The 55,036-nt window shown below is 37.0% G+C and overlaps 1 protein-coding gene across 2 annotated transcripts; it reads right to left on the reverse strand.

Moving 5' to 3' along the window:
• Window positions 1-20,316: 20,316 nt before the first annotated feature.
• Window positions 20,317-48,928, reverse strand: SPRED1 (sprouty-related, EVH1 domain containing 1). Of its 2 annotated transcripts, XM_010007701.1 has the most exons (6): window positions 48,850-48,926; window positions 48,752-48,808; window positions 38,067-38,235; window positions 36,714-36,763; window positions 26,942-27,100; window positions 20,317-22,093 (listed from the first exon to the last, which is right to left on the reverse strand). In XM_010007701.1, exons 1-6 carry the CDS (start codon window positions 48,883-48,885, stop codon window positions 21,434-21,436), a joined length of 1,131 nt encoding a protein of 376 aa, XP_010006003.1. In that variant the 5' UTR covers window positions 48,886-48,926; the 3' UTR covers window positions 20,317-21,433. The 2 variants fall into 2 exon arrangements, with proteins under 2 accessions (XP_010006003.1, XP_010006004.1); XM_010007702.1 differs by having other exon boundaries at window positions 20,323-22,093; window positions 48,752-48,928.
• Between the last annotated feature and the right edge of the window lie 6,108 nt (window positions 48,929-55,036).

Consider the following 55,036-nt stretch of genomic DNA (forward strand, 5'->3'; position numbering starts at 1 on the left):
TTACCTGGCTAACACATTTATCCCATCACTCACTTCGGCCAAATTGCCTTTCCTTTCTAATCACTGTATAAGAGAATAGAGAAAATTAATTCAATATCCTAAATGGTTTTCTCTGGACAAGATACATCAAATTAATAACCTGTTGTACTTATGCCCATTAAAAAGGAAAACTGCCAGAGTTTGTGGATAACAAGACTGAAAGAATCTAAAGAGGAGAGAAGCAACAGGAGGCTGTGAGAAGGCAGGAGAAGGGACACTTAGGGTGTGTATATATATAGCTGTGTGTGTGTATACATGTATGTATTTTATCATTGTATATATTAGTATTAAAGCAAAAGCAAAGCACCAGTAAAGTTATGATAAATGCTTGTGGTCCAGAGTAAAGCATTATAAAAATCATCAAAGATAGAGCATAATGGTAGAGGTGATAAAAAAAATAATAATAATTAAAAAAAATTACTAAATGTTAACAGTTAACACTGGCTAGAAAGGCTGAGCATGCTTGTGTTATGCCCTCTGCTTCTCAAGACCTGAGTGCAACGAGCATTCAAAATAGGAAGTGGTGAGGAATTGGAAGCTGACTTCAATCCATGCCATTAGAGGTTTTCTTACAAGACAACAGAAGAAAAATGAATTGTCCAGTCTGTTGTCTCTTCTCCATCTTCTCTCATTCAAGCTCATCAGTTTCTCATGCATGCCTTCCTGGTATATTTGGTCCAGACTTTTTCTCCCCTCCATATCAATTTTGTCTTTGTTGCAGTTTCCCTCATGAACTTAAAGAGACTGCAAAGCATGGCAAGTGCTAAAGGTTCAGTGAAATGGTTGCTTAAATAACCTAATCTACATGAAGCAGCTGAGCCAACATGGCTGAAGTAATAAAAAAATGAGTAAATTAATGGAACATGAAGCATTTGAGCCCAAATGATTGAAGTCTGACAACATTAGAAGCTATTAAAAATGTATGGATGACATGGCCTTTAATGCATACAGTCTTCCCCTCATGTAACGTTTAATACCTACACACATACGTGCACACGTACATATGAAGGTCACAAACTTATGTTTGAGGTTTTGGTTCTTAGGTTCTCTCAAATGATTCACCGATGTACTGCTTTTGTAGAAAGTTCTTAACCTGATTCTATTGGATTCTCCTAGAAAAAGAAAGAAGGTATTTTTAGAAAGCTTTTTTTTGCTTTGCCTTGAACTGTGGGCCTTTATTTTTTTAATGGTAACTCAGTCTTTTGGTTTTCTTTCACCCTTTTCACCCCCTGTGTTGCTATTCCTTGAGAACTGTGGGTGGCCGATGAAGCAGTGAACATCACATGATGTCACTTAGCAACCTGATGTTCATAAATAGCAACAATCATTTTTTTAATGGCAATTTTTCCCCATCAGGAAAAATGCTTAGACCCAGTCCATTCTGACAGTGGCAAGTTCTTCCTCTGACCAGCATATTTCTTGCTTGTGCTTTCCTTTTTGGGGGTCCAATTCCAAATAATATAATGGCTGATGCTCTTAGAAGGCTTCTGATATATTTCTGAGCTTACTGCTAACATATAATGGCAATAATTGTTAGCGCCCTTGAAACTCTTTAGGAATAGTCTCTTCCTTTCCCCAAATGTCTGCATTGCATAAATCTCAGATGACCTCAGCATACTGTTGGTGAGCTGAAATCAGAAGGGTCATCCATAAATTACTTTGATTTAGAAATTTCTTTGGGGAATACTCAGGAAGCTCTGAATTTTTCAATTATTTCAGAAGGTATCTGGCAGGATTTTTGTGCATCCTCTTAATATTAGTATAATCCTTTAAAATATTTGCTATGTTAAGGACTGCCTCTGTTGCATGACAGGTATTTGCCACTACCTTCACATGAGTTTTCAAGACAGAAACCAAAATATAAGGTTATAAACTAAGAAAAGTAGAATTGTGCAAGCCATGGAAAAGTTTCTTAGGAAATACAGCAAAATGCAACCACCTAATCACAGCCTGTCCCCAAAGAGATCTCTGTGTAAGAAGACAGAAGAAAACCCAGATCCTGTCTGTGCTGCATCAGTTCCTCTCTCCCTAACCATATGGCTGCTCCTTAAAGAGTTGGGGGCTCTGTAAATGAGAAGAGGGAGTAATGTGGGTGAAACAAAGGCAGTGTCATCATGCATGTGTGAAGGCTTCCTCAAATCCTTCAGCTACTCTGTAAATACTCTTCTCTCTCTCACTTTTTCTCCTTCAGTGAACTATCTTCTAAGCAGCACACTTACTGAAACTAGCAGCAAGTTTTCCAGCTAGTGGACTGATAACACCCAAACGTTTATAGTGACTGCTGAGAAATCAAGGACACTGCTCCACTTGTTGACTCTGGTGCTTTGGACACTAAAAGAGCAGATCAGTCACATCTACAACCCTCCTGTAGGGAGGAGCAGACTAGACAGATGGCAAAACTGACCAAATAAATTATTTCATCTATATCTATGTAGCTCTTGGTTTAAATTCAGGGATCATAGAAGTCAAGCCTTTCTTTTTTCTTTTGCTCTTCTTTCATCCATGGCTGGCATCCAGGCAGGTCTCTGTCTCTCCATCACCATTGATTCCCAGGCTCGTGCATTTCTGACCCTCACAACTCTCTCCTCAGCTCCTGTCTACTTTGCTGCTCTCTCCGGCAGCGCTCTGGGACATTTTGGAACTGCTCACAGCTCAGGAGAGTGTCGTGGGAGTTGCTGGGGGTGGGGGGAGGCAATAGGGGTTGGCAGATTTCCTGCACGTATTTGTATATATTAGTACATATATATTTTTTTATCATTAATGTTTGATTAAATCTGTCTAGTCTAGTTTTCAATCCAGAAAGTCTCTCTCCTTAATTCTTTCTCTCCTCCCCTTGGGTGGGAGGGGATCAAAGGCATTATTGTCACTGATTTAATTGCCGATCCTGAGTCAAACCATGACATTCATGCACCAAGTAACTAGTGGCTAAGCTACACAGATAGGGAAAAGTATCTGGAGTTCTTCCTCCCTTTATTTGTTTTGGGGTTTTTTGTGTTTGTTGTTTTGTTGTTGTTGTTTGGTTTTTGTTTGCTTTTTTTAAAATTTATTTTTAAAAATATTAATAGACTATGAAACAAAGAAGTAGGGAAGACTCAACTTCCTTTTTATTTCCAAGACATCTTTTTGTCTTTCATACCTTCTTAATTTCATTTCTATAATACATGGGGAAAAAAAATCTACATTAGAAACTTCTAGCCTGTAGGGCTCTATACAGCTGTCACATAGCTGCACTATCTCATATCAGCAAACCTTTATTATGTGAGCCACTTCAGGGACACAGGCTTATATGTGGAGAGTGACAGCACTAAAACTGCTATGAGCAGTCTTGAAATTTCAACTTCAGTGTGTCTGGTGGAAATCAGGAGAATGGAATAAGAACTGTGAAATACACCACTTCCTTTTGTTTGAGGGAAGCAAGGAAAGCAGTACTTAATCATCAGCTCTCAAATAGTCTACTAAAACCTTTAAACTCAGCTTAACAGGAGAGGCAGATACAGTTATCCCTGTAATACATGAAATATTAGGTATTGAGTGACTTTATGTGCCTTTCTGTGTCTGTAAGTGCTTACAGAGACAAATGAGAAAAAAACCCTTGCTCTGAATGTATCCTCCAATCCCTGTGAGACTCAGCTGGTTGTCCATGCAATGGGAATACTGTCACGTCCTTAAGTCCTGGAAGTATTGTAAGGAAACCACTTAGAAAGATTGAGAAGTGTAGAAGCAGTACAGCTGTACAGAAAGAGAATGAGGTTAATGTATTTGATAGAATAAGACAGTTCATTGAGATGTGAATTTCAGGACGAGAAAATACATTTTCAGCTGAAAATGTTAAATAACTTTCTTCCTAGATACTACAACTCTAGTAAACATTTAATGAAGAAATGACCAACCCTAGAATCAAAAGGAAGATTAACAGCTTTAGTTTTACATGCTAGCAGCCAAAATCTTTTCTCACTTTGTGGAATTCATCCAAGCTTCTACTCTCTAACTTTAGTGAGTTACTCCAGATTTAAACCAGTGTAAGCAAGGGCAAGTTAAAAATACTTGTGCCACAATTGGCTTTGAAAAATATATTCCTCCATGATAGACATTAAACTGACTGCTGAGGCAGACAGCATGTCTTGCCCATAATAATTTTGTATTTGCTTCTTTGCCTCAGTCCTTAAAATGAGTTCATGACTTCATGACTCCAAGAGTAAATACGTTATATCATGAATGCACTTTTTATTCAATATTTGGAGGAAATTAAAGTAAATGTTGTATGTAATAATACTGCATGGAAAAAGCAATGATAATTATCTGAGGAGAGGGTTAATATGAAGGACACTCAGTTAATCCTGTGGTCTGAGGTAAATGGCAGACAATCAAGTAAACCTAATTAACATCATAAAGACAAACAGCATTAGCCCACAAAGTCTTGGCTAGTTATTATTTTCTTCAGAATACCATTGCATGAAAAGTTTAGGGTGTATATACTCAAATAAACCCAATTTCATAAATTGTCACATTGTACTGCTGAGAAAGTATCAGTAAAGACCTCTTGTTCTACTTTCAGAATGTTGCTTATATGGATTTTCTTTTCATGTAGAATAAGAAAGGTTGTTTGTTTGTTTGTTTTTGGTTTTTTGTTGTTTTGTTTTTTGTTGGTTTTAAATGAAGCAATCATGCTTTAGCCATATTGATCTAGACTTTCAATCTGCACTCTTGTAAGCAAGTCCTTACTCATGCAGCTAAACTTTGGAAATCAGTTTTGCCTAATGGCACTTCCTCACCATTATTCTGGTAGATGGACATAGGGAGAGGGGCAGTAGCCATAAAAAAGAAAAACCACACAACCATTGCAGTAATAATTATATCATATTTGAGTGCAGACAGTTAAATGAGAGCCACGTGGCTGCTGTAGGTGTACTTCACCATTTGCATCAGCAATCATTGAAAGTGAAGCATCAGCACCTGGGAAAATCACCTAAAAACAAGTATATTTTCTGTAGATTATGTTCTTGGTTGGGGAGAAAATCTGTGACATTTTCCTCAGGGTTTTATAAAGCAAATATGCATAATGTATAATTAGATTTGATTTTGTGTCACCCTGTTGTTTTTTTCTGCTCGTCATTAAAACCTGGAGGAGTGTCACTTGCATATACTCTTTCCATGAATGTTAACACTGTGGATAAATACTATGAGACGTGTTTTGGATGTGACAAGAGTGGTATCTTCATACATTTATACACAGAGACTTGGACAGAATATCAGAGAATGTACAATTCAAAACATTTTAAAAACTGTCTATTTTCCCTAAATTCATGTAGAATCGAGTGAATGGAACACAGAAGGGTTTTTGAAAAGTGACCATTTCTTCCTTTACAAGAACCAGTCTGAGGTGAACAGAGTTTCTTCTCTCAGATGAGAATTACTGGTTTAAACTAGCTACCATTGTGACAAACTAGCAAGTGTTTTCTAGGGAAAAAGGTAATAATGGTATTTTAATTTTTATTCTTTTCATATATTACATATAAGCTGCTTAAGAATAAGCACTTCAGTTATTTCATTATGTCAGTTACTGAAGGGTTGAAGGAGGGTGCCAGCCCTGAATCCTTGTTCCTCTTCAGTCCTGACCCGGCAGGTGGCCTTTCCCAGGGAGAGTCAGCAGGGATTTTGCCATATATATTGGGAGTGACTAAGAAGGCACAGAAAGAAACAACTGTCCATCTGCTGGAGGTGTCTGGTACACTGTTCTGTAAATATGCTAAATTTTACCTAGGTGTCTTCATCTACAAATGGAAGAGGGTGTTAGAAGACTGGAAGAGAGAAGAGTTTTTCTATTTTAAACACAGGATTTGTGCAAGGTATTAGGTGCTTTGACCATGATTTATGAAATTCCATGAGCATTAGCTATAAATTTCAGAATTTTGTTTTGCTTTGCATTGATGTGAATATGATGGAGTTTGATTAACCTTTTTTTAACCTCTAAGCATTTTGTGTTGTCATACTTTGTTAACTGTACAGGCTCTTTTCTGTTAATCTTGGATGTTTTTTTCTCCTAATAACAAAGCACTATCTAGCTAGGTTTATACAAAATTCATGCACCTATTAATCTTATTGGGAACTAACAGAGTTGAGAACTCACTATTAAGAAAGTTAAGAGGGATACGTGCACATAGTAAAAAGGTGGCATGGAGTGACAGGAAAAGGGCAGCAGCTTTAAATTAAGAAAGGAAAATGATGTAATAATGATTAAACCACAAAACACAACTCCAACACAGTCAATGAGCAAAGAAAATAAGGTAATAAAAAGGACTACTGAACTAGCTCATGAGACATGTTATTACAGTGAGCATTATGCTAGCACTGTTTATTTTGCTTAGCATTATGACCACCTTCAAGGTTGCTATGACTAATGTGTGTGAGCGTTTAGCGGAAAGTGAACTTTTTTTTTTTTTAAGCTAAGAAGGCATCCACCAGCTCTCTGCCTACTCAATTTCCTAAATTACGTGCCACATAAATTTAACTTCATTGGCACTAGACTAAAGTTAACATTAACCACTTACAGGTTAAAACAATTTTGGAAATATTCAGTGTGTTTCTCTGTTGACATTCCTCAATCCATGCATTGAAATCCATGCAGTTTTGCTTGAAAAAATATTAACTCAAAATGAATAGCACAATAACAGCGCCTAAATTAAGAAATTCTACTAGCTAAAGGGATAATCTAGAGGTAAAATGAATTTATGCAGGTTCTACTGGGTTTAAGGGAAAATAAAGTTGTTCTCATAACTTGCCTTTCAATTACTTTTTTTTTTTTTTTGTCATGGCATTGAAAGACTCTTATTCATGTGTGGCTGACACTAGAATTTATGCAAGCTTCTTACAGCAGAGGGAGTAAAGGAGGAAAAGCACAACAGGGTTTCTCCATGCAACTTAAAAAAACATTAACAACGTGGCTCATTCATTGAGCAATGACAGACTCAGAGGCCCATTACCAGCTGGAATGGATGTACTGAACAAAGAGGGAAAGTGGAACTCACAGAATCACAGAATGTTGGGGGTTGGAAGGGACCTCAGGAGATCATCAAATCCAACCTCCCTGCCAGAGCAGGACAAATCTAGGGCAGGTCACTCAGAAATGCATCCAGATAGGTCTTGAAAGTCTCCAGAGAAGGACACAACCTTTCTGGAGAGTCTGTTCCAGTGCTCTGTAACCTGTACAGTAAAGAAGTTCATGTTGAGGTGGAACTTCCTATGCTCTAGCTTGAATCCATTACCCATCATCCTATCACAAGCACAAGTGAAAAGAGGCTGTCAACTTGGACAACCACTGTATGAAAGTGAGCTAAATATAGAGCACAAGGCCATTGGAACACAACACACAGGAGGGTCACACACTTGACAGTGCTGCTTTCCAGGTTGTTATGTCGTAATCCCATTTATAAAGATTAACCTTGGTGTTTGGAAGCTTCGGTGGCATAGGATGCAAAAAGCACAACAGGGTTTCTCCATGCAACTTAAAAAAACATTAACAACGTGGCTCATTCATTGAGCAATGACAGACTCAGAGGCCCATTACCAGCTGGAATGGATGTACTGAACAAAGAGGGAAAGTGGAACTCACAGAATCACAGAATGTTGGGGGTTGGAAGGGACCTCAGGAGATCATCAAATCCAACCTCCCTGCCAGAGCAGGACAAATCTAGGGCAGGTCACTCAGAAATGCATCCAGATAGGTCTTGAAAGTCTCCAGAGAAGGACACAACCTTTCTGGAGAGTCTGTTCCAGTGCTCTGTAACCTGTACAGTAAAGAAGTTCATGTTGAGGTGGAACTTCCTATGCTCTAGCTTGAATCCATTACCCATCATCCTATCACAAGCACAAGTGAAAAGAGGCTGTCAACTTGGACAACCACTGTATGAAAGTGAGCTAAATATAGAGCACAAGGCCATTGGAACACAACACACAGGAGGGTCACACACTTGACAGTGCTGCTTTCCAGGTTGTTATGTAGTAATCCCATTTATAAAGATTAACCTTGGTGTTTGGAAGCTTCGGTGGCATAGGATGCAGGTGAGGGGTTCCCACCTGGCCTCTCAGGACATGTAGGGGGAGAAGTAGAAGGCTACATTAGCTTTGCAGCATTTCAGCTGTGTAGGTAGCTGCCAAGTTAAACTCCATCTCAGATTTCTCATTCTAGTCCATTAATTGCTTGAAAAAATGAAAGCCACCTCATACAGCTAATGTTTAGCATCAGCCTACAATAACTTATCAGGAGCTCTTTCACTTGAAGATGGCTGTCAATAAGCCATTTTAAGACATTGTCTACAGTCTTATCTAGGTGACTGATAAGATGCTGCTTGCTCACTGATGTAGCTACGGGATGTGTCTTCAGCAGGTTAAAGTTTTTTTAAGAAACTAAGACTGCACTCAGCAATTCTTTATGTTCACCACATTGTATATGAGCCCAGCTAAATATTTAAGCAATTTTACATTCTTAATGCCTAATACCTATGACCACTCTAAGTTGCTATATTCCAACATATAATTCACTTGGAGGATGCTACAAAAATCTTTACTCCAGTCCTGATTTGACATGACAAAATACTGCCAACTCTGATCTAACAGTATCACAGAGAAAGGTAAGATATTAATTTTTCAGGTATTGTGATGGCAAATAATGACGTGGCATCAATTCTGCGTTCTAGCTATTTCCACAGACCCTAAGATGCAATCTGCTGATACCTACCTCCTCTTGACTAGCTTTCTCTACTTCTCTAACAAATCAAGATAAGAGTAAACTAACAATCTTTCATGATCTTTAAACTGTTGCTGTAGATGTGTTACTGACAAGCTATTCACTGTCCAAAAAAGGAAGCAAAAACCTCACTCAAAAAATCATATTGGCATGTTGTTACCAGCCACATATTAGAAATTATTTAAAGGCTGGTAAGTGACTATCCAAACATGTCAGCAGCTGGTGAGATTACTGCAAGTAGAGTTGATCTTCCAAGCCAGAGATATAGTTAAGCCCTAACTACATAATGTAGTGGAAATACATATATATATATATACACACATACATATACACACATACATACATTATATATAAATAATCATTGCAAGAGGGACTACACTTGATGAGGTACCATCTGATCATCCATGTAAATATGCAAACTGAAATTCCCCTTGGGCTGCATCACAGAAGTCAAAGTTGCACCATGTCCTGGCAGTGTGTTCGCTAAAGGCTCTGACAGCCAAGACTTTCAGCTCAAGTGATGTTGTATGTTAGTTCCTCTGTTTTTGCAGACATGAATCACTCATGATGTCAACCTTTCCTAAATGACCTTTGCCACACATGGGAGCAGTTTCATTTAAATGTTCTTACATCCAGTTACCACACGCACAGTTTTGAACCAGGCATGCTTAAAGATCTTTTCTATAATATAATTATTAATTACACAAAGTGAGATTTTTCACACATGCAGAATTTTCAGAAGGCACATAAACCCAGAAGTCCACACATGTAGCAGGACCTAGTTTGACTATTTACAAATCTGTATTGCTTTATTATCTTACAAAGGACAGTTCTTGAACCAAAACCCTGATAAGAAAGCCTAGATTTGTTAAAGGTTCATTTGTGTATAAATGATAGTAACACAAACCATTACTGATTTAGTACATGCTACTTGTGAACCAAAGAGCAAGCCCTTACAGTGCTCTGTCTAGGTCTACAAAAAGATTCCACTAGATTACCTAAAGATCTCCTGCTCCATGAAGGGGAGATCCGCCAAAGATTAAATGCAGATTTTCAAGTGCAGGTGTTTAGGAAGAAAGTGAAAAAATACAAATCAAAGGATCAGGGACTTGAAAAAAGCAAACGCCAAGTGCAGGTAGCTTTGCACTTGAGCTGCAACTGAAGCCTGGGGTTATGTTAAGGGCAATGTCTAGATCACGCTTCAGCAGATATATAGTAAATTAGAAATACCTGCACTGGACAAAGCACATTGTAAACCTTAGTTTGGAAGATCTGAAACTAGCCTGAAGTCATCTAGAAATATAAAGCTCAATTGGTTGAATCTTTCTTCCAAATAATAGTAACTATCCTAACAGTCTGCTACTCTTCTCACCCCCCTTTTCTCTCTAAAAGTTAATGTGTATGTTAAAGAAATAGAAAGGTAGAAAAAGAAAAACTGGAGAGAGAACGAAGATAACTGTGGCAGTGAAGGCATTTCAGTAAATACATATGGGCCACACAGTCTGGGTGTGAAGTCAGAGCGAGTCTTACCACTCCAGTGGTTGAAAATCATCACTGGTGCTTATGTGACCTTTCATCCTACCTAAAGTTATATTACTGCAAGACAGGGAAGTAGTAGCATGGAAAAGTACAACCAATGTATCTACTTCCACATTCTCTCAGCTTACTTCCCACCCAGCTGGAAGGAGAGACAAAGTTGACATACTTTTTTTTTTTGGATTGGGGTTGTTTGTTTTTTTTTTTATCTTGGGGCAAAACTCTTCTACTCACAATACCGTAAGGCCTAAAGGCAGTGTTTACCAAGATATGAGTTCTGCAACTAATAAATATAGGAAGGCAACACTGTCAGTGGTTAGAACTGCCACCTGACTCAAGAACATTTAAGCTAGCTCAGAGGTATCAGGCTGAACAAGTTAGGGCAGAAAGGAAAGCAAAGAGATGTCAGGAATAAAGGGAAGGAAGAATTCAAGAAATAAATAAGCATTTTTTTTGGTAAAGACTAGTAGATCAATGGAGAGAAAAATCTACAGAGAGCATGAAATCATTAACGATAGTGCAGGAAGGACTTGAGTCATGTCAGCATGCTACTGAGTAAGCTGATGAGCCAGAGATACCACTTCAGAAGTGACTGGAGGTGAGTTAGCAGGCATCCCTAGACAACAAGATACCTGACAAGCATACAGTCCAGTTCAAGTATTTTCAAAGTTACAGAAACACAAGGAGGATTGAACTTTTAGAATATTTCATTATTATAAATTTTATAAGACAGAAACAGTCCTAAGGAATGTGAACTAGCAATTATATAGTTAAAATCTATTCTAGTAACCACTTGAAACAAATGTCTCTAAAAACAGTTCGTGTGCAGTAACATCACTTTGATCTTTTCAGGAGAGACATGAAGGGGAATGACTCAATCTTCTCAGCTGTCCACCCATCCTTTGGCCTTGGCTACTTAGAACAGTATAAATTTTGTAGCAGGCACTGGATCCCTGATCCACAGCCATTACTAGCTGCTCTCCCCATGTTAGGATTCCTATGTCCAGTCTCACTCTGCCAATGATGATTCTCTCCATGCATTCCAAGTACATTCTGCTCAGGTATTTTTGCCTTGCTTCTCTTAGGAAACTTGTCTCAGATTCCAGCCAGGTTTGAGAGATGCTTTTAAGCTGGACTGGTAATCTGGAAAAAGTCTGGAGAGCCTGACTTTTTAATTTATTTATTTTTTTTACTAAAATATCTTAAAAGTTAGTTAGCAACTCTGGGAAAACATTTTCTGTGCCAAAAGAGCACGTGAGGCAGCTGTTCAGTAATTATGCAAACACCTGTGCATATTTTTAAGCTTACTAACAGTTGGAGTAGCTGTCCTCCTCACCTCAATACTATGCTAATGCCTATTACTTATATTGAAGCCTTTGTTTCTTGAATATATTAATATTTTAATAATTCTGTCAGTGACAAATACTGAGATATTATGATGATGTGACTAAAATGACAGTCTTTCTATGGTACTTGAAATATTCAAGTATCAACAGGATTTGCCTCCAAATCAGAGACCAGATTCAACAGGCACAAAATCACATCACTTTTTTGAGACTGGTCTCTTGCTTCTCCAAAATCTTTGTTTTCTTGTAAAGCAAGTCACAGAATTGCTGATGCTGTAAGTGCCTTCTGGAGATCACCTAGTCCAACCTTACCTGCTCAAAGCAGTGTCAGTTTGAGCAGCTTGCTCAGGGACATGCCTAGATGAGTTCTCAATGTCTCCCAGCATGGAGGCTTGTCCACCTCTCTGGCCAGCCAGGTCCAAATGCACTGAAGCCTTCTGGATACTTCTTCACAACCATGACTTTAGGAATGTAAGTATACTTTACTAAGGTAGCTAACACAGAGATGTCTATGCAAGTCTTTAGAACAGAGTGTTAATTGAAATGTCTGGAAAGCAATCAACCTTCGGTATCAACCAATAAGGTATTAAACTCTGCAAATTCCAAAGAAGAACTATTTGTGAGTAAAAGTGTTCTGTATTATGACTTGGTGAATTTCAGAAGCAGTGCCTATCATGGAAGAGCCAGGACCTTGACTGTAACAAACTTTACATATTTATTCAGGCACACCATGAGGCTCAAAGGCCCTGGGGGATTTAGGAGCTGTATATAGCTGTATTCAGAAAGTTTAAAATCTCTTGCAAATACTGTATCACTTGTCAACTCTCCTGAACAAGTTAATTTTGTGAACAGGGCCCAGGTGATTCTCCTCTCCCTCTGCACTCCCATTACTCCACATATACAAAATCTAACTTGTCTCACACTTTACCTAGGACATCACGATTCTCACATCTCATGCCCCACCCTCATTTTCCAGGCTTCTGAGAACTCACTGAAGACTGCAAAGCCCAAGGAAGAAGGAATAGTCATTTCATCATTCTCATGACAGAAGTAGCTGTGAAAGAAAAAAAGCTCTCTTTCATAAGCAGCATTTTTATCACATATCTGTAACATCACAGAAAATAAGAACAGTGGATCCTGCACAGCTGGTGACTCAACAGCATTTCTAGAACCATTGAAGGCCAACAGTGACAACTCTTCCAAAATAATTTGTTCTACTGTGTGGGTTTCAACATAATTTCAACAACTAAAAATTATTTAACTGTAGTATTGTTAGGGATTGTTAGGGCAAGAGAGCAAACCAAGAATTGGTTAGTGCTTCAGGATTTGGTTCCCCTTTTCCCTTGTAAAGAGTTGCACAAGAATGTGCTGGAAAGTTCATCCAATTAGCTATCTTATAGACAATTACATGCAAATAGGCAAGACAAATGAAAATTTAGGTAAAACCATATCAGACACAGAAGCTAATTATTAGGATTGGTCAGCCCATGTACCAAAGGTGGATGCCCGCACAATGGAGGAAACTCCTCAGCATTACCATATTCAAGAGAGATGCAGCATTTGGCCCTTGCAATAAAACTTTAAAATACTGCTTATAAAAGGCATTCAGTAATCAGCAGCTAGAGTCATCAGATGCACACACAGCCTGTAAAAAACCTGTAAGCTGGCAGAGAAAGCTGAGGAAGACTTCAGGCAATGTAAGAAGGAACGAGTAATGGAAAAAACATAGGAAAGATAAAGTCACTGCAACACTTCCTTCACAGGAAATATAAAGTAACAACACAAAAGCAGCTAAGCACACTGGCAGGTACAAAGGGACAGTCAGCTCCCTGGCAAAGGGACAACAATAGCTGCTTGACAGCAGCAATGTTTTCACAACTTCTTTACTTCAGAAATAATAATATAGTCTCAAATCCTTATGTTGAAAGAAATAGCTCACTACACTACTCACTGTTTACATGGGATATAAAATGGCATGTTACCTACATTGGAAGCCAGGGGATCTTCAATATAAGTAAATGGGGATTTATTTTCTTGAAATGTAGTGGAAGGAGAGAGCTCACAGAGGAACGTTTTGGCAGGCTGCAATATTGGAATACGGGAGATTAGCACATAATTCAAGGACAGTTTTACATGCAACAGGAAGTTAAATGATCTTAATGGGCTTTTTTACAGCTAATTGTCAATTGACTGGAGAAACAGACTTGATCAATCAATACTGGATCTATGTTTAAAAAGACAATTCCTTCTCTTTTAAACACTTATCAATCACAAAACCCCCAGTATTTTTCATTGTTAGCAAGTTCAGTAACACCTATGCATTGTCCATAGTGAAATCAGAACTCTCTCTTAAGAAGGTTGCTCATTATAATGGAAAACAACTAAATCTGTCTTTCTATAAAGTCTCCATTTTCAGGCAGCAAAACATATTGCAACAGCTTTCATTTAGGAATTGTTTCTTTATTTACCATGTAGACCTGGGTAGGAACTAGAAAGAGCTTTCCTGTTTTTTTTTTTGTTGTTTTTTTTCCCCCTCTCCACTCATCCTCCCACCAAACACTGAGCTTTTTGGTCAGCTTACCTTATTGTAGCAGGACGCTCCATCTCTCAACATGCCTGCTAAGTTTCCCTCAATGATTCAACTGGCTTTTTTCTCTCAATTTTATAGACCAGGCCTGTAATGGAAAGGTTCCGATGAGAAAGGAAAAGGGCTAGCAAGCTCTGAGATGGTAACAACCTTGCAAGGTACAGAGGGCCAAGTTGTTGTTCATGAAACCAGCAGATCTCTTTTGTTGAAGAACACAGTGTCCAACCTGTTCACAAGGCCTAAAATGGAGGCAAAATAAGAATGAACAGATAAACAAGAATTTGCTTGATGAGAAAAGGGCCTTCTTTTTTCCCCCAGTTTTCCTTTTATTCTCCAGTGAGAGATTTTGAAGGTACGGCTAAATAGTTAAATGACAGAAGGCAATCCACTTTATTGTATAAAAGCCTGATCCCATCTTTGATGAGCGGACTTCCCATACACTTTCCCAGGAGGCTGACAGACCTCTCCAGCGGGAGTGCCTGCCAGAGATCAGTTCTCCAGAATTAAGGACCAAAAGGGACACCCAGCTGTGACTGGGCGAGGGTGAGAGACATTAACTCCCTTATTGTCTTTATTAGTTAATTTAACATTAAGCAATCTTTCATCGTTAAGTTCTCTATTGTAAGATTGCAGGATCCTTTTAAAGTCAGTAATTAGTGTTCTAGGCCTAGTATAAAACTTGCTGTTAACTAAGTTGCCAACATTTTAATGGTTGATGCTTGTTGTTTGATCTAACTACTAGCAGTACATTTTATTGTTAAGGTACCTTTTGCACACTAACCTCAGCTTCTGTTCTGATCTCCCAATTTCCCCATAATTTGACTGTGGTTGTGCCTTCTAATTTAAAACAGTTAAGACCCAGGTGCTATTTGCAATAAATCTTTTTATGTGCATATACATCTCATCTGCTATCTCACCCTGTTCGAGACACTTATCCTGATGCATATTACTCAAAATTCGAATACAGATTTTTTTGATGGTGGTTAAAAAAAAAAGAATTTTTTATTTTTTTTTTTAAAAAGGAGTAGTAAATGCCAATGTTCCTGTGCATTACATCAAACAGACATAAATCAACGTACATTGTGAAGAATACATCAGATCTAATTTGGTGGGCACCGAGATGTGCCTGGAGTCTGCCAAATCACCACTTAGATGAAATCATAATTCATTTGAGAGGCTTACTCTGTCAGTGAAAGTCATTATCTTCTCAAACATTCCCAAATTTCTAAAATCAGGACATGAACAACAAGCTTCCTGAAGAATTGACTTACCTCTTTTTCTTTTCCTTCTAGGTGAAAACAACTATTGCCAGTCACTCACATAACGCAGTACTCAAAGAACAATTTAGTCAGATCCCACTGTGTATACATGCACACACTCTACAATCTCAAGTTATAGTTCTGAAACATGGTATTATTTTTTATTTTTGTCCCTCTACTTGTTATGTCTGTTTCCAAGCTATTTAATTACAGTACATAGCTCAGTATTCCCAAACGATGGAAGTGATGATATAATCCTACAAACCAAAGTCTTTCCATTCTGGTACAGAAGCACATAACCATCAAGGACAGCAAGTAAAAATCTTCAACAGCAATACAAAATACTGAGCATCTGGACTAACTGGTATCTTTTTATGAACTGTCTTTAGACACTGGCCAACAGGTCTGTGGTCTACAGACTATAGTCTGTGGATTAACTATAGTATTTTATTTAATTTATAAAGCCCAGCAATTGAATTTGACTTACCTGCAAAAAAACAACAACAAAAAAAAAAACACCTTACTATTTTCTTGTTCAAAACCAGAAAATTGTGCATTAGTCATGATGTTAAGTTGGATTTCTCCAAGATCAAACCCTAGGCTTTTCATTTTTATGAAACCATGTTTAATGCTGACTCACGTTTTCATATATTGTCTTCACATAGTCCTAAAATATTCCTTATTAACCCCTCACCTTGTTAGTCACTTAATTAATGTCTGTTTCCTTTCTCTAGTAGAGCTGCATTTACAAATCATTAGTAAAAAGCTTAGGTAACAATAGTTAATATTCCATGTTATGATTACACCATGCAACAGTAAAAAATCCTCAAGTGAGATCCAATGAACAGGGGGAATTACTTTATGGGTTATAACCAATAAGAACACATTTGCAAAAAACAGAGGCAAATACGATTAAGTTTAGAATAATCCATCCTAAACCATGATAACTGAGCTTTCAAATTATAGTCTCACAGATTTCCATGTGTTCATACTATTTTTTCTTTGTGGAGTTTTACTTCCTTTTCTGGTGTATTTCTTATTCTTTACCTAGTACAAAGCTTTGAATTAAATTGTATTCAGACATACACATTTTTTGTTATGGGGTTGAGTGGTAACTCAAATAAACATGATTTATATGAAGGAATCCTGACTTCTATAGCATCATGTCAAGGACCAGTACTACTACAGATACAAAGCAAGCTGGTACAGGCATATTTTTGTTTAAAACATTATAGCTACTCTTACAAAATGATTCTTACAACAAAAGATGCTGGAGCTTGAAGGTAATAAAATTTTTTATATTGATCAGATTGTTTGTTTTGACATTGATCGGGTACATTTTGTTTAACCAGGACACAGAATATTATGGCAAATTGATAACCTGTATTTTTATCTTTTTGTTCAGTTCTTGAGCTGCAACATTTAATTTTGTATGCACTGTTCTGAGTAATCCCAACACAGAATGGAATAACATGTCAGTTGTTTCATTTTGAGACAGTTTTAATCAGATAATTACAGGAAAAAAACATTTAAACAATTTTTGTGGTGTTATCTGCTAACTCAACTTACAAGGATACGATGTAACAAACCAGTTACAAACTTAAAGGCATATTTACATTATCTACTCAAAGTAACAAGCTATATTCATATTCATAAAGGAAACACTTATGTGATGAGTTAACTAAATTATACATCATTTGGTAAAAAGAAATAGCAATTGAGGTTTAATGGAAACAATAAACACGAGGCACTTTGAGGTCATTAGGGTGGAAAGAAAATGGCACCAAGCAAAAGAAAGAAAACTATGTACAGCTTACACTGCAGCTCTGAACATGAGGGCTTCTTCTTCACCAAATTCTTGGTTTCTTAAATGAACCAGAACTTTTGCAATTAAGAGAGAGAAGCTTTCAGGAAAGAAACCAACCCACAACAAAACAAAACACCAAACCAAATATCTCCTTGTATTTATCAGCACACCAAAGGAAAGGGAAGTTCTATCTACCCAGCTACTGGACCAACAGTACCATAAGGCCTCTTTTTAAAGTTACTATTTTGCTGCCATTCACCAGCCTTGATCTTCATTTTATCAATATGAATGTACCCTTTTACTGGTTCCATACTGTGCCATAGACTTGGAGAAGATTCAAAGGCTAATTTAAACCTGTGCATTATTTATACAGGATTATCCTCCAGATACACACAAATTATTCTGAAGAGAACACATCTGAAATGGGAATGTTTTATTCCAACATGTAAAATTAATACATTCTTCAAAATACCTGTTTCTCTAGAGGAAACCACATTGGCTAAAACTGGAACATTCCTGGAAAGGCTTCAGAGCTTTATGCCATCATTTGCTGCTGTTTACTAAATAGTTACCATAGAAATTGTAGATTATTATCAGAAGATTGCTCTAATCTTGCACACAGCTGTCGGTATCCCCCTCACAACTACTGAATTGCCTGTGTGAGTGAACAGACCCACCTGTGCATACTGGAAACTAATCGTATCACAAACCAAAAGGCCAGACTCACGTGGCATCAACATAAAAAACTCCATCACTTTGCTGTGGCAGTGAACTTCAAGGGAAAACAATTCTAAATAGCAATAACAGAAAAAAAAATATTCTTATGAGCCCAGTGAAACAGACCATTTTTCTTTCATTCCTTTTTTTTACATTCTTGTATAACATGACATCAGAACTATTTAAAACCTAATAAAATATTTGGTTAAAGCATTTTTACTTTCAATCAATACTAATAATGAAACTTCAGAAGCAGATCTTAAGATGAGATAAAGAATCACAATGGGAGGCCAAATTACTGTTCGTAAATTCTTAGATACAGCTTAATATATTTTTGTAGCTTAAGTAGTGCACCAATAGCCAGTTAAGTTACTGTGTAGTCTAATATTGTTCCTGAATACAGCTGAATGATTTTCCCCCAGTAGATGGTGCACAAGTGCTGCTATAATTTAACTTCTTCCCCCATTTCAAGGGGAAATACTTAATTTTCACATTATAACTGAGATTTTCAATAAGCCAGGGATGTAATATTTAATGATGGTTTCCCAAGGCTCGGGTCTCCCCTCCAAGCAGCACAAAGCTCTGCTACTACATGCCTTAGAAACTACAGTTCTGATGTTAAGGGTGAGGGAAGGAGTAAGGACTGGGGAGGAATGTTCTCTTTTCCCAAATGCTTAAGGAAGTATTTCAGAAGCAACAGAATAAATGTTATATGTTGTCAAAACCAAAAGATGTATGGATATAACAGCCCATTCTGGAAAGGGTTTGTTGTATGTCCACCTAACACTACTCATCTCCTAAGTGCAACAGTAGGTAAGATCACTCACACCAGAAGAAAAAGCACATGTGCATCCCACCACAACCAGCCCGTTATGTAATCACGGGGTCTTTGCAGTTCTTTTAGTCACTCTCAAACTGGGCATGCAGGCTGACACTTCCAGGAGAAAAAGGGAACATACAGCAGTTTCGGTAACCCATTTTAGATGGATCTGGTCTTCAAGGAGGAAAGCAACAGGTGAAAATATTTTAGCAAGAAAGTGGTTAAATGCAAGGTGAAAATATTAATGCACGCATTCAATTAAAATATTAAAGCATTTGTTTCATAAATAATACAGTACAGGACCAAGAGTTTCACTATGTTGTATTGTGCTCAGAAGAAACTCCTTAAACTAATTTCTTTCTGAAGTATATACACAGTATGATTCTATAGCATTTTCCTATACAGCCAGCAAGTTCTTTTCTTAGGTTGTTCGTATCTCTCTTCACTGTGAATTAGGAACCTAGAACTTAGAAATGTTAAATTCCTCTAGTTCACTAGAAAAACATTGCCATTCTTAAACCAAAGTTGTTATTAAAGTTAACAGTCTATTCTAGGCAACCCAAGTTTAGTTGAAAAGATGTAAAGCATGAAAATCAACTGGAGTAGCAGTTTTCAAATATATAAACAGTAAAACCCAAGACTGCTGCCACAGTGTCATATTCTTGGACTAAACTAATCCAACCAACTCTTAATACAAAACTAGAAGCTCTTCCATAACTTCTACAATGTATCAATATATTTGTCTTCTTTTCAATGTGAAATAATACTTTGAGATGATCTATGTACACAAGGTGGTGAATTCAAGCTGTAATATAAATATAAATGTTTCCTTTTAAAAAGTATTTAACAGACAGATACAAAGGCTAAAAGGGAAAACTATGAGCACTGATACATGCAGAAGGAAAAATTACACAAAATATACTGAAGAAATGCATAGGAGGTGAGAAAAGTAAGTCATGTGCATCTTATAAAATCAATCAGGTGTTTTGTTTAAAAACAAGGGTATATACCAGTGACAGTCTGTCCCACTCCAGCCAAGATATCAAATAGGCACCTCCACTAGTGAATTATAACCAGTTTTAGTGTTTTACGTATCTTTAATGAAAAGTAAATGTGTCTTACTTCATGACAGAGCAAAGCATGTAATGTTTTAGAAAATTCTCTACTGGTCAATCAGTTCATTCTTATCTGAAAGTTAATCTCTTAGTAAGTACAAAGCCATAACAAGTACCATACACAATATACCACCGCACATACACATACATACACTCACTCTCACTTCCTCCCCCATCCTCCCTCCAGTTTCCTCAATTATGAAGTTCACTCCTATTCTGCCTGTGCTATAATTTATTTCTCAAGCTAAGTCTTTTGTTGTTGTTTGTGAACAAAACACACAGTACTTTTGTTCTTGCTTGTTCAACCAAGAAAAAGTTGCAGTTCAAAATAATGAAAACAATTTCACTTTTGTTATTAATCTTTTGTTTTAATCATAGTACTTGATAAACAGCTGAACAGGATCCTAGTTTAACAGAAGGATAAACAAGAACACTGATGACAATTTGTTACAACTGCCTTAATGTACCTTTTGCTTAATGAACATTTGAATATGCAATAAAGTATTTTTGGAGGACACCCCAAAAGAAAACAACTTGCTGGTTGAGCAACAGAAATAACTTCCTTTTTGCTAATATGTTGAAATCAAAGTCATTTATATATAAAAATAAATGTTATGTTCTAACAAGAACATTTTAGACAATTACATCTGTGTTTAACAAAAAAATATTGGTCACTCAAGACTAGAATAATTAATATTTTAAAGGTTTTTAGATTATCAGAATGTATGGATACAACTCAACACAAACTGTAGCTGAAGGGAAACAGGACTGAAAATACCAATTTGTCCACCTGTAATAAAAATGAGACTAAATTAACTAATTAAATATTTAAAATACTACCATGGAATGTGACAGTAGATATGGTCCATACCTACTATATCAGAGGGAAGGAAAGTTTAACATGTAATAATTCGTACCTTACACATTTAGTTAAATATAAACATTTGTTATTTATACATAAAGTCGCTTCCAAAAAACTATTAATAAGTGATTTAGTTGCACTTAAAATCAGTTTTATTTCTCATTTGTTGAGTATTAACTTTTCTTAATCTTAAATCAACTGTCACTAGTGCACTTTTAGTTAAAATTTCCCCTCAGGTAAATTTTAATCCTTTTAAAAGAGCCCCCTCACCTAAACCATGAATGTACAAAGTGGCAAAAGTTAATCCCTTTTAGTATAATCATAGTTTATATACTCATTTTATAGCCAATAATAAGAATAGGCTTTCCTTTGCAAAATCTCCTTCACAACTTGCAACAAATGCCACGCGCTCAAAGGAAATAATTAGGCGTGGCTAGCACTTGTAAAATGCCAAGGTCTGACAAGTCTTGTTGCTTCCTCCACATCAAGCATCTCTTACATGAAAGAAGATTCCCTTCAGCTTGCCAAAAAGCTTCCACAAATCCAAGTTAGATGCTTTCTGGAAACAAAGATTTTTCAGCTCTGTTTGGCACAAGACTGATTCATCCCGCAGCTTTATGCTTTCCTCCACAGCACCCACATACCTCACCACAGTGATGGCATGATCTCAAGGGGAGGTAGCAGCACATACAAGGAGCAATGAACGAGAGTGCCACCAGTGCTAACCAGCGCAAGCAGAACTTGTCATCACTAGTGTCACAAGAGCAAGGATCAGAGAAATCTCCTTCAGAGTCTGACATGCAGTGATACAGCATGCTCTCTGCACAAAGCATGCAACTAACTTGGTAGATACATCTTTTAATAGGATCTGGCGCATCTTGACATCTTCCTCTGCCATTATCTTCATGATTAAACCTTTCCTGGCAGTATATACAGCGGGAACGCTCACCATCCTCTTTTCTTCTTTTTGAGTTTTTAAATTTTGATGAGGAAGGCTGAATTTTAAATACCACAGAACTCTTTGAGTCTTTCAGGGAATTCAACTTAGTTCCATCCTCATCTGGGTATAAATAGTCAGATTTTTTACTGTCTGATTTAGAAAATGGTACATTTGAGTCTGCGTCATCCCTCTCTAGGTCGTTCTTCCACATGTCAGGATGCCTGTAGTCTGCATAACGACGTATCAAAATGTCACGAGGGTTTATTCTAACAATTTCATCTTCATCCTGAAAACTAACATGTCTGATTGACTTCTGTGGGACCTGAAATGGCAAAGTAAGAGAAGTTCACTATAGCAAAGTCCCAAATTTATGTCCACCTACAATGTAAAACTTAGATTAGAAAATTAAAAAACAGGATTTTTTTTTTTTTTCTTGCTGCTGGAAGATAATAATTTCAGCTTGTTTTCTTACTAGGACAATCCACAGACCTCCCCACAATAATGAGCCTTTTTTCAGTATTCTTTCCTGATGTTTTAGCATCTCATAAAAGCTCTGGCCATTTTGGCATCTGCATAAAACTTGATACTGTTCTTTGAATTACACTCAAAATTCACATTTTAACATCTCACAGTGGCAATTAATCCCACGGCTTAATTACGCCTTACCTGAATTTTCTGATTTCATGTACGTGATGGTTCACTGCTTTGGGATTAACTGCCTGAGTTTTCAAACTCCCTTCACTTTTACAATGAGAGTACTTAATACTGGTTACTTAATTCTCAAAGCTGTATTCTAGATGAGGATTTTGCCATTTGAAGAAGAGTATTACCTACATGATCAATGAATAACAATGGCTTCTAAATGCTACACCCTTTAGCTAATATACAGTACTTAAATTGATTCGTTTAGGACACCTGCAGGCAAACACCGAAGTATTTTTTAAATTCTAAACCTGTAATGACCTGACCATAATTCAAGACCTTTTACCTCAAAAGGCAAGTATGAAGGAACATGCTAAACACACATAAAACAAACAACTAAGAGATAGGATAGAGTTGTTGTTTATTCTGCCTTATGATGACAGGGAATGGGGGCATGAAAAAGCTGTTGAAGGCAGCAAATGTGAATAATCTGAATTGAAATACTGCAGATCTTAGATGTAACATAGTAGACTGCCACTAAATGTTACTGGAATCACATGACAAGTGACTTTGAAGAAAAGGTGCAAATAATGACAGGATAAAAATTTAGCAGACGTATATGGAAGGATCTCCCAAAAATAGCAGATAGTGCAGCAAAAAAGCAAGTCGCACTAGGTCCTAGTATTCCTGCCTTCACAGACAGGCAATTATTTTCCTACACTGTAGGGCTATTATAATCAGAGCCAGAATATAAGTAAGCTTAAAGTCAAATTCCACCATTTTCTCCTGTCAAATGCACAGTCTGCAAACCATCTAACAGAAAAGACTGAAAAAAGATCAATCCACAACCCCTTAGCCTTACACATTCTTCCAGAATAATGAATTATTTGGGAATGCATCTTTGGCATAAGTATTGTTGCTTTGGGAGTGTTTACCTTACTGGTACTGATCAAATTAATGAGAATTAAATGTGTCACCATTCCACAGTCTAGGACAACAGTTGAACTGCATGTTCCTCATCTGTTGCAGTCTGCAACAGCTAACTACTGAAGATGATGATTTAAGTTAACATACTTCTATTTCACTTTGCAAGTGTCTATGCTCCTACTACACTGAAGTCTGCAAGCCCTGATTTTGGGGTAGGAGACAGAGCCAGAGGAAGGCAGCTGGGAAAGAGGAAGGAATAGCTTCTCAAAATATGCCAGCTTCTGATTATATAAGAATATCTGTAGCATGGTCTAACCATCACTTCCCTGCTTGATAATCCTTGTGTGATATATTTTAAACACAGAACTGTAATTAGAGCTGCTTTGCCCTGGGAGTTTCAATTGAAGTATGCTAACAAGAACCTTTTTTTTTTTTTCTTGGCTCCAAGCCACACACTTAGACTTCCACAAGGTCTAAAAGATATGGGGTGAAGAAAGGTTATATCCTATTCAGCTAACATCACTGCTCTTCCATACTTCCCCAGGCTCCAATGCAAGCAGCTAGGCCTCCCCTTTGCTTATAAAAGCAGAGTACTTCTACACTCTATTCTGTTCTCAAACAAGAGAAAGAGCCCATTGTTGCACCATCAATAACTAGCTATGGCTAATTGGCTTTCTAGAACAGTAACCAGCATAAATTTATTTAAGGGGAAAAGCATAAAAAATGTCATTACGATTCTCTATGTTACAGTCATAAAGGATCCTTACCCCACCATCCACACAGAATATTACGCATGTACTTAAGACATTAAATAAAACGCATTGTTTGAAAGAAAACAAAACCCCAAAACCTCAACCTCCCATTCCCCAGACAGCTAATAGCCATTAAAGATCACTACAAATACTAACAACTGTAAAATGTGACGTCTCCTTAGTCTTTGAAGGCTTTCTGCTTGTTTGAGCAGAACACACAAAAGACTTAGAACTCTGTTTTTCAAGTCCCCAGCCAAAAAGCTACTAAAATGCAAAGGTCTGACATGTTACAAGCAAGGCAGTATTATGTTCTTTATGCAACTGATATTAAGAAATCGGGGTTTTTTTAAGAAAGGAAGTAGGAAATGCTGAAAAAGAGCAAACAGGAGAAATTTTGGTAAAGCTTTACTTGTAAAGTGCTTACATATTGGGTGTTTAATGGGATGTATATGAAAGCATGAGATACATCAAAAAACCTTAAGAACAATTAAGTTAGGTAAGGTAGTTAAGTTAGCCCTACCCAACCTTGCTTTGGACACTTCCAGGGAGGGGGCAACCACAACTTCCTTGGGCAACCTGTTTCAGTGCCTCACCTGTTTGATCTTAAAACTGTTACTTGAAGGGCTGTGCCTTTAAACAAGGCATGAACACTTGCTTGGTACTATAGCCTTCACTATCTCTCCTCAAACAGATGTCCCTGACTTTGCTCAGCTTGTAGCTCCCCAATATGAGGACACCAGCAGCTGCATATAGCACTGCAAAGTACTAAATTTAAGTTAAACGTGCATCAGTGTATTACATCGTATCATCACTGTAGCTGAAGAGTGGAGGTACTTGGATATTTTTTAGTAACAGTCACATTAGTAGAGGTAAAGATCTGAACCGTCATTAACCACTTCTTTAGTTTGAGCATCTACTTCTTGAGCTATTCAACTACAAGCACAGTAAGAGTGTTCAAAGTTATTCATACATCACTGAAACAAAACAGGTATTCAGCTCAAGATCTGCTGTGCCACATGGTCACATGCATGGAGTTCAGCAGAGACAGTGTAATGTGTGCACAAACTGAATGTGAGATTTTGTTGACTTGCGTATGTTCTAAAGGTGTGCACCACAGGACCAGGCAAAAAGCAGGGAGTGTTGGATGCAGGTGGTGCTACAATATGAGAACAATAGTTTAAAGAATATCTAATTCAATTTCCAAGGAATCTCCCATAACTACAGTCTACAAGAAATTAATTCTAACACTGTCGTTTCAAAGACATTCATCTTTAATTTCTATCAAACAGGCACTACCCCCAGTATACCACAGCTCTGCAGCAAATTCCCTATGTGCTATGAAAACAGACAGGTATTTTAGGCTACTGCACTTTTCTTTTCAACTTTGGGAAGACTAACAGCACGTACATCATTGGTTACTGTAAATGAAAAGTGTTAGCTACAACACCTAATCACTCATCTATTCTAAGAAATGTTTTAATTCTCTTAGCAAGCAAATGGGAAGAGGGAAACATATAATTCTTGATTAACAGAACAAACAAAAATATGAGGTGACTTACACAGAGATAATTTGAGCTCAAGCAATGACTGAAAACCTGAAGTTTGTAATTTCATGCTCTTTAGTTAATTCTCCAGATAACACTGTTTGCTTCTTTTGCCTAATAAAGCAGTTAGAAAGCAGCAGACACAAGAATAATACAATCCTATCTTTCCTTGCAATAATGACTGAGGATATTAAAAAGCTTATTTCAATGAGCAGAAATATTTTCTGATTACATGTTCATAACTACGTGAACCTGCATTCTGCTTTGAATTCTGTTATTAAGCTTATTCTAAAAAGCTTCCCATGTGTTTGCTTCTAGGCCCAAGAACTTTAGATTGTTATCCAACTCACTACGAAGTCTTCTTCTACAGTCTACAAAACCTGTCAGTTCTTTGAGGCTTAGAATAAAGCAAAATGAATATTGTTAAAAAAAAAAAAAAATGTTATTAAGCTTATTCTAAAAAGCTTCCCATGTGTTTGCTTCTAGGCCCAAGAACTTTAGATTGTTATCCAACTCACTACGAAGTCTTCTTCTACAGTCTACAAAACCTGTCAGTTCTTTGAGGCTTAGAATAAAGCAAAATGAAATTTTTTAAAAAAAAAAAAAAAGCTGTAACATTGCCTTTGCAATCTAATGCATAAATATGACCCAATTAAAAAAATGTCTGTACATCAGCCTTCTGCATGTACACCCACATCAGTGGGTTTTTTTCCGTGTTAAGAATCTGGTAATCAATAGCTTAATACTTTTCAGGCATAACTAAGATAATGTTTTCCTTTCATTACCAAAATAGAGTGTTTTCGTTTAAATAGGCAGTTAGAAAGTATAAACAATGATTCACTAAAAATATTTAGCAAAAGTGCCCCACTGTGTGACACATCCAAGATAAAAAGTATTTTAAAGACACAATGTTTATAATCAAAACACTATTAGCATACATGTAACTGAGACTGAGCTCATGGCCAGGTAACATTTTCAGAACAAATTCAAACAGCTTTTCAAGTCTGCAGATAGAGAAGTCTCATAAAGAAACCTGACTTCAAAAAAATTGAAATGTTTATTCATATAGTCTGCTGCATTACAGGTAAAAAAGTAAATAGGCAAATACCTTCACAGAGCTCTACATCTGCCATAACGATTCCGTAATGTTTCAGCTGCAAAGCTTTATTGATAATTTCAAGAAGTTGAGCGTGTAATACTAGATACAGAGATTTAGAATAACAGTGCCTTCTTATCAGAAACTATATACTGTGCCATTAATGCAGCAAGAAAATAAAGAACCTCTTCTTTTGTTGGTAGTCTTACCTGGTTAGGTTGGCTAGGAAAACAGGCTCTCCTGGTGCTGAAATCCTCAAATGCTGAAGGCTTTAAATTTGCATTGTTGTAAGGTTCACTGGTTACTACAGTTTCGTGTTGGAAAAGGTGATCTTTCATTAATGAACCTGATGTATTTTCTTGAGTAGTCTAGAACACATAAGAACTCCCTTGAAATGATTGTGCATTTATACAAAAAACACACCAAACCCACCAAAGTTCATACATAAATGTATTAATATTTTACTTCATGTGTTAGAGGCATTTATAAACACAAGCATTTTTAAATACACATTTTTAAAGTACTCATAAGTACACAAGTATTTTCTTTATTACGAGTCTGCCTTGAAAAATAAGAGTTCCTCTTCTGCAGAGCATACACAACTTGGGCATTAGAGATACACGTTGTTATAACTCACTTGCCAAATCAGACTGAGGAACTTCTCCAAGGAAGGAGAGATCAGCCCAGTTTCTAAGATTATGCTTTCCCTAGCTTCCCACAAGGCTGCCAGCATTTAAAAATATACAACTGGACAAAAAAAATAATCTGAGATTAATAAGGGAAACACTAGTCTTTTAATAAATTAAAAGCAAGATCAGTGGGAAAGGCACTGAAAGCCATTTTTAACATATACTGGCTCAATTAAAATATCTAATCACAGCAAGTGTGTATTGAACAACTAACGACTGTCTTTTTGAAATTAAGGCTGTATCAGGGAATCTGACACCAAAATGAGACCACATGGCAACATATAATAGGGTAGCTGCAGGACATGTGCCTCTGATAATAAGGAAGAGGAAGTACATTTGGGTGGAATATTGGCTTGTGAGATGATCTAATTTCTGAAAAGAACTAAAAAATAAACAGTTCTCATTCTTTAAGCTTAAGTGACTGGGATATACTTAGGATACAGTAGTGCATATTGATACAAATTCCATTGGGCTGCCAAAAATGTACTAGACAATGTTTTGTTTGCATGAAGAAATGCTGTAGATGTAACTGACTGTCATAAGCTGATAGCACTGAGAAAATTCTGGCATGATCCAGCATGAGAATGTTTCAGCTTTATGGTAAGGATCTGTATATATCAAGAAAACATTAAGGGGGAAACAATAAAAACACTGCAGAAAATTACTGAGGCAGAGGCAAACCTGAAGTTTTGGCAGGTTAAATACTATCACTGAATCATTAGTTTTCTTTTATCAAAAACTTAAGGAATTTATTCTGGGATTACATTAACACCTCACATAAAAGCCTGAGGTATAAAGCTTTGAGACACCTTGATAAAGGCGAAATAGCTGTTCTGTAGCTGATCTTTAGGAGAAAGAAAATTACCACATCACTAAGGATTTAAGAATTGTTCAGAAGTACTATGACTGGCAAAATGTTAAAAATCAATCATCAGTTTTAATTCTAGAGAGCATACGCCCCAGAAAAGACAACAGCTCCATCAGGTTGAAGTTCTACTGAAAACTTTTGAAGAGACAAAACTCCAGGAAAAAGTACTTCTGGCAGATCCTTGAGTATGATAGTGCCACTAAGCAATCAACCTTGTTGACAAAATTAAATTTTCTGCTCAAAAACTCTAGGGAGAGGAGTACAAAAGAAATATTGAAATGACTGGCAAGAGATAGATTTCATGGGTATATACTTATTTTAAGGGCAAAAACCATCAAATATTAGTGCCATATCAAACATCTTCCTAACAGGAGGTACTACTCCAGCTACATTGCCCAATGACATAAAAGCTTCCAAAGCACGGAGAGCTGCATCCAGAATGAGGAAGAAATGCTTAGAACTATTTTTGGTTTGAGCAATGTTACAAACGCTTACAAGCAGAAACAATTTAAGCTAGGAACACTTGGAACATCTAAAGCCATTTTACAGAAACCACAGTGATAAGCACTACCTAACCCTCCTACCCCCCTATCTATTACCAATTTGAGTGGTCTACGGAGAAGGGATGAGAGCTGCAAAACTACTCCTCCTTCCCTCCCAAGGAAAAAACACATCCTACCCACAAGCCAGTCTTTATCCCTGGGTGAGATTTGCAATAGCCTGCATTATTTCCTGTCCATGAAAGTGATTCACACCTTTTTTCTTTAAAAATAATAAACCCTCAACTGTAGGGCAAAAGGGACGCATGCTCTCACAGACACACACACTCCCCTTGGCAGTCAAAAAGGTCTCAATCTAAAACAGAATACAGGAACTGATCATGTATTACAGTGCTAACTAGCAGCACCAGACAATGATATATAAAATACAAACCTTAATCTTAAAGCAAGCCTTTGTGCCCTATACCCAGCAATTACAAAGGAATGCTTTTATAGAATTCCAACACAAACACCTCAATTCAAGTTAATTGACTTCAAGGACAAATCTGGGAGTGAAAGTCGACAGAGAAAGGCATCTGACCATTATAAGGTAAGAACTCATGAGATAGCTGTTTGGAAAGTACAACACCCAGCCTACCAACCCCAACACTATAGGCAAGCAGACACAGCCACTTCTGGTGTTTGTGAGGAATGTTAGTGATCAGTTCAGTTACGATCTTATTTAGCCTACTGACTATGCAGAACTACAGAAATGCCAGATGAATATCCTGAACTCTGTATTTTTAATTAAACTGATAGTTTAGATGCAGCCAAACCACATTCATTAGTGTCAAAAAGCAGCTTCACTTCCTACTCCAATGTGATGTTTTATGACAAGGTCATAAACACCTAAAACCCCACATTTTTAGTGGAAATACAGACAACCTCCAGGAGAGGCTCTAGAAAAAAAAAAAAAAGCTATTGTATTGCAAAACGTATTTAAGGAAAAAGCAAAAATGTAAAGTTTTCCACATGAAATAGGTTTGGTATATTAAATATATAGAATATTACACACAAACACAGATGCACACATTCCCCTTTTCTACTGTTCAAAGAAATTACATCGCCCACATTCAATATCCTTTAACCACAGCCTACAAAGTACAGTACTGGCATAGGTTATTCAGTATCATCTGTAAAGTATCCTACGCCAGTTTTAAATGCACAACGGAAATCTGGTTTGCTCCCAGCTGCTGGTATAATAATTACTGTCCTATGGTTGCTAAGAGATACTCTGAATTTTTTTCCAAGACTACTAAAACATTTCTGTGCGCGCAGGGAAAAGGATGCTGGGTAAAGCAATAAAATGACTCCAGCTGTAGCTCTCCAGCAGAATTCAAAGCCAGATGACAGCTGTAGAGAAAATGAAAACCAGACTGAGCTTCTCTTCTTCTTCAAATTTTCTTTCCTTACTTTTCCCATTTGCCAGAGTTAAGTCTGGGAGGGAATTCAACATTGTTCTGCAAACATTGTTAAAAATGTTCTGCTCTGAGTAAGTTTAATGATTACATAGAAGGATGGATGAGAGATCGCATTTCTGTTGCATCCCAATTCATGTGTTTACCTCCCACGAGGCCTGAAAGTCTACTGTTTGATACTAACCAATACAAGAAGCTTTTAAATTATTATTTTTTCGTTTCCTTAATTTTAAAATAATGAATAAATGATAGAGGTTTCAAAAACATGAGTAACTTCCTTGTACTTTAGTTATTTCTAAGTTTGATGGAGCAACTATTTTCGTATTTGGCAAAGAAGCTCTTATTATAATCAGGTATATATTTCTGACACGGACTGAAATATTACCTAGATTACTCTGGATGGTTTGTACAGTTTAAAGTAAAAAACAAGGTATCTGACAAGCCTCTTTCTTTCTAGGTTATATATCCTGCATATATAAAGCATAATAGAGGTTTTTAGGGATTCCAAGGAAGGAACTAGTAAATTAGAACATAAAACATAACACTCTGAGGAAATAACATAGAGAGGGAGATGTAAAGTCAGTTAGGGATACTGCTGAGAAAAAACAACAAACCCAAAACTTCCTCCACTTTTTCAAATACTACTCCACAAAAAAGCTTAATAAACTCAAATAATTTTAGCATGGTATATTACTGGACTTATTTAAAATGGATAATATAAATAAGTATTACGTTTAGTTCTAGCAGCTACAGCAGACAATTTATTAAGTGCACTAAATACTGTAATCTTTAGTGTTTTATCATGCAGTATCTTCTTCTGCATAAAAACAATACAGTGTCAAAGGTAAATAATTTCACATTTCATTACAAGTCACAATGTCCAGTTATTTTTGTAAAATATAACTTCTGTGAACCTTTTGTTATACACAAAATAAATTGAACAGTCCCTAAATAGCATATTTATGAAAAGGCATGTGTTGCAGGCCTTTTCCCCTTCATAGTCACAAAAACCCCAATGTACCTACCTATTTCTGAAAGAACATGCTACACTGTTTTTTTCTGCTTATAATTTATCAGTCTACAGTTTTCTTCTGGCAGTAGTAAGAAACTTCAAAGCATAAGTGCTCCGTTTCTTACTACTTCAAAACTGTTAAAATGTGATGGTAGCCTATAAATAACACCAGTATGGCTGAATCAACAAAACCTGAAAGAGATTAAGACCCAACTGCTCTATTTTTCAGTTTTCGAAAGCAAAACTTACACATTTCAGGATCCAAACCCCACATAAAATACTTCTAAATGCATGAGCTCTAGATTTCATTTAGCTAGATTTACTTCTAAGGAAAAAAAAATATCAGATTCTTACATTTTTTTTCAATTAAGTCAGATAGTTTATATTTGATTAGAGGAAAAGAATCTGAGCCAATCTTTAAACAAACAAGCAAACTGACTTAAACAATCAGCTTGTCTACTGCATTCAAAATGCCTGTTTTTATACCAAAAAATCCAAACCTCCTACCAAAACAAATTACTAGGGTATGTTTCCTTATAACTATATATACATTCCCAGGATCCAGTTGCAAGCACTACAGGAAGCCAGATAGCTCTGCATTAACTCATCTGTGTATTTCTGTTTGAAATTAATCTAGTAAGTCTAAGGCTTATTTAATGATATAAACAATTTGCATATAATATGTTCATTAAACAACTAATAGTAGTTGTATTCATGTAAGCAACCTTTATAAGCAAGAATGAACACCCTTCAGCAACGGTATTTTTAAAAAACAATACTTCAACATTATTTGTGATCAACAGAGTATCTAAAGAAGCTATAGCGAAACTGTCTTAAAAATCAACTTCAGTATGAAGAAAGCTTTTTCTGTGAAATTTTATTTAAAGAACGTAATAATAATAATAAAAAACCCAACAAACTAGTGACCCAAGATCACAGAATCACTTAGGTTAGAAAAGACCTTTAAGATCATTGAGGCCAACCACTAACCCTACTCTACCAAGTCCAGCACTAAGCCATGTCCCCAAGTGCCACATCTAGATGACTTTCAAACACATCCAGGGAGGTTGACTCAACCACGTCCCTGGGCAGCATGTTCCTATGTCTGACAACCCTTTCAGTGAAAAAGTTCTTCCTAATGTCTAGTCTAAACCTCTCCCGGTGTAGCTTCAGGCCACTTCCTCTTGTTCTATCTCCAGTTACTTGTGATCAGTGCCTGCCTCTTTACAATGTCCTTTCAGACAGTTGTAGAGAGTGATGAGGTGTCCCCTTAGCTTCCTTTTCTTCAGACTAAACAGCCTCAGTTCCCTCAGCTGCCTCTCATGAGACTTGTTCTCAAGGCTCTTTACCAGCTTCGTTGCTCTTCTTTGGACATGCTCCAACATCTCAATGTCTTTCTTGTATTGAGGTGCCCAAAACTGGACACCGTATCTGAAGTGGGGCCTCACCAATGCTGACTACAGAGGGAGGATCACCCCGCTGGTCCTGCTTGCCACACTATTTCTAATACAGGCCAGGATGCCATTTGCCTTCTTGGCCTCCTGGGCACACTGCTGGCTCATATTCAATCAATTTGTACCCCCAAGTCCCTTTCTGCTGGACAGCTTTCCAACTTCTCTTCCTCCAGCCTCTAGCGTTGCATGGGGTTGTTGTGGCCCAAGTGCAGGACCTGGCACTTGGCCTTGTTGAAGCTCACACAATTTGCCTCAGCTCATCGATCCAGTTTAAGTCTCTCTGTAGAGCCTCCCTACCCTCAACCCTCAGGCAGATAAACACTCCCTCCCAACTTGGTGTTGTCCACAAACTTACTGAGGGTGCATTCTATCTCCTTATCAAGATCATTGATAAAGATGTAAAAAAGAAGTGGTCTCAATACTGAGCCCTGAGAAACCCCACTTTGTGACCAGCCACCAAATGGATTTAACTCCACTCACCACCACTCTCTGGGCCTGGCCATCCAGCCAGTGTTTTACCCAGCAGAGCATACGCCTCTCCAAGCCATATGCAGCCAGCATTTTCATCAGAATGCTGTGAGAGACAGTGTCAAAGACCCTATGGAAGTCCAGCTGCTGACTGGGCCTGATCACCTGGTTGTTCTGTATATGGTGCATAATGCTACTCAAGATGATACAACACATTACAGTGAGGAAAATGTAAGCCTAGAAAGCACAAGGTAAGAGTTCAGTTTTAGGATCTGCATTAGAGAGTCACAAGTGCAAGCTTTGGACAACCCTTGTTCCTGCTTTCTACATCTATAAAAGGTGATAATATCTAATAAGAGTAGGCATTGCAGTTTGCCAGCAGTGCCACCGACTAGCTAAGAAAGCTGGGTATTTTGATCTTATTTGGATCCTTTTATTTGTTCTTTAGTGCTGAATATAACCAGCCAGTAAAATAACTCACGAAGCATGTTTTGCTTTCTTCATCACTAATCATCATAATTTTTGAAAGAACCAGTGTTAGTGAAATTTATATACAAACTATGCACTATATTCATACTTCAAATATGCATTAAAAAACCTGCTGTGTAAGATGACTAGAACAGCACAGCTGAAACACCTTGACGGTAGATGATGTAACTGAAAAATATGTATGAAAATGAGTATTTTCAAATGTACATTCTGGGCACTCTGCCTATCATACTAACTAAAGAAGAAAAAATGAAACTGAAGAATATCACTACACATGACAGTTACTCCAGGGTATAGACAAAAATAAAAGTGCATTTACAAACATGCTATGAAAAGTATAGTGCTAAATAACTTCTCTCTTTTAAAAATATTTTCCTATTTTAGACTTATTAATACTTAATATATTTAATTAAATAGAGAAGCCCTTCTGCTTGATTTTTTGCACTTCATTCCTTGGAGGTAACAAATTATGATTCTAGAAGACAGTTTTGATGAAGAAAAAACATCCCATTGCCCTCATATCCAAGTATCATCCAGCTCTTTAACATTCTAGCCACACTCTAAAATATCCATGCATTATATATATATATATATACACACATATATATATCCATACACATACACACTCTAAAACTTACTAAAAACACTATGAGAGACTTGGGAAAACAGCTTATAGAATAAACAGGGGAGAACAAATCATTATGCCTTTTAAAATATAGTGGGGTGGGAAGAAGGAGGGACAAGTCAACATTACTCTTCAAATACATAATATATTATCTTCAAACAAAATGGCCTTAGCAGTCTTTCAATTTAAACACCCTGCAATATCAAGTTCCACTTAACAACAGTATAAATCTTGGAAGGTGGAAGTACCTAATAATTTTTAGAAGAGATTGTACACAATTTGGTATTTCCAAGATATTCTTGATGACTAGACCTGGTGCCTGTAAGGAAAATGCTATAGCCTCTCTACACTGACATTCATAATCCTGCAATTATGACTTTGTTACTGATACATAAACCAGAATTAAATGAAGCATAGCTAAACGAGGGTGGGTTCAGCCTTTCTGGCATTTCTTTCCCCCTCCTTCTGGCATTGTTATCAATAGGCAAATCTAGCATAATTTATTTTACTTTGCTATGCAAGATATGGCAAGCGAGATTGGCTAGCTTTTGTCATCTCTAGAAAACAGGTAATTCTTGGCTTGTATTCCCAGCATGAATTCACAATTAAAACAATGTGTGCTGTGATGAAGTTATTAAATGTTTTCCTGTCTGTATGGAACGCAACAGATAATTCTAGCAGTGGGTTGCACCAAACAGGATTGTTTGTACAATTAAGTTATATATACAGAGAGATTTTTTTAAAATGTATGTATATATAAAGTATATGTATTTGTATTATACAAGAAGTAAATCTACATTCTCTATTTACATATCTAAATATACCTCTACAGATTAGAATATGTAAATACACTTTTCTCCACTTTCTCAATAACAAACTTCATAAATATAAATAATCCTGGATATTTCCTTCATTTTTGGCATACTTATATAGAAATGGAATAGCTAGGCAGCATAATCAAGAGGTAATTAGTTTCCTCTAATCTCATTAGGCCTGTAGAAATTGCTCAGTTATTAATCCTTGCAACAAAGCTTGTTTAAACAAGTCTTTTAAAAGCTGATTAAGAATTGCATTAACTTTGGCACACATTTCCTCCACCATGTCAAAATCTCATTCCTATTTTAAATCCAAAACATCCAGTATTTATAGGTTTTACTTTAAAGTGCCTTAAAATAAAGCAATAAAGAACAACAGGTGGTTGCACAGCCAACACTTACACAGAGACACATTTTTTTCTACCACAAAATGGAAAGAAACCAGGAGACTTTTCTGCATTGCCACTGCATTGCAGTATCCTTTCTAATACTTGACTCTCCATCTCCTATCGTAATTTGGTTCTTACCGATATCTTCAAAGTAGGCTGCTAATTTTCTTGATTTTGTGTGGCAAAGGTTCTATGCTGCATCTATCTACACTGATAAAAAAGTTAGTGTTGCAAAAATGACAAAAATCTTTCCATCAAGAAACAAGAAACCACTTAGGAATACTATTAGTTTTTTGAATAGTGACTAAGACCCCTTAGTAAACTTCATTCTGCATCAGCTTCATATTAACTTCAATATGTACACTCTGAAAAGTGAATGTATATGTAAGTAAATGCAAGACTTTCCCTTAAACTGTAGAAGAAATGACAAGTACACATAGACACAAGTAGGTTTTTTTCTCAGTTATATTACCGCTATTTACTTTATATATGTATCCATAGTATTTGTTTATACTGACTTTTTAACTACCTGGATTCTTGGATATTCCCAGGCAGTGCTACACATCAGTGTTACAGTACTGAATATGGTTTTTGTGTAAGCAGTATAATTCTGAAGCACATTATGCTTCAGAATTCATATTATTCTCTTCTGCCATTATAACCTATAGAAATAGAACGATGCAAATATGGATCAATACAAACTTGAATCTCAAGAAGTGACTGCTTTATCTTCAGTGTTTTTTAAATTTATCTGAGCCTCTGCCCTTCTTTGGACTGGATTCTTAAACCATTGTTTCAGCATCTTTTCAACTCTAATAACATTAGAAGTGTCAATCACTGCAGAGTGAAATCTAGGAAAACATATAGGATGTGCATGTAGCAGAGTAAGATTCCTGACCCCTCTATTTTTTTTTTCCCCCCAAAGAATACTCCATGTTCCCATGAGTTCAAAGAGGACACAAAACCTAGAACAGACATTGTAAACTTAAAAATTAAACTCAGGACGGTTAATCAACCTGTTGATTAAATATTGACTACTTAAGTTTAGATCAGACAACATTTTCAGTCTTCTAGATAATTGTTCTTGAACTCACTTCATCAAATGGAATTTTGCTATTGCTCTTGTTTTGGTTATTCTCATTAATGAAAAAAAATTGTTCAATGAATTTCTTAAAAAAATAACTGCACAATCAATAAAAAAATTGAAATACTCACTTGAAAGCAGTCTTCTGCCACTTCAACATCATTTTGAGAGGGTGGATAACCTACAGAAAAAGGTAAAAAACCCCAAATTGCAAGACTACTTTCTTTTTATTTACAGTTTACTGCTTCTAGTAGTCCACAACATCCTTCAATATCCAGCTATGAGGATATAGACATGCTTGTTTACTTTTTAAACCAGTTCTCTATATTTCATGTTGATTGTAACTTTCTGCATTCTGCATTTCATATACTGAATATTCCTAGCCACACTCCTCTCTCTTGTTCACACCTTTCTTGCAAAAGCATTTGCTAAAGTGTCATCAGAAGTCAGAAGCAAGGGAGTATATTCTTGCTAATGTAGCATTTTGAAAATTAAAGGCAAGTACATTTGCTTGACATGAATGCACGCTGTGCTATATTTTGGTATAAATCAGTAGATATTGCAACTGTGAGACCCTAAGAGAGAAGTCATATGTTCTCTAATTATTTCTCTTGCAGGGATATGGATGATATCAGCACAATTAAAAAAAAAAAAGTCATTCTAGTATGTAAAAAAATATTTCCCTTCAGAAACATGTTTCTTACTTTGCTAATATAACACATTAAATCCTTAAATTTACAGAACATCACAGCATAGAATATTTTGTTGAAATTTCTCCCTGTGAGTTACTTTTTACAAGCCTGAAGAGATATTCCTTCCATTCAATAGACACCTGTATTCCTCCTTCCCTCTCCCCATCTGCCAATACATTTATCACATTTTCAGCTCGGAATCAAGGCTTGATGATCTGCTTCAGTTTGCTCACTGGTTTCTGAGAGGTCCATGAAACTCTGGAACCAGTTAGCCATATTACTATTAAATTATTCTGCAGTCCCATATAAACCTGTCCTCAGAACTACTGTCAGTGTTAGTAAACAAATAAACATATTAAATGAAAGTATGCACAGGTAAAAAGAGAACTCAATGAGTCTTAAATCATTCAACTTCACAGCTTATCCTCTAAGAACACAGAAGCTGTAAAAAGCTTCTAAGAAGATCCAAGTAAGACACTATAGTGTTCTAACTTCCTCCATTTCTTCATCTCTAAAAAAAGAGGCAATGCTTTATTATGTAGGGATGTTTCAGGGTATTACCTTATTAGTGTTTGAGAAACAATCTAAGACACTTGGATGAATGGCACTTTAGAAATGCTGTTTAGAAGTACTTTTTAGGAACTGTTCAAATCTCAATATGCTATAGATGAATTCACATCTTCAAATACTGTCAGCACTAATCTTATGCAAAGCGGTCTGACTTACCCCATTTACTAAACACCCAACACCTGCCTCCCTGCCCCCATAAGCCCCTTCACCTGAAATATGTACCTTGAGAAATATCCTCTACTGCTCTCCGAATACCTCTGTCAAATGCTCTTGCATCAGCAGGACTCTGAAATGTGAGGCCAAACTTTTTGTCATCAACCTTCCAGTGGTAAAAAGTAGGAGTAACTTTGTTGTAAACGAGGTCCTTCTTTAATGTGCATTCCAAGACCACCTTCCAAAAAGAAGAGAGGAGGAAAAGATACCATTGTCTAACATATCAAATTTAAGAACAAAATGCAGTCTTTGCACATTACCTGAAAACATGCATCATAAGAGCAGTTAAAAGTCTCTGTTTAAATTTCTTCCTATTACAAGAATGCAATTTTAACTTCATTGCCATTACAGTCAATTTATTCAGTAACAGTTGCTGATAGGTGGTACAGGTTAAGGACATTATTGGTATATTGAGTGAATCTTCTCAATCTCAAAAGCATCTCATGCCCACAGAAAGCACTTTGCTCAGTACAGACTTGCTACAGGTTCAGCAAATTAAATAAGACACACCCTGTATCAGTGGGAATTTTATTTGTATATTTATTATATACAGTTTTTGAGCACTGGACTAATTTAATGCTCCTTTCAGACTGAAATCAGGTTTCTGCCAGAAAGGCTATTAGACACGAGAAAATAAACAGAAGTATTATTTTAAAAACTGAGATTAATAAAATCTAATTATTTTTTTTATGTACCTAGACACGGAGGTATTTATGGCTCATGTTCAACTATAATGAAAACACTAATTAGGAATAATTAAAAGAATTATTTGGCTACAAAACCATTACAGGTGTACACGCACATTTGGTTATGAAGCAAAGTCGCAGTTTTCACTTCATTTCCCCACTTTAAATTGGCTGGGTCTTAAAATATATTTGCATATTCAGTTTAACTGCAAAAACAGTTTTACACTGAATATTGCTCAATTAAAAAAATCCAAGGTGAACAAGAAAGAATGGAGGGACATGCACTGATCTGCTTCTGTATCACTAGATGTAATAAAATGCACAGCAAGGAAACCTGTACCTCTATATTACTACTAAATTTGGAAAGCCTACAGTGAGAGGTGAACAAGAAATTTTAATAGTCTGTAATTTCAATGTTAACATATTTTCATAATTTTCATTTTACATTTTGTTACATATGCAGGTTTTTTTGATAAAAATACAAAATTTCTTAAAGCATATAGAAAAATAAGGTTAATTATAACTATAACTGAGAAAAAAATCACCAAATTAAAAAAAATCCTGTCAGTACTTAGATTATTCCTACATATCCTTTGTGTTCTTCCTCTCCCTTCAATGTCTAATTATTACAGAGGAAAATAATATTTTTTCTCCTGCACTTCATTATTTATTCCCCCTATCCTATACCACACCACTAAGCATCTTATCTCAAGTTTTACTGCCTTCTCCTTCTATCTCTAGAAGGATGACATTCTTTCTGCACATATGAAGTCCTTCAGCATTAAAATAATCCCACGCTGAGTTCCCTAAATGGTCAACAATATGTAGGTGCAACTGCCTACATGAAAACATAGGAAGGACTCAACTATTTGCTTTAGATGTGCAGGAAAAGGTGCTGCAGCAAAAAAAGGGGAAAAAAAAAAGTATTCTGCAGTTCAAAGGTGTTTTAAATTATGGTTTTTCATTGGTTTTGATTCTTTTTAAACCTACTTCCTCCTAAAAAGAGGAGTTAAAAACAAAGATTTCTTACATCACTGCATTTCCTAGGTCTGTGAGCACTTTTGGAGACCTCTACTATATTAAACACCAGCTATTTTCACACTATATTTTGTGTGCAGTTTCACACAAAATAAAAAAGAATACTGCAAGACTGATTTTGTAGCATCTCAGTGAACACCTGCTGCCAAAGGAGTTAATCCAGATTATACGGAAAATTCGCACCTGGATGACAAATATTTTTAAAAGAGTACCACTGAAGGCAAACTACTGGATTAAAACTTTACTGAGGAGAACACACAGTTTTCCAAGAAACCCAAATCAAGCCAAAAAAGCCCCAAACCAACCCCCCCAACCCAAAAAGTAACACTGCTACACCCAATCCCCATCTTCAACCCTCAATGTTTTTTAAGACAAGCAATCATTAACAAAACCAGCAAACATATTATCCAACACCAGAATTGTGTCCTTGATCATCCTGGATTTAAGGAAACAACACCACTACTGATTTTTCAGATCTAAAGCTGTATGAAAACAGACCAGTTAATACAGTTGAGGCAAGTGGTTAAGGGCATTGAAAAAGAAAAAAAAAAATAATCAGTTGCATCAAAACCATGTTATCAGACACATGAAGAACCCATAGCGGTGAGACTTTATGCCTGTGCCACCTGAGAGAAAATTCAAAAACTGTTGGTCAGAATAAGCAGTAGGACACAAACCTACCAACATCCAGCCCTCAATATATTTTGTTGAATCTGGAATACTAAAAAACCAAACCACATAAAAACCATACCAACTGTGCCCCCAGAGCATGTTTTTTCACTCCAAACACTTCTATGCTTTGTGGCAACAATGTGTTGGTTTTTTTTCCCTGTTGAACATAATGCTGTCACATGCTTCTTCATGCTGAAGCATGCAAGCTGTATCTGGGGCTGGGGAAAAAGTATCCTAATACATGTATCTCTAAAGCCTGAATGTAGAAACCAAGCTTTTACCAATACAGATAAATTTTTTGAGTTGCCAAACATCCAAAACTTCAATTATTTTTTACTGCACTTTGCTATGGTTCAGAACTCTCCATCTCATATATGAAGATGACACCATACTCTCATCTATATGGTTAACAAAAAACTGCCTTCCCAATCTTTTTAGGTAGATCTTCCCCAAGATCTCCAGTGATAAACACAACAAAAACCTGCAAAATTGTAAACTGACTAGGCATAACAAAGTTGCATTTTTTAATAAACATGGCTCAGTGTTCTGAAAGTTTTATTGGAGACTTCATGTAAGATTTCCATGCCAATATGAAGTAGCAATCTTAGCATGGATTGGGAAATGTTGCAGTTACCAGACCCAAATAAGAGCTCCAAATCCACATGATCAAGACCTAAATTCTAAATTCTCAGAGCATGAACAGGGCTGTATGTCTGCTTACTACCAGTTAAAAAATCCTTTTAATATCCAGATGTCATTAAGTGTAATACTAAGGAGATCATAGCTACTCATAAAAATACTTGTTTGCTACATGTTTCTTACCTCTGTGAGCTACAGTCTTTAAAGATATTAGAAACTATTTGGCTTGTGTAGACAAGATGACTCTCTAAAGTCAGAAATTTTAAACTTCAACACTTCAAAACCCGGTATTTTAAAACAAAAATAAGATGAGCATTTAAGATCATTACCTAGGGCTTGTTTCATAAACAAATATGAAAAAAATCCTTACTGCATCCGATATACTTTTTTATTTTGATAACAGACCCCATAATTGTACATTTCTAGATGCTAGATACTATTTTACTGGTTTCCAACTGACATTAAACAGCTTATAACATTACATGTAGATAGATACCCCATGACTTCTCATTCCCAGCCCATATTTACAAACACAGAAGCACGTAGTTTTTGATGAAACTTTTTAATGACTTTTCTGCTAAAGAGAATCAAAGGCTTTTCTCTAGTCTTGGGACCAAGCAGCATAACCTGAATATACATTCATGCTACAGATTGTGTGGCCCCAGTGCAACCATAACCCTCTGAGATTATTAGCATTCTGTGCATGCTTTTTTTTTTTCCCCAATTCAAAAAGCAAGATGATGACTGTACTACAGCTCATCAAAATCAACCGTTTATCAAACTTTAAAGCCAATTAAAAAAGTAAATTATAAATTAAGTTTTTGAACAGCGTATTTTTAGAAGAGAACAGTATTTATATTCAGTTTAAGCTTTGTATCTCTCTCTTTACACAATTACCTGTTCTTCAAAAGAAAGATTTTAAACTTTGATTTGTCACTCCTGACTCATGATCCAAAAGATACTAGTCACTTTTTTTTTTTCTTATCCTCCAGTAAAAACTTGCACGGCAAAGGGCTGGAGAAGAAAATAAAGCATAACATAGATGTCTAACAGACTTTTCATCCAAGAATGTAAAATTCACCAAAGCCTAAAAATGTGTAAGCTTGAGCCTAATATATGTTTAACACAAGTGCTATTAAGATAGAAGAGAGCTACTGTAAACACAGCAAAAGAGAGCAGCAGACCTGACCAGGTTTGAAGGGAGTGCAATTGTTCCAAGCAGACTGGCTGGAGCCAGATTAGGAAGGTGAGTATAATAAAGGAGGAAATGTGTCATTATGTCAAAGTCTTCACAAAATACCCTTACATTCCAGCACAGAGCTAATCAACCTGAGCAAACCAGCAAGGAGGATTCCTTCTCCTAAATTAATTCAATGGTGCCACCACTTGCATTTTCTTCTCAAGGTATGATTCTTTTTGTGGATCCCGTGAGATATTTTAAATAGCTCAGTGCTGGACAAAAATTTTGAAAGTTCTACATGTAGACTAATCTGGTTCATTAAAGGTCTAACAGTAACCTAACTCTCAGGCTGTCCTGGTTTGAGCCAGGAGGAAGCCAATTTTTCTTTTTACTGATTTTTTTTTCCTTCAGTAAGCTTTCTTGTAACTAGCAACAGTGTGTTCTGCTAGGCTGATAAGACAGAGGAATGTTTTTCTAACTACTGAGGCTTCAAGGCCGCACCTGCACTCTGCCGGCTCAGACACTATGGGGAGATCTGTGACCCCCCCCCGTAGGAGGCTGAGTTAGACGGACAGCAAAATTGGCCAAAGATATTCCATTCCATATATCTACGTAAGCTCAAAGGAAGGTCAGAGATCACAGAAGACAACTTCCTTCCTTCTTCTTCTTCCCTTCTCTTCGGTCCATGGCCGGCGTCCAGGGAGGACTCTGTTCATCCATCACCGTTGATCCTCAGGCTTGATCTCTCCTGACCCCCATAACTCTCTGCTTTCTCCAGCAGCAGCTCCGGGATTCCTCAGGACTCTTCCCAGTTCAGGGAAGTGCTGTGGGAGTTGCTGGGGTGGGGGAGGCGAGAGGCTTTTTGCCCATTCCTGAATATATTTGTATATAATTGTATATATTTTCTTGTATCATTCATTAGTGTTTTAATTAAAGCTGTGTAGTTTAGTTTTCAATCCTGCCAAGTCTCTCTCTTTTTCTCTCTCTCCTTCCCTACCTGGGTTGGGGGGGGAGGGGATCGAGAGCATTGTTGTCGGACCTGAGTCAAACTGTGACACAGGCATACAAAGATATTATGAGAAGCCCCCCCCCCAATAAGGAACTTAAATATTTTGATGTTCAGACCCAAAGTATTTAATTTATACAGCTGACTTACAGACTGACATTTATAGTCCTAATTAAATGCCTGCATATACTATAAAAATATATGGAGAAACAGAGCACATTGGAATTGCAATGCAGTGTCAGGAGTAGTACTTTGAGAAGCAGCAATTAAAGATAATTTACAAGAAACAGTAAGAGAAGCAATAAAATATCTCTCATTCTTTTGCATTTAATCATTTAAGAGGCATCTGGAAAATACCTCTATTAAATATCTCACCTCTGGATTTCAAGTTGCTTGGAATAAATTCCACCTTTCTACTGACACAAAGGTTGAACAGTAACACTGGCATTATGATTCCCATGCAATCTAACAAAAAGCTGTAGATCTGAATTTCATTTGCTCTTTAACCTGAGGTATTTCAAAACCTATGCTTCCCTGCTTCCCAGAAAAGTGTTTCAAGTTCCACACTACAGTTTGTCCAGGATAAGGGAATTCCTGCACCTTTTTAGGAAACTGAACGAGTTCACTAAAGAATGACCTACTGGACAGAGGAAATAAAAATCTATTCTAGCTATAAAGGTATTTTAACAGTGTGTAATGTGACTTGAGGAAAAGACTCCATTTATATGGATTCCTTTCTTTTTTTAATCCATAGAAGTATTTTCAGAAATGGCTTGCAAAAAAGTGAACTGAAAATCGTGGTTCAGTTGACCAAACTGGAATGACTTCTAGATACTACAATAGATTAAACATTCTCAAAGACACATACGCCCAAAGTCTGAATAACTAAAATCTGCAAAATGGTTTAGGAAGCTTTTTTTAAACTAATACTGCTACTTTTTCTTTGCAAATACAATTGCAGAGCAGAGGATATGACTAAATAAAGAAATTACTAAATATTCTGGAAGCAGCTGGGAGGAGTCATACGATCACTCGCCCTTGTTCTCACAGGGGACTTCCCAGATGTCTGCTGAAAATACAATACAGGAGAGAGGAAACAGCCTAGGAGATTCCTGGTGTGTGGAAGATAACTTCCTGACACAGCTGCTGAGTGAGTCAACTAGGGAAGGCATGCCACTGGACCTGTAGCTTGCAAACAGAGAAGGATTTGTGCTTGGTGTGATGATTGGAGGCCATCTTGGACACAGCAATCACGAAATTATTATTTTTGATTCTTGGAGAGGTAAGGAGGAGGGTCAGTAGAACTGCTACCTTTTACTTCTGGAGGGCAGACTTAGGCCTACTTACGAGACTGATTGACAAAGCACCTTGGGAGGAAGTCCTGAAGGTCAAGAGTCCAGGAAGGCTGGACATTCTTCAAGAAGAAAATCTTAAAAGGTGCAGAAGCAGGTCATCCTTATGTGCCAAAAGATGAGTTGGCAGGAAAGATGCATGTTCTGGCTGAACAGAGAGCTTTGGTTGGAACCAAAAAACAAAGGGGAAAAAGAAAGGGAAAAAAGAGAAGAGGTTATGGCCTTTGGAAGAAGGGAAAGAAAACTCATGGGGACTACAAAGATGTCATTAGGCTACGAATGGAGAAAATCATAAGAGCCAAAGCCCAACTAGAACTTAATCTGGCCACTGCCATAAAATACAAATACATTAGCAACAAAAGAAGGGCTAAAGAGAATCTCCATCCTTTACTGAATAGGGGCAAAAAAATACATGACAAAGTAATGAAAAGGATGAGGTACTTAATGCTTTCTTTGCCTCAGTCTTTAGTAAGACATCTGTGGATGTCATCTACCTAGACTTCAGTAAAATCTTTTACACAGTTTTCCACAGCATTCTTTTGGAGAAACTGGCTGCTCATGACTTGGATGACTGTACACTTAGCTGGATAAAACCAGCTGGATGGCTGGGCCCAAGAAGCTGTGGTGAATGGAGTTAAATCCTGTTGGTGGCTGGTCACAAGTGGTATTCCCCAGGGCTTAGCGTTGGGGCCAGCTCTCTTTAACATCTTTTCCAGTTATCTGGACAACGGAATCAAGTGGATCTCCAGTAACCTTGAAGACAACCAAGTTGAGTGGGAGTGTTGATCTGCCTGAGGGTAGGAAAGCTCTGCAGAGAGTCTTGGATGGGCTGGATCAATGGGGTTGAGGCAAACTGTATGAGATTTAACAAGGCTCGGTGTTGAGTCTTGCACTTGGGTCACAACAACCCCATGCAACGCTACAGGCTTGGGCAAGAGTGACTGGAAAGCTGTTCTCTAGAAAAGGACCTGTGAATATTGGTCAGGAGCTGACTGAATATGAGCCAGTAATGTGCAAAGGTGGCCAAGAAGGACTATTGCATCCTGGCTTTTATCATAAATAGTGTGGCCAGCAGGACTAGGGAAGGGATTGCCTCTCTGTACTCAGCCCTGGTGAGGTCACACCTCAAATACTGTGTCCAGTTTTGGGCCCCTGGCTATAAGAATGACATTGAGGTGCTGGAGTGTGTCCAGAGAGTAACAACGAAGCCGGTGAAGGGTCTAGAGCACAAGTCTTACGAAGGGCAGCTGAGGGTACCAGAGTTTAGTCTAGAGAAAAAGAGGCTGAGGGGATACTTTACCATTCTCTACAACTACCTGAAAAGAGGTTGTAGCAATGTGGATGTTGGTCTCTTCTCCCACATTACAAGGGATAGAACATGAGAAAATGGCCTCAAGTTGTGCCAGGGGAGGTTTAGACTAGATATTAGGAAAAACTTATTCACCAAATGAGTTGTTAGGTACAAGAGCAGGCTGTCCAGGGAAGTAGTAGAGTCACCATCCCTGGATGCATTTACAAGATGGGTAGGTGTAATGCTTAAGGACATGGTTTAGTGGTGGACTTAGCAGTGCTAGGTTAACAGTTGGACTTTATGATCTTATGGAGATGATGATCTTTTCCAACCAAAACGATTGGGATTGCAAGATTATTCAGGTGTACAGATTTACAAAGAGAGGCCATTCTAAAGTGAGATTAGAGTGCATAGAAACAGCAGACTCAGTTTAACTCTTAATTCAGAATCAGAGGATGATAAAAATATTTGGTCCCTACTCAACAGCAAACATGATGAACCTATAACAACTTCCACTTCTACTTTATTTTCAAAGAAAAAAATATTAGCATTTGATGCCACTGAATTAATCTTCAATGGTCCTTTTCAGGGTTGCCTCTGAGAACACAGACTTTTCTACTGTTCAGGTTGGAACAGACAATTACATTTCAACTTCTTTGTGTTGTTTTTCTTGGTCTTTTTTTCTTTGTATTGTGAAATATAATAGTCACCTGTCAATTCTATTTGGACTAAAGATGAATTGTTTGGCTTCACTGTGCTCCATCAGTGAGTCCACAGCATTGTAGGAATACCCTAGAAACCAATGTAAAACCATTAACTATATTGAAAGCCTAAGAATCAGAACAGTTTTAGAACCAGAAACTGGATCCCTGCCCAACAGGATTTCTCTTCTAGGCCCTGCTACAATCCTCCTGAAAAAGCATCATGACCTAACAACATTCTCACATACCCCACTGTATGATCTTGTTTCTTTTATGCTAACAGGAGTCTTGTTGCATACTGTGCAACCTTGTTGTTAATTCATTACATATTAACTGTTGCTTATAAATGCATTATTTGAAGTCTGAAGAAATACATGCATAAGTAGCTTCCCTTTACTCTGTTACCAAAGCATCACTGGCTCTACCATATTCTTCCTTACAGCCTAAATCTGCATTTGTTAGCTCCCTGACACGCACTGTATAGATGTTCTTTCCAGCTGAATTTCTTCCATCTTGTGTTCTGTGTTTTTGAGGGGCTTAATTCCAACAGAAACTTCCTAAAATGGCAGAAAGATAAAAACCTGCCCTGAGAGAAACAGCAGTTCACATTTGGGGGCAGTGGGGTGGACAACACACAGATGGACACTGGACAGGACACACACAGAAAACCCCAAACTAAACAAAACAATTTGTTCAGGACAATAAAGGTTTGGAAAACATATTCATGAGCTCAGTTTTGGACAGGAAGAGGAGCACAGACATTTGAAGCCTTCTACCAGAAGTGGAAGTGAAACAAGGCTTGCCCAGGGGAAGTAGGAGACAGACCACAAACAGATCAGGACACTGATGGCTGTGACAGTTTCATATGCATGCTGGAGAAATATTAAACTAACCTTCAGTTCTGAATATTTTATTACCCTCAGATTCTGAAGGCAAGCTGTCAATGTTGAAAGTACTAAGAATTAAGAGAAAATTGTCAAAAATCTCTAAATGCAAGTAAGCTCCTCAAAAACAGCCTCAGTAAATCTAAAAAAGGTTCTAAAGGGAACTACTGCAAAGTGAGGAAGGAACTGCAGGTGCACATAGCTATGCAGGAACACAGGGTACTCTGCTAATAGCACTACGCCTCGCTGAAACAACTGAGTCAGCAGAATTTCTATTTATATGCTCTCTTCCTACAACAGTCACAGTCAAGGCAGAAAACTCAGCAGTCCAGCCTAAAAGGAGAAACTGGTATGCTTGAGAAACTATCAGTACTACAGTGTAAGAAGTAATTCTACCTTTTAAGCTTACACAGAAGTAAAAAACTGATCAAGAACTCTTTTCTGCTAATAAAGTCATTAAGATGAAAGTTTTGTGCTTTCCCCATCTCTGTTTCTCCCCCTTCAGAAGTCTGTTTTGTACACAAGTACCCAAGCAAGCCTAGAAAGTTAATTTTGTCTTCCATTGGTCGGCAGATAGAAATGGCTGAGATCCTATACTAGTCTTCCTTTTGTAAAGGCTGCCTTTCATGATGCTATTTAGGACAAATTTGTTACTGGCATTTTATTTAATGTAGTTGGTAAGTGAATACTGCTTATGTGTTCATCAAACCAGATCAATTCTTAGACCTGTTAGCTGCATGATTTCTTCCAATAGAGAAGTTATTTTCATGTTAAATGGCTACTTTTTGTCATAGGCAAATTCCAAAAAAATATGAATAATTACGGAGAAATTCCTTTAGATTTTGTGGTTTTAACTTGATTATCTCATTTTCTAACATGCCTTTTTGAACATAACACAATTGGTTTATAAACTCGTTAATAAGAAGATTTAACTAACACTCCTTTGGAAAAAAACGTGAATAGCAAAATGTTTTCCCAAATGGATGGAAATCCACAAGGGAAAAAAACTATGTTTTGAAGTTTGTAAAAGGTTAACTTGCCTAAATCTAGAAGTAAATGATATTACACCTAAAATAAATAATTGGGCCTTCAGGTATATAATCACCAATACAGATAAAAGATCAGCAACAGCATAACACTAAGACTATACATTTACTTTCTAGTCTACAAGCCATGAAAACCAAACATCCATTCTTAAGTTCTATGTAGTTTTAGTAGGAACATTAAATGCATGCAAACTGTTACCGTTTTATCCCTGAGTCGTTCTCCATGGATAAGAAAATCAGCACAGCTATTCTCTTCCTGGGGAATGACTTTGAAGACTGTGACACAGCTCAGTCCACCCCCTCCAAGTGGTAACCATCCACCACTTGAGTCATCCCGGGTCATCACCACAGCTCGCACTCGTGCATAACTATTACTGGAAGAGATGCAAAAGAATAAATTAGTTCTCCATAAATGCTAACTAGCTAAGTCTAGTTAAAAACAGAAAAAGTAAAAATCAAACCAAAACCCCAAATAAAACAACAAACTCATAACCAAGATTACGGTAATTTCAACTGTGAAGGTTCAGTCCTTCCACAACAATCCACCTAGAAGAAACCAGTATAAATTACTCTCTAAAAAATGTTCCTCTGGATTTTATGTCTTCATTAGGACTTCTTGGAGCTTACATGCAATTCCTTTTAAAGAAACTTAATCAGACTATCTAGTTCCTCAGAGTCAAACTAATATTCTTCTAAAAACTTTACAGTCAGTGATCTAGCTACAGAGGGCCAGGGGTGGGAAGAGAGTAAGCATCACCTCCCAATTTATTTTAGACTAATCATGAAGCCAGTCAGCCACCATGAAATTGCACAGAAAAGAGAACAAGAAAGCAGAAAGAGGTCAGGCCTTCTGCCACTGAAATCTAAACAAGAACAGGCTTCTAGCCAGAAACCCTGCTCGCCTTCATGCCTTCCTCCCTCCCCCCAGCTCACATAGCCTGTCCTTTGCAAGGGTAGGTCAGGACACACAAGCTGTGGGGTTCCACAACAGAACCAGTTACAGCAACTTAAAACCGAATATTTGCAGTGCCTGCTAGCTGGTTCTCTCCTGTATTTGCAGTGTGTGGAAAATTACTTAATTTTAAAATTTAACAGCTTTTTCCATAATTTAGCATTTTTATAAAATAAACAAATGGCTATCACTTCATTACTCAAAAATCAAACTCCTTTTTTGGAGTCCTGGATAAAGTGTTTTGTGATCTTCTCTCAGCTTTTATTCCTTCTTTTTAAACCAAATTAAACATATTTAGTTTTGGTTATTTTGCCACAACAGCTGGAAAACCCCATGGTTTACCAGAGATGCTATAAGATTCAACATTTGAAGTATGGTTTACTGGAGGAATGCAATACTCCATGAATGAACACTCCAACACTTTAAAAGAAATAAGCTTCACAATATCTTTTGCAACATATTTCCGATTGAAGGTTTAAGTACTTACACTAGTTAGCATTAGTGATGTCAAATTTAAGGACTGAACAGGAAATATTAGAAGAGGACAAAGTTGTTCCTACTGTACAAAATTATCTGTGATATAACCATTCAAACTGTTGCATTTTAAAATGATCACTGCTTTTTTCCCTTTAAGTGTCCCAAAATAACGGAAGGTAGGCTTTCTTGCATAATTAATATATTATGTTCTCTCACACACATACACAATTCACACATATGATTCACATATATATATAAATATATTAATTTTGCTGCAAGCATCTAAAGCTTAAATGCATAACAGTTTGCAAAATGGGAAATAAGACTACCCAATTTTAGCTTATAGGCAAGATAATTTTTTATAGATACTTTGTTTGCCCCCTCTAAGCAAGAAAACAGCCTCCTCCTCCTAAATATCCTAACTAAAATGACAGTTCAGTCGGTGATTCTCACCACTTCTGTACCAACATCTTTTAGTAACTCTTCCCACACAGCAGACAAATATCATCAAGAAAAATCCAACCTTTTATTGTATGCATCTATCAATTCTAATATCTGCAAATAAAAATGTCTATAACTTGATGCTTAATAATATTACTGAAAGCTGAATCATTCATTGCTCTCTATCCCTTTATTTCACTCAGACATAAGTTCAGATTGTAGTTTTACACTTCAGACGCAAGTAGCCTTTTGTCTCATTTCTCTCAGGTGAAGATCCTCTTCTGACAGTGAGGACATGGGGACTTTCCTCTGAAACAGCAAGAAACTGGTTAAACCTACACACTCTTTTTGTTACTTTCCATTCAAGTGAATAACAAGTTTAGCTTTAAAGTTATTAATTCTATAAATTTGGTTGTAAAACCTAAGAGGTTTCTTTCATATGCCAACAGACTGCAGCAAGAGTTCAGTTAGCATCAGTTAGGGATATCACAGAAATTCACTTAGGCTCCATGAGAAAACTTGAACCACAGTAAGTTAATTTTTATTATCTTTATTTTTTAATAGTGTTTACACATCCATTTTCTTTTCAAGAATTTCTAACCAGAAGCAAAGATGAAGGATACCTATATAAGGCTTAGAAACTTCCCCTTGTCAGAAGCTGCCTGTATTTTTTTTCCCCTTCCCTATATTAAGACACCTTGTCTGGCCTACTTAACAATATGGTGTTTTGCTTCCACATTTTCTAAACGGTTTTAGAAAGCATTTATACTTCCAAATATTTTAGAAACTGCTGTCAAATCCACTGCATTAGTGTAAGAGCTAAAATAAAATTCTCCAACAGGTAACATTTAATGAGTAACCTCTTAAATGGAAACAAAACAGTTTTTCCAGACAACTGCCCTGTAAATTAACTAGACAAATAAATAATTGCACTTGCAACAATGCCAAAGACTATGAAGAGATTTCTTAGCTTTTACTATTGGTTGTTTTTTAACATTTTAAAAATATTTTAAAGGAACTCACAATTGTTAACAATAGTTATTTTTAGTAATGATACAAACTGGTTTGCAATTAGCTACAAAGCAGCAGCAAGACAGTGATTTCCATTTCCAGAATCCTCTGCAAACAAAACAGCTTCTGCCTGTCAAACTACCAGTGCTACCAAAACCACTCAGATGTCTTGTATCTCTAAGCATCCCATCCACTTTGGAACAAATTGCTGAACTGCTGGTATTGCTTAGCTACGGGGAAAAAGGCAGACAAGGTTCCAGTATTATATCCCACCGTCCCTATAGCCTTTTATTTTACCTATGCTTGCACATTTAACAACTCTATCAGGAATAACAAAACCAAAGAAAACCAAAGAGGGCAATCAAGTTGATCATTGCTCTTGTGAAGCTCTTTACTAGAGCTACCATAAGTATGTGAAATGCAGTACGAAGTACAGTATTGCAACTGCAGGCCCAAGACTACTTTATCACATCCAACCTTTCCTGAGACTCCCTGACTGGTGGTTGTGGCCACTGGAAACTCTGGAGGCAGAGCAAGATTTACAGGAAAAGTGAAATAAGACTCTGTCCATATGAGCATGCTGCTTCCCAAGCTTCAGCACTGAGCACCAGTGAAGACCAAGGACAACCACATCAGAATCCAAGACCAGTTTCTAACAACTATGGAAACAGGTGTTCTAACAGCTGTGTGCCTTATGTAAGGAGATGAGAGTATGGTATTCTTTTGTGATTATTGTGATAAACTGTGATGAACCAGAAAAACACAATGTTACCTACAGTGCAGTTAAGAGCTACTGAACAGGACAGCATGGGTCTGAATGGTGTATCTATTAAACTTGAAATTAAGTAATTTTAAGATAGCATAGCATATTATGTAGTTTCATTCTAAAAATATTACCAAATTAAGATGATTCTTCACCAAAATCAAAAGCTGGAGTGGGGTGAACTAAGAAGCCTGAGAAGGCATTAAGGGGCAGAAACAAAGGGCTAAAAAGAGGTAAGATGTAAGACTTAAAAGTCCCTGCCTGTCATCAACTTTATTTCAAGAGCATCAAGCATTAAAATCGGACCACAGGTCTTAAAAGCTCTCTCCTCCCTCCAAAAACCATGTGTTTGTGTCACTGTAATGCTCTTGGACCCAAAATGACTTACAACCGGGCTGACTAAACTCTTGTTCAAGTTCAGGAAGCATTCCATTTACCTAGACAAGCTGGGATCTTCAGCTCAGCAACTAAGAAACAACCCTGCTTTTTCTGGTGGGGGGGGAAGAACACAATTGTAATTTAATCACTGTCACTTTTAAAAATGAAAAATAAAGTATTTTGATAATTTGAGCTATTTATAATGTGTAATATCGAGCCAATTAAAGATACAAAATGTTATTACAACATTTGTCCTTTTCTCCATTAGCAATCAAAAAGAGAATGAAAGGTTAAGAATTTTCTGCCAAAATACTTTTCCCAGAGAAAAAGGGGAGATGTTGAAGGAAGACAAAAAAAAAAAAAAAAAAAAAAAAAAAAAAGAGCTGTCTTATTACATTATGTTTATTTTAACCCTATTTCAACAGTATGTAAATATTCCCTCTCCTAGATTCATATTAAGCATTGCCATTATTTTATTTAAATACAGGACTGAAAAATACTATCAGTGGTCTCAAAAATAAGAGACAATTGAATCACAGAATCATAGAATGACTAGAGTTGCAAGGGACCTTAAAGATCATCTAGTTCCAAGCCCCCTGCGTGGGCAGGGACACTTCCCACTAAACCTGGCCTTGAACACCTCCAGGGAGGGGGCTTCCACCTCTCTGGGCAACCTGTTCCAGTGTCTCACCACCCTTACATGAATGTCTAACCTAAATCTACCCTCTTTCAGCTTGAAACCATTAGCCATCATCCTATCACTACACACTCTTGGAAAAAGTCCCTCCCCAGCTTTCTTGTAGGCCCCTTCAGGTACTGGAATGCTGCTATAAAAGTGTCCCTGAAGCCTTCTCTTTTCCAGGCTGAACAGTCCCAACTCTCTCAGCCTGTTTTCTTAGGAGAGGTGCTCCAGCCCTCAGATCATCAGACTACAAGACTCAGGGGTATCTTATCAATGTAGATAAATACCTGAAGGGAGGGTGCAAAGAGGATGGAGCAAGGCTCTTTCAGTGATGCCCAGAGATAGGACCAGAGGCAATGGGCACAAACTGGAACACAGAAGTTCCATTTAAACATCAGCAATCAATTTTTCACAATGAGGGTGCTTAAGTACTGGTACAGGTTGCCCAGAGAAGTTGTGTAGCCTCCATCTTTGGAGCTATTCAAAAGCTGCCCGGACATAGTCCTGAGTATCCCGCTATACGTGGCCCCGCTTGAGTATGGGGGCTGGGCAAGATGACCTCCAGAGGTCCCTTCCAACCTCAGTTATTCTATGATTCTTTTATTTAATATCGTATTTCAAAGCACAACATTTTTAATAAAACACATTTATGAATATAAATTTATAACTAATATGGATTAATTTATGAGGGTTTATGATACTTTGAAGTAAGATTTGTCACTGTGCACAACTGCTATTTAAACACTTCTGACAAGGCTCAGGAAAAAAAAAAAAAAAAAGGCATTCTGAAAAATCGTGACACACGCTGCTATGAAATTACACTATCTCTGCTGGCACACAAGTAATAGCTCCAGGCTGATCTCTGAATGTGGACTGGTCATGGATCAAGGCTCTTTTTTACCTCTGACTAGCACTTTACACATGAACTTTAACCCCTCCAACTTCTGATGCAATATATTTATGTGCTTGTAGCCTCACCCAAAGAGCATACATGAAACATACTTGGCTTTTTATGATTGTTATTATCCAAACAGCTTAGTGGAAGATTTTACAATTTGCAGCTAGAGAAGTGCTCATTAAGTACATGCATGCTTCAAGTACCAAAAAGTAATAGCAGACCACTAAGCTAATGTCTGCTTTACTTGCAGATAACATTTGTTGAGTATTGACTCAATTTAAAAAAAAAATAATTTCAACAGTATCACATGAACCTACCAGTACACTGCTGATGATATTAAGCCCTTTGTTACTAAAGATTCAGAGAATGACTGCCACTGGCACAAAACATTAATGACTTCTTTACAACAGAAAGAGATGCAAATATAGCTTGAGTACTAAGGGAGACATCTTACATCAAGAAAACATGACAGCATAGCCTATTAATTTTTATGAAAAGGAAACTGCTGCATATATTTTTTTCCATAGTAACAGCTACTATATGAGGCTCTGCCTGACAAAACAATTACTCTTCTCCCAAAATTGTACCAGCAAATCAGAATATACACCAAACTATTTTGCTGGTAAGAAGGTAAAACTTTGCAGATTTTCTCTAAGAGAAAGGCAAAAGGTTTTCCCCACAATGAAGACAGAAGGTACAGCTACCATGTGTGGCTACTACACCTAGGGTATTTCATTTTTGTGAGGAGCTTAGCAAGAAAAGACAGATATCCAGATATCCAGAACTACAGACAAATGCTGCTACATTTAGTACAATGATACTCACACTGATGTGTTGAATGAGCTCTGGACTTCACACAAAAATCTGAATGGAACATTCCTG

The sequence above is a fragment of the Chaetura pelagica genome, unplaced genomic scaffold, assembly GCF_000747805.2.
Source record: "Chaetura pelagica isolate M959 unplaced genomic scaffold, ChaPel_1.0 scaffold70, whole genome shotgun sequence".
NCBI lineage: Eukaryota > Metazoa > Chordata > Aves > Apodiformes > Apodidae > Chaetura > Chaetura pelagica.

Coding starts and splice junctions, on each gene's coding strand:
- SPRED1 (XM_010007702.1), bottom strand. CDS start 48,895: ATGACCCGGGATGACTCAAGTGGTGGATGGTTACCACTTGGAGGGGGT. Junction 38,236..48,751: donor AACGACTCAGGGATAAAACG/GTAACAGTTTGC, acceptor TCTTTTTGGAAG/GTGGTCTTGGAATGCACATT. Junction 27,101..36,713: donor TGGCAGAAGACTGCTTTCAA/GTGAGTATTTCA, acceptor TATGTGTTCTAG/ACTACTCAAGAAAATACATC.